The sequence below is a fragment of the Cetorhinus maximus genome, chromosome 25 (genome assembly GCF_964194155.1).
Source record: "Cetorhinus maximus chromosome 25, sCetMax3.hap1.1, whole genome shotgun sequence".
NCBI lineage: Eukaryota > Metazoa > Chordata > Chondrichthyes > Lamniformes > Cetorhinidae > Cetorhinus > Cetorhinus maximus.
The window spans coordinates 31,606,639-31,678,387 of record NC_135903.1 but is presented as its reverse complement, the minus strand read 5'-3'; the positions used below and the strand labels follow the sequence as shown (position 1 = coordinate 31,678,387).

Sequence of the window (71,749 nt, the reverse complement as noted above, 5' to 3'; positions counted from 1 at the left end):
GTTCCGTTGAGACCTCTAAGCTTTTGAACTCCTTCCCTTCCTTCTACAATCTGCGGGGTTTTTTTTGTCTGAAACAATCTGCCAGATTGATATTGGGGTACAGGAGCAGCGTACATCGACTGTTCTATCTCAAAATGTGAGGGAGGATACAGCAGGATCCATTAGTGTTATGTTACAGACTGCAGTGGGGGGTGGGGTGGTGATGACTGGACTTGGGGCCAAGGCAGCATCAGTTGGGGCGCTGTCTCGGGGCTGGTGCTGTTGAGGTTTGCAGCTAGCACAGCTGGGAAGTGCAGTGCTGCAGTCAGAGTGCCGTATATTGGATATGTGGGGATTAGGGTTATACTCCTACTTTGGTTTCCCATGTATGTATAGATGATGGACCTCAACCTGCTGGGTACAGGGATGAGTGGATGTGGTGCCATGTGCTAGAGGAAAATGTACCATGGTTGAAGCCATCATTGGGGTCAGGTGGTGTTCAGTGGCCAATGTCTGTAGAAACAGGAGTGAAAGAGGGTTAGTGACAGCAAATAGAAGATGGATTGGTTAATTCACAGAGAGGAACAAAGTGCCACACTGTGGGTGGGAGAGTGAAGGAGGAAGTACAGTTGTATGCCAGTGTGAAGTTGAATGAAGGAGAGTAACAACTATGCGAGCATAAAATTGGAGTAGAGCAGATTTATCCCAGCATGGAATTAGAGAGGAGTAGGGGGAGGGCTAATTTGAACAGGGGTTGGAGTAGCAGTCTTGTCCATTATTTCTAGTTTACTGTATTCCATATTTTAAAATTGCAAAATTAGGGAGTATGTTCGTAAATGCTAAGGTAAAAAATAAAATTGATATTTTTAAAGCTACCAGAATATTCAGCATTGAAAGGGTTAAGTGCAACAGATCTGTTATCAGCTGGAGTGCATGAATTGTGATAACTTTACTATTGCTTTAGATTATTACTTTTTCCTGTCCCAAAAGCTTGCATTTATTAAGTTTTTTCCCTGTAGGATATAACTGCATGTATTGTTTTGTTAACTTACATTGTGTTTTCCAGCTTGGTTCATTTGATCTAATTCAAACTTTCTGGGGTTCTTTTTGATTAAATGAAAAGTTACATTTCCAAACAATTTATTTGGTTTCTATGCAATCTGAATATATATTTGCTTATGAACAGTAAGCCAGCAGTTTTCCCAATGCTTGATCAGTTTGGATAGAGCCCACAATTGTGTATTTATTTTTTCATGTATATTTGAAAACACACTGAGGAGGTCAGTTTGATTTTAGTTTCTTTGTTTGCTTCTCAGAGTGAAATGGAGAAACTTGAACGACTTGAGGCCCAGCGGCAGAAACAGAGGGAGCTGATCATACAGCTAAAGACGCAGCTGGATGACTTGGAGACATTTGCTTACCAGGAAGGCAGCTATGAATCCCTCCCCCAGTCAATAGTCCTAGAACGCCAGCGGGTAAGGCTTGTAACCAAGTACAATTAAATCATAATGTACTGCAGACATACTTTCTCATTTCATTCATGATCAACTTAATCTAGTGGCAAAATCAACCAATAATAACTGTACTAAGATTTCAACAGCCTCAAAGTGGACTTGGACCTTCCTAAGCGTAAGATAACCAACAAATATTGTAAAGGGTATTTAATATGCTTCAACTAGTTAAACTACCAGGGTAGTGGAAAACTGGAACTACCTCCTCCAAAGGGACGTGGTGATATAGTGGTATTGTCACTGGACTAGTATTCCAGAGACCCAGAATAATGTTCTGGGGACCCAGGTTTGAATCTCACTATGCAGATGGTGGAATTTGAATTCAATAAAAAATCTGGAATTAAAAGTCTGTAATGACCACAAAACCATTGCCGATTGTAGTAAAAAAAAAATTTAAAAATCTGGTTCCCTAATGTCCTTTAGGGAAGGAAATCTGTCATCCTTACCTGGTCTGGCCTACAGACCCACAGCGATGTGGTTGACTCTTAAATGCTCTCTGAACAAGGCAATAAACGCTGGCCTAGCCAGTGACACCCACATCCCAAGAAATAATTTTTTAAACAGCTGTTAAGACTAGCTCAATTGAACATTTCAAAACTGAGATTTTGTTATATAGGGTTATGGCACCAAAGTGGGTAAATAGAGAAATTATCTAATTAGCACACTAGGTTTGGAGAGCTGAATGACCTACCTGAGTCTATATTCCTAAGTAACATCAGCTTAAAAAAAAACACTTGTATTTATATAGTGCCTTTCGCTTAAGGATGTTTCACAGAGCTTTACAGCTAATGAAATACAAAAATGATTAAGCTTCAAAAGTAATGTAGAACGCATAGTAGCCAATTTGTGCACAACAAACAAACAGAAATGAAATAAATAACCAGATCATCTGTTTTACTGATATTAAGTGGGGGATAAATTCTGGTTAAGATAGGAGGAGAACTCCACTGTTCCTCTGGGATCTTTTACATTCACCTGACAGGCATACAGAACCTAGGTTTAAAATCTCATCTGAAAGATGATACTTCTGACTGTGCAGCATTCCCTCAGTACTGCACAAAAGTGCCAATCTAGATTATGTACTTGTCTCTGTAATGGGGCTTGGACCCATAACTTTCTGATATAATTTCTTTCTGAAGTAATGTCACTGAGCCCAGGCTGACACATGGTGTCTCTATACTGGCAAGGTTCCAGTTTGCAGCCACAGTTTTCCACATATCAGATATATATCGGGATGGAAGGAGAGGAGACCCAGGCCACTTGTCTCAGCCCGCAGGAGCTGGAATAATCAGGGTAAACTTTGTAATGGTCAGTTACGTGGAAGAATTCTGGAAGCCGAACACTTGCCTGCCCCCTTTAAGTGGATGTTATTCAGAGGACCCAAAAAGATGATAGAAAGATGGGGGTTACAGAAGATATGTGTGTTGATGGATGTCTCTTTTTTAGGTAATCATAGAAGAACTGATTAAGAAGCTAGATGTAAATCTAAATGAAGACTTTAGCAATCTGTCACCAGAAGAACTCCGACAACGCGTCGATGCGGCAATTGCCCAAATAGTGAATCCAGCAAGAGTGAAGGAACAGCTGGTAGAGCAACTTAAAACACAGATTTGTGACCTTGAAATGTTCATCAACTTTCTCCAAGGTATGTAGAACTATTGTGCTGTTCTCAATAGCCACTGGCATTTTTTGGACTCGTTGATCATAAGATCAATTATCCTATTTTCAAAAAAAATTAAAGTTTTGGAACTAAAATCTTTAGAAGAATTAGTGTCTGACAGCAGTCAATTTTAGGGAACGCCACTCCTTACCACCTTCACCCAATCACATCCCACCCCACCACCACTCCAAAAAAAATCTCCAGCAGTCCCTTGTGCAATTTGATAAATGAGTCAACAGCGTAATCAGTACAACTTATTTAAAGTGTTACTGTTGGCCTTTTGTTTTAAATAGAGAAAACAGCGCCATTCAACTATAATTGAATGATCTATCTTTTGTCAACACATTATTGCCAAAGGACCTGTTACCTAACTCTACATTAATGTACAGTTTTCTCTTTCCTCCCCACCCCTTCCCCCAATATTTGTATCAAAAATACAACCAACCAGAGAATTTGCAATTGTGAAATGTCTCTACTTGTTCTTTTCTTTTACCCCAGAAAGTATAGAGGGCGTCTCTGCATTATCAGAACCTATAATCTATTAACCAGAAAAGGACTCTGTTCAGTCAGCATTATGCATTTTATATTGCTGTGTGTTTAACTCAGTGGGTTTGGGAGGGGGAATCTGATGGTGCTTTTTCTAGGTTAATAAATCAACACAAGCTGCCAGAAGCCGTTTTATTACTGAGTCTCAAAGGTCATAAGTGATAGGTGATGTGTAACTTTGATTCTGATCGTAAATTAGTATGAATCCTGTTCATATACTCATTTTCTTTAAATCCCTGGAATTAAAATTTGAGCTTTCTCCCCTGTCAATTCACCAATATAGATGTTCCAACACAGTGGAATGTTTTAAAAGCCCCAAAAACTTTACTGAAGCAGCTCCATAAGAATTTTGCCAAATTAATGTGGTCTTTACACTTATACACAGATGAAGTTGGAAGCCCTCCACAGCCTCAGAATGGAAGGTGTACATGCACTGTGCATGGAGTGAATGAGCCTAAAGCACCAAGTGCAAAATTGTCAAGTGGAAGCCATCATGGTGAGGTCTAATTTTTATGATGCATTTTATTTCTGGGTGTGAGGGGCTCTTGTCATACTTTTCATGGTTATCTTTTCATGGTCTTTGTCCAGAGTCTTCAGGTTTTAAATAGAACATTACATGATATCCCCAAAGTCAACAGTGTAATCAGTACAACTTATCTAAAGTGTTATTGTTGGCCTTTTGTCTTAAATGGAGAAAAACAGCACCATTCAACTATAATTGAGTTTTGTCAACACATTATTGCCAAAGAACCTGATACCTAACTACATTAATGTACAGTTTTCTTCTTTCCTCCCCACCCCCCTTCCCCCAATATTTGTATGGATAAAAACAACTGCTCATTTAAATAACCTGATTTTGGAAGTAAAATCTAATGCTTATGACAATTATTTAGAAATCAGTAAATATTTTCACCTTTACAAAGCAATAACTCTGGAAATTCTAAGGGTATCTCTGGGACCCATAAGTTATATACGAGTACAGAATATCTGTTGGAACAAAGGACTATTGTGGTTGCCACTGCACTTCAGCGGTAATTAATTCTATGAAACACTAAGTTAATGTGACAAGAGGAGACACGTGCATATATTATCCAATTTCTGTTGTTAGAAATATACATTTCTAAACTGATGTTTCTGTTGTTTCACAGTGGATCAAGAAACAACCAGAAAGATGAGGGAGACTGGGTTAAACCTTGTGCGCAGAGCACTGGCAATATTACAGATATTTGCTGTTAGTCAGTTTGGATGTGCTACTGGTCAGATCCCACGTGGACTGTGGCAGCCTAATGAAACAGACAAGGACTACAGTCCACTGCTACTGAAACTAGAGGGTGCCGTAGATAAAGTAAAGCAGCTAGCATTGAGTCATCAACAGCCTGACGAGCATGTGGTCAGCAGCCGTGACCTTCTTCTTGGGAAGAATGAACTTATAACAGCTGTACGAAAAGAGTTGTCAATAGCTCTCAGAGACCTGATGAACCATGGTTTGTTTGCTTCCTCTCAAGGAATGAGTTTGGTCTTAGCACCAATTGCGTGCCTTCTTCCCTCGTTCACCACCTCTCCACAAACCATGCATCCCTGGCAACTTTTTGTGAAGTACTACAATACCAGAAACGGAAGAGCCTTTGTAGAGTCTCCTGCTCGCAAGCTCTCCCAATCGTTTGCCTTGCCAATGACTGGAAGTAGAGTTGTAACTCCTAAACAAAGTTTGCTTTCGGCAGTCCACACTGTGCTCACCGAACATGACCGTTACAAGCGCAGTGCAGATTCAGAATTTAAGGCCTTAATATGCATGGCACTGAATGAGCAGCGTTTGGTTTCCTGGGTAAACCTGATTTGTAAGTCAGGGACACTTATCCAGAGTCACTACCAGCCATGGAGCTACATGGCTTCTACTGGGTTTGAGAGTACGCTCAACATACTCAGTCGTCTTAGCAACCTGCACTTCAACCTTCCAATCGACACTGCGGTTCGACAGTTAAAAAATATCAAAGATGCTTTTTAGTGTTTCCTGATGAATATATTTTACTCAAGATGTTATATTTTGTCCTATGAAAGATTGATTTAAATGTTCAGATCCATTGCAAATTAAACCTATGTTGCTCTTAGTTTGAATATCACAGCCTTGACTGAAAGTTTGAGGTATGTCTAATTGATGACTGGATCATTTTTTCCCCAAAGGTCAGTTACAATTGTATTTTAAATCAAAATTATTAGTGACTGTGTTAAAAAAAAAAAAAAAAATTTTTAAGACTGGATTTTAATATTTATAAAATAAGACAAGTTGGCCATTGCACAGCTCATGTTGAAACATAGGATGTGCTGTTTTCTAACAATAGTGTTATCAGCAATACATGATATGATTAGTGTTATAGGAAGTAAATGTGACATTCACAAGAAGTGCACACTACTGTATATTGCAAAACTTTAAATCTATTACAGGTAGATGGTTGAAATCCACTTTCTATAAAAGAAACACTGTAGGGAGTTATTGGTTTTTTTTTTCTCCCCCCTCGTTTTCTATGAACACTCGCAGCTAGGTTAGAACTGACTACTGAATCTCACATGATCCTTGTCATAATTTCTAATCGTCAGCTAGCCAGAGTAGTTTCTGCTATAGTAAGCCAAGTCATTAGTGTTGGAGCCTGGCTGAAAAGCATAAGTGCTTTTTGTAGGCACTGAAGTAGGCCAATTAGCCCCTTGAGCCTGTCTTGCCATTCACTGAGCTCATGGCTGATCTGCAACTTAACTCCACATTTCTCAGTACAAACTCAAAACTTTGTTTTTAATGACGCCCCTATGTTAAAGAATCTTGAGGTTCCAGAGCATTTTATTAGTAAGTTTGATAGAAAGTATTTTTCTCCTTGACTTTTGAATTTTATTTTAACTTTTAATTTTTACCTTTTTTTTTCATTGTTTCCCTGTACACACCAGTTTTGACCAATGAAGGTAGACAGGTACCCTACCTTTGGGCCTGTGCAAGATTTTTTGGAGGAATGAGAGCAGTTCAGGGTGGGCAGAACGTAGCTTCAAGTTTCGAGCTTGATCTTTCGGCTTAGATAACGTAAAGTGGTGAATTGCTGCACACGTTCTAACACTCCATGGCATTGTGCATTGGAGTATCATCCAAGTTGTGTAGCCTGTGTCTCAGTTGTGCCTGGTGATATGTCTGTTTCTGTCATGCATAATAGCTTTGTATTTTCTGGGCAATGGGTATGACCTGTATAGACTACTGTATGTGCCCTATGTTTTGGTTAGGGGAATGTCATTTTCTTTCAGATGCTGATATTTCTGGAGGATAAGCAAGAACCAACTATAATGCAATGGATGTGGATGCTATTAGGCAATTATCTAAAATGTTTTGGTTACAAATATTAAATATAGATTTATTTACAATTTATACATATATATAATATATTCAGTTATGGTGTAATGTTCAGTGTGATTGGGATGTCCTGATATAAAATCAGGAATTCCATTTTCTTTTGTCTTGCTTTTCCTCACTCCTTTCTTAGTTGTGTACTCTGAGAAGTCATTCTTGTTTAATGTTGTACAGCATATGGCCAATACTGCTCTGTGGAATATAGAATATGAACCATATTGGAAGAAAAATGTTTATTTTTCTTTCCAAAATCCCATTTTTTCACAATATTAAATTAACATGCAACCATACATGTTTTGACCATTTAAGTGTAAGTAATTAATCCCTTTATTGTGAAGTCATTGAAAATAGTATGAATTGATTTTGGACACATGTAGTTCATGCTATATTCTAAGCTTTATGCCTCATGGAACCATACTAGAAGCTTGGAGGAAGGTCGAGTCATTAACGAACATTGTATAATTGTACTTGGTTACCATATTTGCTTAACAAGGCATGCAACAGAAATGTTTCGTTCCTCTGGAACGTTTAGGGTACACCCTACATTAGAACTTAGGAATGCAAAAAGCATTTTTGTAATATTGATCTGAAAATTATTCTAAGCACTATCTCTGTTTTAAAAGAAATTTTAGGAACAGAAAGATGTCCATTTCTGCACATGGTTCCAAGTTATTTTCTTGCCTCATTAAGTAAAAAGGAATTCTGTTTTTTATCTTGCATGTTTGGTTACTTGAATTGTATGTATTAATTTGATTTTCATTTTGTTAAAGAGCTAACAAAACAAAACTGAAAACCAATCAAACTAAATTTGAGATCTTTATTTTAAATTTGTAATCATGTTTAGCATTCAAACAACAACTGCTGTTAATTTATTTTGTCTTTTCCAAAGAAAAAGCTGACCAACCCAGTGTATAATCGAGTCAGAAATGGAATCTGGTCGCCACTGCTTGGAAGAAATATTGATAACAGCAAAGTCTGTTTCTTTTTCCCCAGCACAAACAACCTCTTGTGCTATCTTGTATAGCTTAATTGAATTTACTGGAAAATTTCATTTTTTTTCAAAGCATAAGAAACTGAGTCACTAAGAGGAAACAATTTATAACTCATCCTGTTTTTTTATTAAGAGACCAAAAATTCAATTCTCAAAACTCATTGATATATAAATGTACCTTAGTTTTGGACTACCCTACAAGTACTTCTAGAGAAGTAGAAATCTTCTCTACCTCTACCCTACTAAACCTTTCATAATTTTCACGAGCTCTATCAAGTCACTTGTCAGTCTTTTCTCTTTTTGAGAGTAAAAAGGGGGTACAATTATCAAACTTTCCTGCTAATTGTACCCCCTCAATTCTGGTATATCTTTGTAAACCGTTTCAACACTTTTTCTAGAGCTCCTATTTTGTAGTCTGGAGACCAGAACTGTTAAAGTAATCAAACCAAGGTTCTGTACAAGTTTAGCATATCTTCTCTGCTTTTGAATTCTATTTATCTAGAAATGAACCCAGATGCTTTGTTTGCACTTTTTATGGCTTTAACTTGCATTGATTGCTACTTTAACTGATTTGTGTATCTGTATACTGAGATCGCTTTGTGCCTTGGGCCCATTTAGATTCTTATTTTCCAATGAAAATGTGGCCCCTATTCCCTGCACCAAAATGTATCAACTCGCTCTTATCTATATTTAAATTCATTTGCCGTTTATGGACATTATGCAAGTTTGTTAACATCTTTGAGTTTGGTGCAGTCTTCCTCTTGTTAACCATGCTTACCAATTTCTTGCCATCTGGAAATGAAAGTAGTTTCCCTTTGCAACAACACGTAACTAAAGTGAATGCAGCCTCAATCTAGTGTCAGGCCATTCCTCCTCATCCCACCTGACACCTTGTTCTGCTGCACTTCAGCTCAATCTGGGTCTTGGGATTTAATTTGCACTTTCTCTAGCTAAAACCAATTGAGGTCTTCCAGTGACCTCATACTGTTTGAACATCTGTGTTATTTGTTTTAAGTTGATATTTTTCTCACACCAGGACTTGATAAGTAATCAAAACTTTTACTTCAGTGATTTATTGAATGAGGGAATGCTGTCTTTTGGTTGAGATGCAATAACGCATTCAACTACCTGTTTAGGTATATGTTTGGACAAACATTTCTCCCCAACCAATATCACCAAAAACATTAAATCGCTATTTACCTCATTTAATAGTTAAGAAAATATCAATTAGAGGCATGATTAGGCCATTCAGACCTGCTGTGCCCTTTGATAAGATCATAGCTGATCTGATTGTCGTCTCAACTCCTTGCCGGCTACCCCCCATAACCTTTTGATTCCCTTTGTTAGTCAAGAATCTGTCTACTTCTGCCTTCTTAAAAAAAAATGTTCAATGACCCTGCCTCCACTTCTCTCTCTGGGGAAGAGTGTTCCACAGACTCACGACCCTCTGAGAAGAAACTTCTCACCTCCGTCTTAAATGGAAGACCCCTTATTTTTGAACTGTGTCCCCTAGTTCTGGTCTCTCCCACAAGGGGAAGAACCTTTGCAGCTACTGTCAAAATCTCAAAAGGCTAGTCTGCAGGTGCAGCAAGTAATTAGGAAAGCTGATGGAATGTTATAATTTATTGTGAGGGGAATTGAATACAAAAGTAGGGAGGTTATGCTTCAGTTGTATAGGGCACTCGTGAGACCACATCTGGAGTACTGTGAACAGTATTGGTCACCTTATTTAAGGAAGGATGCAAATGTGTTGGAAGCAGTTCAGAGAAGGTTTACCAGACTAATACTTGGAATGGGTGGGTTGTCTTATGAGGAAAGGTTGGACAGACTAGGCTTGTATCTGCTGGAGTTTAGAAGAGTGAGAGGTGACTTGATTTGAAACATATAAGATCCTGAGGGGTTCTCACAGGGTGGATGTGGAGAGGATGTTTCCTCTTGTGGGAGAATCTGGAACTAGGGGTCACTTTAAAAATAGGGGGTCGCCCATTTAAAACCGAGATGAGGTGAAATTTTTTCACTTGAGGGTCATGAGTCTTTGGAACTCTTTTCCCGAAAAGATGATGGAAGCAGAGCCTTTGAATATTTTTAAGGCAGAGGTGGATAGATTCTTGGTAAGCAAGAGGGTGATAGGTTATCAGGGTTAGGTGAGATGCAGATTTCAGGTTACTATCAGATCAACCATGATCTTGGTAAATGGCGGAGCAGGCTCGAGGGGCTGAATGGCTGCCTCCTGCTCCTTGTTTATATGTCCCCTCAGGATCTTACATGTTTCAATAAGATCACCTCTCATTCTTCTAAACTCCAATAGATGCAGGCCTAGCCTGACCAGCCTTTCCTCGTAAAATAACCTCCTGATCCCAGAAATTATTTGAGTGAACCTTCTCTGAACTACTAATGTAATTATGTCCTTTCTTAAATGGACTGCAGTGGTTCAAGAAGGCAACTCACCATAAGACATAGGAGCAGAAGCAGGTCATTCAGCCCATCGAGTCTGCTCAGTCATTCAATGAGATCATGGCTGACCCGATAATCCTCAACTGCACTTTCCTGCCTTTTCCCCATAACCCTTGATTCCCTTACTGATTAAAAATCTGCCAACCTCAGCCTTAAATATATTAACGACCCAGCCTCTACCACCCTCTGCGGTAAAGAATTCCACAGATTGCCTATCCTCTGAGAGAAGAAATTCCTCCTCATCTCTGTCTTAAATGGGCAACCCCTTACTCTGAGATTATGCCCTCTGGTCCTAGACACTCTCACAAGGGGAAACAACCTCTTGGCACCTACCCTGTCAAGTCCCCTAAGAATCTTATGTTTCAATAAGATCACCTCTCATTCTTCTAAATTCCAATGAGTACAGGCCCAACCTACTCAACCTCTCATAAGAAAACCCCTCCATACCAAGGATCAACTAGTGAACCTTCTCTGAAGTCCCTCCAATGCCAGTATAGCTTTCCTTAGATAAGGGGACCAAAATTGTTCAAAGCATTCTAGGTGTGGTCTAACTAGTGCCATGTATAATTTTAGCAAGACTTCCCTATTTTTAGACTCCATTCCCTTTGAAATAAAGGCCAACGTTCCATTTACCTTCTCTATTACCTGTTGAACTTCTATGTTAGCTTCACCACCACCTTCTCATGGGCAATTAGGGATGGGCAATAAATGCTGGCCTAGCCAGTAATGCCCACATCCCATGAACGAATTTAAAAAGATACCGAAACTGTGTACACTACTCTAGATGTGGTCTCGCCAATGTCTTGGAGAATTATAGCAAAACATCACTACTTTTATTGCAAGGGAAATGGGATATAAATGACAACATTCCATTTGCCTTCCTAATCACTTCTACGTTTTTGTGATTCATGTACCAGGGCACACCGATCCCTCTACCTCAGAGTTCTGCAATCTGTCTTCATTTAGATAATATGCTGCTTTTCTACTCTTTCTGCCAAAGCGGACAAGTTCACATTTTTCCATATTATGCGCCAATCGCCAAATCTTTGCTCACTCACTTAACCTATCTATATCCCTTTGCAGACTGCTTGCATCCTCTTCACAACTTACTTTCCTGCCTATCTTGGTGTCATCAGTAAATTTAGCAACTATACATTTTGTCCCTTCATCCAAACCATTGATGTAGATTGTAAACAGTTGAGGCCCTTAGCATTGATCTCTTTGGCATTCCATTTGTTATATCCTGCCAACCTGAAATACAATTTGAGAGAGCTTGCTCTGTAAAAGTTTGCCCACTACAGTTGATATACTTCAGACATAATTCATGGTTGAAGCGTACTTTGGGGTATAAAATGGTGCTGTGCAAGAGGACTTGAATCTCATGGAGTCATCAGGGCTGGTAGAGAAGGATTGCTGGCCTCTGACTTACACTTGTGGGCTCTGACCTCACAATGGAAACTAATGCCTTCTGAAGTTCTCTTAACTGACAGTTAGCTACAGTGCTCCTTAGGTAAAGAATTATCCAATAGATCTGCATTAAAGCCTCAGCATTCAGCTGTTTAGTGAAACATGTCGCTCTGCAGCCCACAATGTTTGCAGAGTGTACGTTTGCTCCAAAAGCTGCTACTCTCCATAGCCCAGAAGGGAATAGAAAGATCCTGTTTACTCTTCAATAATTAGAAACACCTATTCTATTTTAATGGTGGGGGAGGGGAAGCTAACATTAGCTTCTGTAGTAAGCTGGCTATGCAATGTTATATCACGACATTTGGGAAATTGGAACAGATGGAGGGAATGTGCTTCATCTGATATATGTATGATTTTTAATTTTCCTCAAGTTCCTAGTTTTAACTGGCTTTTAACCCTGAAATTGATGTTTATCATTTGATGTGAGTTTCATGGTATCTGTTCTTAAAAGCTTTTAACTGGACCTCATGATAGTATTGAGTGATATCCAAAGGGTTTCTCATCACCAAAAGTTAAATACCAATTGTAGCAAAATATGTAATACAATCTTCAATATTTAAAATAAACTATACACTGAGCAGACCAATTTGGGAAAGGTATATGGTAGTGTTTTCGTGCAACAATTAGCCTTAACGATTTTTCTCAATAATGAAAACAATTCTGTGAATGCTTCTTAGTTTTTTTTTAAACAATGTAAGTGAGGATGGCTAAATTGTAGCAGGAGCTGCAGTACAAGATCACCATATTACACAAATTAGTATGTTAAGACATCAATGTCCTCATTTAAGTTGTGCTGCTCTAGATATAGAATTCATCCAATTCATTGATTTATTTTTAAATCAATTATCACCATATGGGGAATACACTACGATAGTACAAGATTGAAACAGAAAGTGGCCATTATGTTGTACATATATATGAATAAACTGGATTTATTTGTCCCACAATCTTTATATTTAAACTCATTGTCAAATTCTCATTTGTGAACTTTGGAATGATGGTGAAAGCTGCATAAATTTATAAAAAAACTTGTGTATATGATACTTAAGGTAAATGTATGATTTGGGATTTATTGTAATATCATGCAGTAATATAATTTTGTGGCATGAATTATTGCTGTATTTGAAATTTTGTCCAAGTACCAAAGTGTGTACACACAGAATCAATAAAGTATTAAAAATATCCAATGTGTGCAGTTATTGTAAGAACATGAGATGGAAGCAGGTGCAGACCATTTGAACATTTGAACTTGATCTGCTATTCAATAAGATCATGGCTAATCATCTACCGCAACTCCACCTTCTTGCACTGTTCCCATATGCCTTAGTGCTTAAAAATCTGTTGGGTTCTGTCAGCAACTGAGCAACAGACTCTTGTTTAGAGAATGCCAAAGTTTCACAACCCTTTGAGTGAAGAAATTTCTCCTCAACTCAGTCATATTCTGAGATTTTGATCCTGTCCTAGATTCCTCAAGGGGAAATATTTTCTCAGCATTTACTGTTTAAGCCCCTTAAGAATTCTGTACATTTCAATTAGATCATCTCTCATTCTTCTAAACACCACAGAATATAGGTGTAGAATATTCAATCCCTCCTCAAATTCTCATCCCAGAACTAATCTAGTAAACCTTCATGGCATGCCCTCTAGGTTACATCCTTGGGTAAGGAGACCAAAATTGCACACACTACTTCAGGTGTGACCTCACCAATCACCTGTATAATTGTAGTAAGGCATCTTTGCCTTTGCAATCCCTTTGTAACAAAATATAACACATCATTGCTTGCTGTACCTGCAAGTTAACTTATTGCAATTAATGTACAAGAATACCGAGATCCCTCAGAATGCAGACATTTCCAATTTTTCACCATTCAAAAAAATTGCCTTTTTTTTTCCCCCAAAATATACTTTATGTAACGCACCTTTACAAATGTTATGAATAAAATTTGGCATGAAATAGTGCCATATAAGTCTGTTTATTTCAATACAGTACATAGGTCGCCTCACTACATTTGCTGTTACAGGTTATATTTAGTGTAATTTGCATTCTGTATAAAACATATTCTGGTGCATACCGTCCAAGGGTTTTACACTAGTTCCTATTCCTTGGTCTATCTACTATGACGGGAGGGGCATAGTGGCCTTTCCCCATTGAGCTTTTGCAGCAGCTGCCTCAGGTTTTAGTGTTGTGTTTCAACAAGAAGTCCTGGCCCTTCAAATGTGCTAATCAGCAGCTCTTTGTACTGGAAGACCAGCAAATTCCAGGAAGACCAAAGAAGTCACTGAGTTGATCAGTTAATTTGAGTTGGTCCCCTAGCAGTTGATGATTACCTTGGCGTGCATCCTTGGGAACAGCCTGTAGAGCACAGAGTTCTGCATTTTACAGAGCTGCCCTGGATAAACCTCCACAAAAGCCATTTGCTTCTCTTTCCAGATCTGCTTTGCAAAGGCACATCCCAGAAGGAGGTGGGCAATGGTCTCTTCCCCAACTGCAGCTGCCTTAAGGGCAGCGTGTAGAGGCTGAGAGATTCTGAGCATACAGGAAGGATTTGATAGAGAGGCCCTTCTCACCACCAACTACGCTGCTACTTGTTGCTTGTTTGAAAGTACTGGCGATGAGGTTTTTTGCCAAATGGCTGACAGTCTGCTTAGGGAACCATCTGGCAGGATCTGCCATCTGTTTCCCACATGGCCTCCAGGACATTACTGCCTTAAATGGAACTGTTGTCAAAGGTGTTTTTCTGCACAATCTTTTTTTTACGAGGGGTAGTGGTACGTCAATTTCCAACTGAATGGAAAGCTCCACAGCAATGTGGCCAGACCCATCCTTCGTAACAACAGGGAGGGTAGGACCTCAGCATATAGTGTCACTTGATGTTTACTATCAAAGTAGATAACTTTGCACTGCCACATTACACCCCATACCATGTCCACTCACCCATCCTGCTTACATCCCTCTGCAGCTTCTTTGCATCCTCCTCAACATTACTTTCTCACTTGGCTTCATAAGATCAGCAAACCTGGATATGTTACATACAGTTTCCTCATCTAAGTCATTAATATACGTTAGATTGTAAATGGCTGATCCTTGCAGTATACCACTAGTTACCTGCCAACCCAAAAATGTTCAGTTTGTTCTTACTCTGTTTTCTGTCCATTAACCTCAATCTATGCTAAAATGTTGCCCCTATCCCATGAGCCCTAATTTTTTTTTATTCATTCATGGGATGTGGGCGTTGCTGGCTAGGCCAGCATTTATCACCCATCCCTAATTGCCCTTGAAAAGGTGGTGGTGAGCTGCCTTCTTGAATGGCTGCAGTCCCTGTGGTGTAGGTACACCCACAGTGCTGTTAGGGAAGGAGTTCCAGGATTCCACCGACAGTGAAGGAATGGCGATATGTTTCCAAGTCAGGATGGTAAGTAGCTTGGAGGGGAACTTCCAGGTGGTGGTGTTCCCACATATCTGCTGCCCTTGTCCTTCTAGACAGTAGCAGTCGTAGGTTTGGTTGGTGCTGTCTAAGGAGCCTTGGTGAGCTTCTGAAGTGCATCTTGCAGATGGTACACACTGCTGCCACTGTGCGTCGGTGGTGGAGGGAGTGAATGTTTGTGGATGGGGTACCAATCAAGCAGGCTGCTTTGTCTTGGATGGTGTCAAGCTTTTTGAGTGTTGTTGGAGCTGCACTCATCCAGACAAGTGGAGAGTATTCCATCACACTCCTGACTTGTGCCCTGTAGATGGTGGACAGACTTTAGGGAGTCAGGAGGTGAGTTACTCGCTGCAGAATTCCTAGCCTCTGACCTGCTCTTGTAGCCACAGTATTTATATGGCTAGTCCAGTTCAGTTTCTAGTCAATGGTAACCCCCAGGATGTTGATAATGGGGGATTCAGTGATGGTAATGCCACTGAATGTCAAGGGGCGATGGTTAAATTCTCTCTTTTTGGATATGATCATTGCCTGGCACTTGTGTGGTGCGAATGTTACTTGCTACTTGTCAGTCCAAGCCTGACCAGTAATTGACCAGGCTGAACTTGTCCTGCTTTATGTGTATAGGACATACCAGGTAGATGCCAGTGTTGTAGCTGTACTGGAACAGATTAGCTACGGGTGCAGCAAGTTCTTGAGCGCAAGTGTTCAGTACTATTGCTGGAATATTGTCAGGGCCCATAGCCTTTGCAGTGACCAGATATGCCTGATGCTGCTCCTAGCATGCCCTCCTGCTCTCTTCATTGAACCATGGTTGATCCCTGGGTTGGTGGTAATAGTAGAGTGGAGGATAGGCAGGCCATGAGGTTACAGATTTTGGTTGAGTACAATTCTACTGCTGCTGGTGGTCCACTGTGCCTCATGGATGTTCAATCTTGAGTTGCTAGATCTGTTCAAAATCTATCACATTTAGCACGGTGGTATTGCCAAATATCATGATGGAAAGTATCCTCAATGTGAAGACAGGACTTTATCTCCACAAGGACTGTGCAGTGCTCAATCCTACTGATAATGTCATGGACAGATGCATCTGCAGCAGGCAGGTTGATGAGGATGAGGTCAAGTATGTTCTTCCCTTTTGTTGGTTCCCTCACCGTCTGCCACAGACCCAGTCTAACAGCTGTGTCCTTTAGGACTTAGCCAGCTCGGTCTATAGCGGTGCTACCAAGCCATTCTTGGTGATGGATAATGAAGTCCCCCACCCAGAGCACATTCTGTGCCCTTGTCATGCTCAGTGCTTCCTCCAAGTGGTGTTCAGCCTGGAGGAGTACTGATTCATCAGTTGGGGGTGGGGGCTGTATGTGGTAATCAGCAGGAGGTTTCCTTGCCCACGTTTGACCTGATGCCATGGGACTTCTTGGGGTCTGGAGTCAATGTTGAGGACTCCCAGGGCAACTCCCTCCTGACTGTATATCACTGTGCCACCACCTATGCTGGGTCTGTCCTGCCATTGGGACAGGGCATATCCAGAGATGGCAGTGGTGGTGTCTGGGACATTGTCTGTAAGGTATTTTGTGTAATAACCTCTTGTGTGGTATCTCATCAAATGATTTTTGGAAAGTCAAATACATCTTATCTACTGGTTCCCTGATATCCACCTTTCTAGTTACATCCTCTGAAACTGGCAACAGATTTGCCTAACACTTTCTGTTTCATTAATCCATGTTGACTCGACCACAGCGATGAACTTAATTGTTGTTCAATGTGGATGCTTCGGTGAGGGAGACATTCAATACTAAAATTAAAGCAAAATACTAAAATAAAAACAGGAAGTGCTGGAAAACCTCAGCAGGTTTGGCAGCAGCCATGTAGAGAGAAACAGAGATTACGTTTCAAGTCAAATATGGCTCCAACAGATTCTTGCATTTTGCCTACTACTGATGTTAGGCTAAATGACCCATAGTTCCCTGTTGAAGTAGTTTCTCTCCAGTCAAAATTTATAATGGTTACAATTTTTTAACTATCTAATCCATTTCTATTCCCAGAATGTGAATGAAATTAAAATGAAAGTTGCCGTAGACCCAGAGGACCATAGGCTGCTCTCTCATTACAGAGAGATGACTGGTGGTGAGTTTAACCAGAGGGTCACCACACCTCAGGCGAGGGGTGAGGTTGAGGTGACTTCAGCCAGTACCCATCCAGACACACGTGTGAAGAGAAAGTGGGTTGGTGCCCTCTGCATCAGGGGCCCTATTGTGAGTCCACAGTCTGAGGAGTTGGGGGATATTACTGTGAGGAGGAAATGATAATTCTTTAATTCTGTAGCGGATCAGACTATTTAGCTTGGTTAATAGTACTGAACTGAGTCAGAAGATTGTGGGCTCAAAGTGTGATAAAACATTCCCATACATTATCACATGCCATTAGCTATTGACTAGCTGGTGGTGAGCTAGTCCGATCAAAGGGCAGAAAATGATATTACGATCAGGGCAACTGACTTGTTATCGCTCAAAGCTGTTCTGTTGAAGGGTCATGTGGACTCGAAACGTCGACTCTTTTCTTCTCCACCGATGCTGCCAGACCTGCTGAGTTTTTCCAGGTAATTCTGTTTTTGCTTTGGATTTCCAGCATCCGCAGTAGTTTTTTGTTTTTAACCCACTTTAAGAATGTCATTCATAAATCGGAGAACACTGACATCTGCTGTTTGTTGGTGGCATGACTATGTAGCAGCTAATGTCAAAAGGTAATAAGCCTCTTGTATCCCAACAAAGGAGTCACTGAATCTAATTTTCTTTCTTGGTGGATGTCAGTTAGGATTGCAACAAGGGCCCTTGATCATTTTTTACACAGAGGAGCATTGATATAGGAAAATTGCTTTAGAGTCCTATTGATGTCATAAAACCCTGATTTGTGTGGGCTAATGAAGCGCCTGTCAGTTTTTGATGGGTTTTTAGGCTGCTTTATTTCAAGGATCCAACAAAATGACCCAGACATCAATGGATACAGTGAATCCTGCAGTGTGATGTGCGTCATGCTACCTCTCCAGTCCTGCCTGAAAGCAGGGACGAAAATCAGATATGATGTCTTTCAAAGAAATAAATTGAGAAAATTGTGGAGGGAAAAAAGGCAAATGACTTATTTGGATGTCGACGATTCTGCAGAAAATCACAATGTGCAGATCTGTAATGGGTGAAGTCCTTGTGTTTCAGAGCTCCTAAATACTGGGAAGCTTGTGTGTGCACAGGAAAACCCCGCTTTAAAATTTACTCTGCAACCTGGGCTAAACCTGCATTACTACTTGACAGCAGAGATGGCCATTCTAATTGGGAAGACTCAGAAAGATGTTCTTTTCTCAGTATAAATGAACAGAATAACAACATCTTTTCAGATGGACAACATTTTATAAAAACACAAATGTTGCAATTTTGAATGCAAATTATTCCGCTTTCCACATGGCACATGGAGATTTTTAAAAGAAGGAGCATTGTGGTAAAAGAGTTTTCGAGAGTTGAAAGCTCTTTTGACCTCTGTCTGTTAACATATTTGTATTATATTAGATAGCAGAGAATTTCTACAGGTGTCAGTTAGTTGCCTTTACTGCTTGAAACTGGCCGAATGACATTTGTTGTAAAGGGGATTATTATGTAAGAGTTTGGCTTGATTGTAGCACTTTCACTTCTGTGTCAGTGACTGTACTTCCAATCCCCATTCCATGAGTTTGAACTCATGGTCTCGACTAATATTCCAGCACAGGAAGATCTCCAATTGTTGTGACAAATCTTTTTTGCTCAACCAATACTGCCATAAACAGATAAACTGTTCATTCATCTTACCGGGCCTTGTTATGTACAGAATAGATATTGCAATTGCTTTCATCACACGCATTCAAACTTATATACCCATACCCTCAGTCCACACAATGGCGACCCACAGGAATCACCAGCTCATAAAACCTTCCTCTGCTTCAGCGAGTTTCTAAATTTTACTATTTCTTGACTTATGGCACATTATTTCCGTTGCTCAGTAATAATTACTTTTACAATGGAGGAATTGTTTGCTTGGCTAGCTGACTGTGTCTTTTGGGAATTTGGACAGGGTATCTCCAGTAATATGATCTCATATCTGTTTCATCACCAGAACTGTCTACTCCAACAGCATAACAGAGTCCATCTCCGTCCCTGCATCAGCTCACCTGCTGATTCCCCCATCCATGCCTTTGTTACCTATGGATTCAACTATTCCTATGCCCTCCCGCCCAGCTTCCACTCTATGTAAACCGGTGCTCAACCAAAACCTCTGATGCCCATACCTTGGCTTGTACCAAATCCTGTTCACCCATCAAACCTTCGCTTGATGACCTACGCTGGCTTTTGCTCCAGAAACATCTCAATTTTAATTCTCATCCCTGTCTTCAAATTCCTCCACAGCATTACCTTCTTCCTATCTCTGTAACTTCCTACAACCCTCCAAGATCTCTGCACTCCAATTCTGGTCCCTTGCGCAGTCCAGATTTTAATCGCTAGAGCATAATTGGTGATCGTGCCTTAAGTTTTGGAACTCCCTCCCTAAATTTTTTTGCCTCCTTAACTCTCTTTCACCCTTTTAAGATAATCCTTAAAACCTACCCCTTTGCTGAAACGTTGGTCATTTGTTCTAATATCTCCTGTGGCTCAAATTTTGATTAAAACTCTTGTGAAGTGTCTTGAGATGTTTTGCTGCATTGAAGGTGCCTCATAAAAATTTGTTGTAATCTCTCCTTTTGGTGCTTGTTGCCAGATTTTATTTGATAATGCTCTGTGAAGTGTCTTTGTACATTTTACATTAAAGGCACTGTATAAATGCAGGTTTCTCTTGCTGTTTGCAGCGGCTTTTTAAAAATTATTCTTTCACGAGATGTGGGCTTCGCTGGCTGGGCCAGCATTTAATGCTCACCCCTAGTTGCCCTTGAGAAGGTGATGGTGAGCTGCCTTCTTGAGCTGCTGCAGTCCATATGGTGTAGGTACACCCACAGTGCTGTTAGGAAGGGAGTTCCAGGATTTTGACCCAGCGACAATGAAGGAACAGCGATACATTTCCAAGTCAGGATGGTGAGTGACTTGGAGGGGAACTTCCAGGTGGTGGTGTTCCCCATCTATCTGTTGCCTTTGTCCTTCTAGGTGATAGTGGTTGCGGGTTTGGAAGGTGCTGTCGAACGAGCTTTGCTGAATTCCTGCAGTGCATCTTGTAGATGGCACACACTGCTGCTACTGTGTGATGGTGGTGGAAAGTATGAAAATTACTGACCTGCATAACAGTCACTCTATTTCTAAGTAATTAACTTTACAAATTGTCCATACTTTAGCAAGACAATCCCAAGGATTCAGTTGTATCAGGTTTTTCGTTACAATGGCAACACGTATAAATAACAACACAATTAAACATTTAGTCATTGATTCCACCAACCAGGAGCACAGCTTGGAAAATTACAGGCTCACCGTTTCTTAAGATAAGCTCCTTGTAAATAGGCATAGAGGCATACGCACTGGACCCCTACCAAACGCCCCAAATAATGAGCACGGCCGTCATTGCCTTGAAGGACAAAGAAGGAAGGATTGTGGAATCAAAACAAAAAGCTAAAAGCTACTGCGGATGCTGGAAATCCAAAACAAAAACAGAATTACCTGGAAAAACTCAGCAGGTCTGGCAGCATCGGTGGAGAAGAAATCAGTTAACGTTTCGAGTCTTCACGACCCTCGAGGGTCGTGAAGACTCGAAACGTTAACTGATTTCTTCTCCACCGATGCTGCCAGACCTGCTGAGTTTTTCCAGGATTGTGGAATCACTGGTCCTCCTTTATTCATTTGTGAAGCTCAAGACAGGGTAAGGGTGCCAACGAGTTCCACAAGGACAGGAGCACAAGATAGAGGATAAGACTATGGGGCCCATCTTAACTCATTCTCATTCAGAAGAAGCCAATAGCCCCATGACATAACAGCATCCACTAACATTCCACATTTAACAGCAAGCCTTGTTAATGCTGCAGAAATATATTTATTTATATATATTTATTCCCGCATCCGCAGTATTATGCTTTGTATTAGTGTTTAATCCGCAGCGTTTTGCTGGTTTGATACATGGTTTGAGTTGATACACTGCCAGCCTATTGTCTTTCTGCACCTTTGGGGCTGCTACAAGACCAGAGCGGAAGTGACGTGACGTCAGCGGGGAGCGTGCAGTCAAGGGTCAGCGCGAGCCAGGCAACTTCCTTTCAGGCGGGTGGCGGCCATTGAGCAGCAGCAACGGAGCTGGTGAATTGTCTAGTTTGAATCCGTCTCCATCCGTGGCCCGGGCGCGTCGCCCCTTCCCCATCGCCGCCCCGAGTGAGACCAGCGGCCCTCCTCTGAGCGGCTGGCGCTCTTATTTGCGGGCTTGCTGCCTGGGTTAGGCTGCAAGACGGGAAGGGTTTGTTTGGGCGGATGGGCGGCTTTCCGGGGCCTTCATCAGTTGCGGCTGGAAGCCCCTCTCCTCCCGGGGCTGCAGAGCGGCCTCCTCGCGCTCTACCCGGGCGGCAAGATCTCACTTATCACCTGAGCCGCCGGGATGGGAGTTTTTCTATTCCTATGTATCCCCATGCGGAGAAACGGACTTGCAGCCGTGGGTCAGACACAGTAAATGTTGAAAGACTGACCCCCCCCCCCCCCCCCCCAGTGAGGCTCCACTGACCCCCCCAGTGAGGCTCCACTGACCCCCCCAGTGAGGCTCCACTGACCCCCCCAGTGAGGCTCCACTGACCCCCCCAGTGAGGCTCCACTGACCCCCCCAGTGAGGCTCCACTGACCCCCCCAGTGAGGCCCCACTGACCCCCCCAGTGAGGCCCCACTGACCCCCCCAGTGAGGCCCCACTGACCCCCCCAGTGAGGCCCCACTGACCCCCCCAGTGAGGCCCCACTGACCCCCCCAGTGAGGCTCCACTGACCCCCCCAGTGAGGCTCCACTGACCCCCCCAGTGAGGCTCCACTGACTGGGGAACCCACGTTACAGAATCCAGCATTGCACTCAGATCAGTGACAGCTTCTGTGGGAGGGCAGAAATGTAATTCATATCAGCTCCCTTCTCAAAGTGTTTCACAGCCAATGAATTACATTTACTTAAAGTTGTATCAGCAAATTGAGAAACAGCAAAGAGAAGCACTCTCACACACTAGATGAGATGAATTGCTGGTTAGATCAGTGGCACCGGTTGCAGGATGAGCACTGATCGCCTCACGGGGAAGAACTCCCCATCTCCTCTTGAAGTGTGCCTGTTTTCCATTTGCTGCCTCTCGTGACACGGTCTGCCTTCTCTTCACAGAAATGGGCAAGTTTATGAAACCTGGGAAGGTTGTTCTGGTGCTGGCCGGACGCTACGCTGGGCGCAAAGGCGTCATCGTGAAGGTACGGTTCTTATGGTTGTGGTTGCTATATATATATTTTTTTAAAATACCTTAAACGTGGCTTTTAATGATACAGCAGTTGATACTCCAGGTATTGCATATCTGGCTGTAAAGCATTTGAGAATTGGTTTTAAGAATTTGACTTTACCTAGCAACTTTTTACAGCAGATTATCTCCTGCTGCTTCATGTAGTATTGGTGTTTTTGGTGGGAGCTAAATAAGGTGGTTTTATTGGCGCTGTTAAAACTGGAGAAACACCTGTCTTGCTACCCAGAGCGCAGCAACAATTGTGGAGTCAAGGGTCTCAGCACATTGAAGTTGGGTATTTGGTCCAGCTTCCCTATGTTTGCTGTGCCGTGGATAATGTTGCAAGAGGTGGCATGAGGTAGGCAAAATAGGATGAGGGTGGGCTTCTGGGCACCCAGCATGCAATCCACTGGATGCAGGAGAAAAAGTGGCTTTAGTTGCTCCATTGGTGGGCATGGCACTAGCTGCAAGCAGCACCAAGGAGGTGGACCACAGTCAATGGGTAGCAGTTGAACTAGTTAGGCTGTGGAAAGATAGACAAAGAGAGGTACTGTGATGGGGGGCATTATTACAAGAATGTATATGATTTTGACCAGGCCAGTCTAACCATCAATCTGGCATTCTATCTGCAATAATTGGGGGCAGTGGAGAATTCGTATAGTGCCTTGTCACGTCAACTCAACTTCTCACCAGGTGGATTATTTTGATATGCAGTGACTTCCTGCAGAGACACAGTGGGGTGAAGTCAAAGATCCCAGAAATGGCAATGATTGAAGGCAAAATATTGGCCCCCTGTAGTGGGGGAAATTCCTGTTTCCATATAAATGCACTGGGGTCTTTAACATCTGTTGGGAACCCTATCGAATTCAATATATCCTCATTTCTGAATTGGAGATCAGTCTATATTATGTGCTCGAGCAACAGAACTCATAACCCTCAAACTCGAGATGAAAAATGCCACCTAATCCTGGAGTGGGTTTTGCACAAATCGCCTGGCGTGCCAGCAACTGAGCAGAAAACTAGCACAACTGCCCTGAGCGTAGTAATTGTGGATACTGGCTGTTTCCATATTGTAATACCATAAACTAAATATTGTGCTTTTATCTCGCAGAACATCGATGATGGAACCTCTGACAGACCCTACAGTCACGCTCTTGTTGCTGGTATAGATCGTTACCCTCGTAAAGTGACTGCCAAAATGGGCAAGAAGAAGGTGGCCAAGAGATCCAAGATCAAGTCCTTTGTGAAAGTATATAACTACAACCATCTGATGCCAACCAGGTAAGCGCCGGAACATGTGTTATTGTATGTGCAAGTAGTACCATTTTATTTGTTGAGCACTGATATGTTTGGAAGTGTTTTTAGGGCTAGAAGATCACTCCTAGATAGAAGATCTTGAATTTAGATGGTTTAAGGCCAGATTCCAAGGTTGGAAGCTGCATTTTCACTATAAAAGCCCCCTACATGTGATGTACTGGGAGTTTTCCCGAACTTAATTTGTGCCTTTAACAGGTAGTTTTAACCAGAATATCAGTGGTGTTGAATTGCTGGATAGAAACCTTTCAAATCCAATGCATAAGTCATAGAACTCAGTGTACAAGGCTGACTTATGTGCTGGATTTAACGTTTTACGTGAAATCTTATTTGCCATTCCACAATGTTATCCTGGGAGCTTAGGTGCTTATTGTTACTGTATCCTGTGGAAAATAATTAGCTTGTCATGAGGAGATGTGATTTAAGAAAGTGGGCGGTGGTGTCCTACGTTGCCCACTGTGTGCTGCATGTCTGGGCCAGGTGAAGAGAGGGATGTGATGCTGAGTTGGTTAGCGTCAGTTTCTCTTTAACTCCCTTGTCCCACACTGACCCCCGCCCAATAGCTTGGTACACCTTGTCTGAAATTTGTAGCTGGTGACCTTGATTGAGGAAGTGATTGCACTGGGCGCTCTTAAATGTTGTACCTGTTCATTTGGAGTTTATGGTACAGAGAAAAGACAACCTGCCAAAATGTCACACGTATCCCTAGCATTTATCTAGAATGAAATGTGTTGGGAGCTTGAATACAAATCAATTGACTCCCCTTTTGCGAAAGTGTGAGAGCGGATGAGTAGACAGATTGCTGTTAGACATTAATTGGAGAGTACAGAATTCATGTATAAAAAATCCATCTACTTTAATGGAGAATTAAAATGCCAACTTATAAGTTGCATCTTGACTATCTAATTAGCTGTGGCCTGATGGTGTGCAATGTTGTGAAGGTTGTTCACTGTATGACTAGGAGTTGGAAAATGGATTGTGTCAAATATTTGGAGCATTAAATTACCTAAATGTCACTGACCAATTTTACTTTGCTGCAGTTGTAAAATGCCTCCTGCTTCAAGCAGTTATAAATATGCAGTGAAAATAATGAACATTTGCCTCAATGCAAACATAATATTCAAAATTAAGGATGTTCTCGTTAAGGATCTAACTGTGCAAGTGTCCTATGGACTTTAGCAGTTGCATATTTTTCTTTGCTGCGTAAAGTGCGACCTTCATTTGAAAATTGAGACCTAACTTGACTGAAATAAAGCTTTCTTTTTACTTCCCTTCTCCTTGAATTTGGACAAGATGTTGGGAAAATTAACACTTTACACATTAATATTTTGGCCATAATTGAACCTAAGATTATAATTTTAGGGGGGAAATTAAAACCATTAGAGACAAACTACCAACTCATGAACATCACATTATATGCAGAACATGGTTCTAGGGAGGAGAGGTGTGTGTGATGGTAGATTTAAGACGAAGATCAGATTTGACTTTAGCCTGTCAACAACCACTGACCTTATCTGTTTTTCTTTTATATTAATCATGTTTAACGGGCAGTGCTGGTAAGGTAACATTTATTGCTCAACCCAGTTGACTGAAAAAGTAGCGTTGACCTGGTGTCTTGGTTTGCTGCTGACATAGTGCTGGTTATACAAAACCCAATTGTTTTTCTGCTGAATCTTTCCTCTCCAGATAATGTTGACTCCCTTCTTGAAGTACAGTTCCACAGATGCTCGTTCTCTTTCAGTTCCTCATCAGAATGGCCAATCTTTATTTGTACTTCTAGGCAGTGAATGTTAGTGAGCTATTTCACCTTGCGGGAGAAAGGAAAATGAGAGTCCTGTTCACATGTGACATACTTCCACTGGATGCTTCCACAATACAAGTGCATTGGGGCTGTTTTTAACAACCCTGACACTGCCCCAGCTTCTTGCTTTTTTGGATCAGATCAAGTAGAGTCATAACTTTATTTGTGGGAATACTGCAAACCTGGACTGGTGGTAATAAAGGTCAGCTGTCACTAAGCCAATAGCAACTCTTAGTAATCAGTGTTGGTAAATGAATAATGTTTCCTTTTGCTGGACCTCAATAGTTTTCTTTATTTCCAGATACTCAGTTGACATTCCTCTGGATAAGACCATTGTGAACAAGGATGTCTTTAGGGATCCTGCTTTGAAACGCAAAGCCAGACGGGAAGCCAAAGTAAAGTTTGAGGAAAGGTATGCATCAAATGTGGATTCAAGACCAAATTTAAGAATTGAGAGTGTCAAATAAGACGGGGAACATTTTAAAAAATAATATTTACCTTTTTATAAAACTAATAGAACTTTGTACTTGGGCCTTGTTCATTTTACTTGCTTCCCACTGTATTTTGAAGGTGGCAGCAGGTTAGTGATCAAAACTGCTTTTAAGACTAACTCTGCTAATGAAAGGGTTGTACATGCCCAGCAAGATGGCTGTGAAGTGAATACACTCATTGATCTCTTTTTAAACAAAGTGACATCTTTAAGAGATTGTTGTTACATTAAAAATATGCAGGCCAGTAAGAAAGTGGTACTCTAACCTCAGCTGTGTAAATTACTTTCCCAAAAATGTAGACTGCAATGTCTTGTGTGCTTTGCAGGTCCCTTATGTTTAAATTACCATGCTCCATAACATTGTGTAATAGATCATTCCTCAAATGTTGATTGTTGACATTTTAGTTTTAACCAAATTCTGGCTGCTCAAATAAATGATTTCCAAAACCAGCTGATAAATAGTGCAAACAGAATAGTAGATGCTATATTTACCTCTGATCCATGGTCTGTGAAATAAATTTTTAAATGTAATCTTCCCAAATTTCAATTTTTTCTGCCTTGCCATGATATCTCATCAATGGATGAGTGTTAAGAACAAACTGCGATAACTTTCACCAAGGGTTCAGACCTCCAAAGCACCATTATGTCTTCTGATTAACGTTGAACATTCATCTGAAGGCAAGCCCACTTGACCTTTATTTGACAGGTCCCTAACTGATATTCTTAAGAGTGCACCTTGAACTCTGTTACCTTACCTCTCCTTCCACAACAGCTACTGATCATTTATAGATTGTGCTTGATATTGTAAAAATAAAATTGGAATTTCTAATGTTAAATTTTATATATATACACTATTTTGTTTTTCTGCAGGTACAAGACAGGAAAGAATAAATGGTTTTTCCAGAAGCTCCGATTCTAAATTGTATTCCAGTATAAATAAATATTCAATTAAAATGTTTTGAGCATTGGTGTAGTATATGAATAAATTTACTTTGCTTGAATAATAGAATTTTGTTGCTTTGAAGTGTTCAGTATTGTCCTTTTGTATAGTATAAACTTGCACGTTGAAAAGACATATCCTGTTTTTCCACACTTGATCCATTTAAATTTGAAATTGTGTTTAATCTGACAAAATATAGCCGAAACAGCCTTGTTAGCAGGATTTTGCTTTTTATATTTAGGCTGAGGAATAAAGATAAACTAGAAGGCCCTGTACCTGTAAATTAGCACAATGGTGCCAAGTCTGGGAATTTTAAAAAATATCCAATATCCTGCTTGGAAATATTTGGAGGAGGAAATGATAGAAAGAAGGGTTTTTTTTTAAAGAGTTAACCACTAATTTTGTATCGACAATCTATGATTCTGTTTAGGAAGCAGCATGTTTGATTGAAGTTCCAGTGAGCCAAACAATAAATGTGTTCAGACTGGCTAGTGATCAGGCCAGTCTCAGCTTTGTCTCCTGCAGTTGAATAATCTGAAACCCTCCAGGTTTGCACAAGGAGGATAACCACTTAACTGTTAGACAAGGGGTCATGTGATAGTTTGTAGAACGGTATCCCATAAAGGAATCAATACACTTCGGAAGAAAATTAGTGTGATGGCGAGTGGGAAAAAACTTTCCAGTGATCAATACCTCCAAACAAAAACTGGTTAACTCACTTTTTGAAAGGATGTTGGTAATCAAGAATTTGGGAGGTCAAGCAAGGCAGAGACAATAAATGGGAGGATAATGAGAGATGTGGAGAAAGTGAGGGACCTTGGAGTGAATGTCCACAGATCCCTGACTTGGGACCTATGGCTATGGGTGTTATAATTTCTAACCCGTAGCGGGTCAAACATCCACATGGTGCCCCTGGTAATGTTGTGTCGCGATCAATGACAATCAATCGTTGTGGCTAATCTAGGAATTTTTTTCCCTTGATTCCCGCTCCCTCTCGGTTTGCTGGATCCTGGCACCATGGCGAATGCAGCTGGCAGGTGACGGGCGGTTTGGATAAACCGTTTCTCTTCGCAGGTGGAGGATCATTAGGGTTCACGAAAATTAAATGAACAATGGTCCTGATCAACTTGTCCCTCCCGGTTGGGATGTTAACCAGTTGAAAAACATCCCCGCTTTGATTAGACATTCCCTGACTAACAATTTTGTTAAATGCTGTTGTTGCCTTGACCGGGGTGCAGTGGGTACGTCTGCTAACACCATGACATTAATCAAATCCTCACATACACAAACTGATGAGGCTGATCTCATAAAACCATTTACTGGTTCTATTTTGCTATTAAATGAGACTTCAGGCTTGGAAGATATCAATCAATTATTACTTAATATGGATGCGAAGATTGAGGCAGCTCAAGAGAACAGAAGTGTGATACATCAGAGAACATCCCCAGAGGCTGGGCTGTTACCTACAACTGAGATTTTATCAACGTTTAACTTTTTATAATACAAATTTGAAACCTCCTACTAATATCAATATCAGTGACACCCCTGTGAATCAATAAGGCACTAGAACTATTGCTTTAAATAGGTTCAACATATACCTTATATAATGATATTAAGGTAATTTATCCCTGTAATCAATTTAATTCTAAATTTGTGATGTAATTTTAAACTCTATAACTAATTTTAGGAGACATTATAGGAATAATCATAACAGTTCTAAGATTTTGGTTATTCGTAGTCGATGTCAGAGGACTGGCGAATACCATCCCATCACATACTAATATTCAAAATGCAATGGAGGCACACGAGAGGTCAATGTCAATATAATCTATAATTATCCTTCGTGTGCGAAGAACTTTAAGACAAAGAGCTCTTAGCACAGCATCCGTGTGCACCCAGAACTACGAAATCAAAAAAGAATCGCTAGCTGCCTCAGACCGATCTCGGCCAGTTGCAAACAAAAGTTCTATTTGGTCCAAAGGGGTGTTTCTCCTTTATTTAGAGAAAGAACATGTTGGCCATAAAAATATTAATGTTGTGCTAGCTAAGATATTAGTAACCAAAACTAACAAACAAATTTCAAATGACTAAATTTAGAAATAATCCAAATGCCTCTGAGAATATAAATGTTAACGTTAATTCACTTGAAGGTTTTACACTTTCATCCGATGACGAGGTTAATGTAACGATTCCCCAAAGATCTGAGGAGGAACCGAATGTAAATAGGGATAATGTAGCAGTTTGGGGACAGGACCAAATAAATAGGGTAAATTTGACGCCTTAACGTTAATTAAGTTGATTGACAAAAAGGGCACCAATAATAATTAAATGAGTTGTTTGGTGGGTCAGATACTCGGCAAGGTAACTAATATAGGCTCAAAAGCTAGTAAAGTTAATTGGATACAATAAATCATGTGAATTGTGTAAATAAAAATCCACCCTTTAAAAATACCGGATTCAGAAAGGGATTTGCTAAAAAGAAACAAATTTAAAGAAGCTCAACTCTGTAAAAAGCTAACAAGAAAGGCTTGGCTAGACGGGTTGATGGGTGGCTCTAATCAAGTTTCGAGCCCTTTGAATATAGGTGATTTGGAAGAGCATTTCATACAGAGATTGTCTTAGACTAATAACAAGGTGCATTTAGGTAAATTTTCCAAGTACTCTAGAATGGCCGCTACTTCTCAATTATTTAATTTGATTGGGGAAGATGGGATTAAAACAATTATTGATCAATTTAAGAAAAGATCCCGCACCAGGACCTGATAAAATCACCGTGAAGGCTTCCTTTTTACACGGTGGCGTGGATTTCGTTCAAAAATGAGTCAAATTTACAACCTTAATATAATTTAAGACGTTTCAGCTAAAGCGCCCCAGGTTGAATTGTGCCTCATGCCCAATGACACCCAGCAGTCAAAATAGTGAAATGTATCCTAATTGGTGTGAATATGTATTTAAGAGGTGGACTGCACTTAACTATTAAGGCATTGGCATTTCTTGTTTTTATAATAATATCTCGAATCACTGGCTACTTTTAAACTATTTTAAACAGTCCGTTTTTATTAAAGTCCTACTCGGGGGAAATGCCTATCCAACTAGGTTTCTTTTTTATCATTCGGTAGACCTGGAAATATTACGAAATGGAGAGGATGCAATGTATTAAATGAGACAATCTCCCAAATCTCCGGTAGCTGTTTACATATTAAAAACGCAAGGATTCATCGGCATAATAAAATCCTCAATCTCCTCAAAGTCCAAGTGCTTAAACATGGGTATCCAGTGATGAACGGGGTAATCAACAGTGCTATCAAGCGGCACTTGCTTAACCATAACCTGCTCACTGTTCTGATGAAGAGTCATACGGACTCGAAACGTTAACTGTATTCCACATATATGTATAACAGATGCTGTCAGACCTGCTGAGTTTTTCCTGCTATTTTTGTTTTTGTACCTGCTCACTGTCGCCCAGTTTGGGTTCTGCCAGGGACGCTCAGCTCCTGACCTCATTACAGCCTTGGTTCAAACATGGGCAAAAGGGCTGAACTCCTGAGGTGAGAGTGACTGCCCTCGACATCAAGGCAGCAATTGACTCATTGTAGCATTAAGGAGCCCTAACAAAACTGGAGCCAATGGAAATCGGGGTGGGGAGTGGTGACTCTCCACTGGTTGGAGTCATACCTAGCACAAAGAAAGATAGTTGTGGCTGTTGGAGGTCAATCATCCCAGCTCCAGGACATCACTGCAGGAGTCCCTCAGGGTCGTGTCCTCGGTCCAACCACCTTCAGCTGCTTCATCAATGACCTTCCTTCCATCATAAGGTCAGAAGTGGAGATGTTCGCTGATGATTGCACAATGTTCAACACCATTCGTGACTCCTCAGATACTGAAGCAGTCCATGTGCAAATGCAGCAAGACCTGGACAATATCCAGGCTTGGGCTGACAAGTGGCAAGTAACATTCATGCCACACAAGTGCCAGGCAATGACCATCTCCAACAGGAGAGAATTTAACTATCACTGTTTGACTTTCCAATGGTACCGCCATCGCTGAATCCCCCACTATCAACATCCTGGGAGTTACCATTTACTAGAAACTGAACTGGACTAGCCAATTAAATACTGTGGCTACAAGAGCAGGTCAGAGGCTAGGAATCCTGCAGTGAGTAACTCAGACTCCCCAAAGCCTGTCCACCATCTACAAGACACAAGTCAGGAGTGTGATGGAATACTCCCCACTTGCCTGGATGAGTGCCGCTCCAACACTCAAGAAGCTTGACACTGTCCAGGACAAAGCAGTCCACTTGATTGGCACTCCTTCGACAAACATTCACTCCCTCCTAATGAACAGTTGCAGCAGTGTGTGCCATCTACAAGACGCACTGCAGAAACTCACCAAGGCTTCTTACACAGCACCTTCGAAACCCACGACTGCTACCATCTAGAAGGACAAGGACAGCAGATACATGGGAACATCACCATCTGGAAGTTCTCCTCCAAGCCACTCACCAACCCTACCTGGAAATATATCACCGTTCCTTCACTGTGGCTGGGTCAAAATCCTGGAACTCCCTCCTTAGCAGCACTGTGGTTGTAAATTCCCCACATGGACTGCAGCGGTTCAAGAAGGCAGCTCACCACTACCCTCTCAAGGGCAAATAAATACGGGCAGTAAATGCTAGCCTAGCCAGTGAAGCCCACATTCCGTAAATTAATTTTTAAAAATTTGGAGACTTATATCAGGACTGATGACGGATCACTCTTCAAACTCAATATAATCTTTTGTAAGTGTCAGTTGTTGATGTTACAATTAGATTTGAGGACCAATAACTCATTGGATAAGGCCTGGGAGGAGAAGATCAAGAAATATCAGCATTTGGCTGACAAAATCAAATCCTTAACCGGTAGCCGGAATGTGAATTTTTTTGGTTTTGTACTCGGTTCCTGAGGTAAATGGTATGAACGAAATCATTCCTTAATGAGATTTTTACAGGTAGATCACTTCAAGTCAAGTCCCTCGACTAGCGATGCTTTAGCGATACAAATTGTACCAATTTTTATGGACGATTGATTTCACATGCCTATCCTTTTTATATTTTATGTTTTTCCTTTTATTTGTAAATGCTTTATTTTTAGATTTTACATTTTAACTTTTATCTGTTATAGTAATAAAACTGTTTATTTCATTTTATCATTTCCATTTGATAACATCACACTTGAAATGATGAGGGATCCTTATCTGCTTGTCAATTTGAACAAATTTTTCCCTAGTTCACGTACCCAGTTCTCGCTTAGGTTAGTCCTGTGGCAACAAAGATTTTATAATTTTCACCGGTTTTACATTTTAATATCTCCCGTCCCTGTGTTTCACTGGGAATGAGGTATCTTTTACCAATCAAGGCTTTGCAGCTGAGACACATAAACTCTCAAAATATGCATTAGATATTTTATATCAATCTTTTACTTAGCAGGTCAGGTTGGCAAGGTGGTTAAGAAGGCGTATGGAATCCTTTAATTTATTAGCTGAGGTTTAGAATATGAGAGCAGGGAGGTTACTCTGGAACTATATAAAATATTAGTTAGGCCACAACTACTCTGTGCAGTTCTGGTCACCTCCTTACAGAAAGGATGTAACTGCATTAGAGAGGGTACAGGGGAGATTTACGAGGATGTTGCCAGGACTGGAAAATTGCAGCTATGAGGAAAGATTGGATAGGCTGGGGTTGTTCTCCTTGGAACCAAGGAGGCTGAGGGGAGATTTGATTGAGATGTACAAAACTGTGAGGGACCTGGACAGAGTGGATGGCAGGGGCCTATTTACTTTAGCAGAGAGGTCAGTGACTAGGGGGCATAGATTTAAAGTGATTGGTAGAAGGATTAGAGGGGAGATGAGGAAATCACCCAGTGGGTTGTAGGGGTCTGGAACTCACTGTCTGAGAGTAATAAAGGCAGAAACCCTCAACTCATTTAAAAGGTGTCTGGATATGCACCTGAAGTGCTGTAATCTGCAGGGCTACGGACCAAATGCTGGAAAGTGGGATTAGGCTGGGTGGCTCATTTTTCACCCAGCGTAGACACAATGGAACAAGTGGACTCTTTCTGTGCTGTGAACTTTCTATGATTCTATGTTGGAAGCATCAAAAGCCATCAGACTAAAGTAATGGGCAAAACAAGCAATGGCAACATGAGGAAACGCTTTTGTATGCAGCGAGTGGATAGGACCTGGAGTGCACTGCATGACTGTGGTGGAGGTAGATTCACTCGTGGCTTTCATAAGGAAATTGGACCATTACCTGAAAAGGAAAAGTTTGTAGGTCCACAGGGAAAAGGTGCAGGAGTAGCACTAGGTGAATTGCTCTTGCAGAGAGTGGGTATAGACATGATGGGCCGAAAAGCCTCCTTCTGTGCTGTAACTATTCAATGATTCCATTCTGTGATTCTATAAATGAGCAACATCTTAGATTTAACAACTTTTACAGCAACCAGGGAAAAGGGCTATTAAATGGCAGGAACAAATTAGGAGTAGTAAGATGAAGTTTTCTGAATTTCATTCCTTCAATACATTTCAGAATCAAAAAATATTTAATATCCCAGGTTCTGAAAAACTAAGCTGCAAGTTATTGTAACCTCTTACTGATGATTTTTTTCACCCTGGTCTCATTGCAAAAGCAGGTTCCAGAACCTAAAGAAGAAATTCCCTGAATCCAGCGAAGTGGAACAGGAAAGATCCCATGAGGGTAGCTAAGGATAGCTAAAGGACAAGGACAGGAATCTGGAAAAGGTTCTGTTCTGTGGAAAGGAAAGTCAGGAGCAGAAAGGAAGGCTCCAAGCTTCAAGCATAAAGAGAAGGAAGCTGCAAGAAGCAGACTTAAAACTAAACAGAAGCCAGAACATCCAAGGAGACAGCTGAAGGTCTGTAACTCTTTACCATGGGCATGTGAAGCAGTGGTGTTCTGTTTGCATGTCTGAGTCAGTGAGAGAGAGTGCATGGAAAATGCACTGAATAGCCTCCTTCTGTGCTGTAAATTACTCCATTAATCTATATAAATAGAAAGTAAAGAAGATGTGTTAAATATCACAATGAGAGGAGTTCAAATTCCAGCTTCGACTGGCCATCTTTAGCTGTCAGGACCAGGGTGGTAACAGGCCGGAAGAAATTATAGGAATTATTAAGTACCACAGTAGGTGTGCCACATTGAATTGTGTTCTGGCTCAGTACATTGCAGCCATACGGGATGGGAGGAGGATTGTGAAAGGAGAAGAGAACAAACGGGAGGAGGAGAGAGGTTGGGGGCGTGAGAGGAGAATTAGGTTGGAAAAGAGAGGAGATCCAGAAGGGGACATAAGGAAGAACTTTTTTATGCAGAGGGTAGTGGGTGTCTGGAATTCGCTGCCCAAGTTGGTGGTAGAGGCAGAAACTTTAAACTCTTTTAAAAAGTACCTGGATCTGCATCAAAAATGCTGTAAGCTGCAGGGCTATGGGTCGGGTGCAGGAAGGTGGGATTAGAAAGGGCACCTGGGCATCCTCGGGCTGGCATGGGCAAGAAGGGCCGAATGGCCTCCTTCTGTGCTGTAACTTTTCTATGGTTCTATGGAAAGAAACTTGAATGCACATGGTGATCCGGGGGAAAGAAACATCGGAAGGAGAGTTTGAAACCCTGGAGGTGGACCCTCATGGAAGGCGTCTGAGAGAAAGCATCGTTTGGGAGAAGATTCCAGAGCGAGTTCTTTGCGAGTGGAGATTGGAAACACTCAGGTGAAAGACGAGAAGTTCAGTGAGACCGGTTGGCTCACAGTGACAAGCGTCTGGATGGAGTTGATGAGGGATTCATAGCTTGGGGTGCCATCTGTCACTTAATTCCAGAGTGTGGTATGTCTGCCCACAGGTCACCTATTGGTTTATATGGACTTTGTACTTACTGTGAACCTAAAGAGTATAAGATAACTTTTGTAGCTTGTGTTATCCTTGCAAATCTGTATATATCTGTAAAGGTATGGTTGTGTGTGAATAAAGTTAATCTTATCTGGTTTAATAACTGTTTTATTCATTTGTTAAAAGTTTGCCAGCTGACACCTGGTTCAGCAGCCACTGTCCACGTATCTAAACAAAAAATAAAAGTTAGGATTGATCAAGCCAGCTTCCACCCCTCAATCAGGCCTGTCCAATAGTAACATCAGCTGGGATCATAACAATGCTAATGCTAGTTCAGAGAATCTTAGAATAGTACAGCATAGAAGGTCATTCAGCCCATCGAGTCTGTACTGGTTCTTTTGAAGAACAATGCAACTTAGTCCAATTGCTGTGATTTTTTCCCCCATATCCCTGCACTTTTTTTTCTACATGAAGTATTTATTCAATGTCCTTATCGAAGCCTATTATTTAAATTATATCCTGTCAGGAAGTGCATTCAAAATCCTAGCCACTTGTTGCATAGAAAAGTTTTTCCCCTGTAAACAGCAATTGATACTAGGTCAATTTTTAATTTTAAATCAGATTATTTATGCTAACCAAAGGCTGTTAAAGGAAATGGGGGAAAGGCAAATATATAGAGTTATGTCAGAGATCAGCCTTGATCTCATTGAATGGCAGAATAGGCTGAAGAGCTAAATGTTCCTCTGTGTTTCTCATGTCACCTCTGGTTCTTCTGCCAATCACCTTGAATCAATACCTCTGGTTCTGACTCTACCACTCCTCATTTACCCTATCTACACCCTTTGTGATTTTAAACACAAGAGGTGACCTTGAAGGGGATTTGGGGAATGATTTATTACTGATTACAGAGATGGTCTAACATCATTGGGGGGGAGGGGGGGGGCACCTGGGTTTGAAGCAGGATTTGAATCTACTGCCAGGCTCCGCCTTTGGTGAAGGAGGATTTTTACCATAGTACCGCCGTCACCCAGTGAGTTTCAGTTTCCCGTAAAGAGCTGGGGAGCGGAACTGTCAAGAGTTGCTCTTCTTCGTGCTGAGGGTTGGTTTTATGGTAAGAAGAGGGGAGGGAGGGGGTTCCTCATTCTCCCTCGACTCATTAATAGTGAACAGGTTGGCAGAAATGTTGTGTATTTAGTATCTTTTATTTAGTAAGAGCGCAATATCTACACGAGAAAAAATACGGAAGCTTAACAGCTTTCCAGTTCCACAACTAGTCCTTGGGAAAGTCAGTGAACTCCGGGTTTTATATGTTTTTTGCGGGGTGGGGAGTGGTCTTGTGTTCTTCAGTAAACTGGAGAATTTTAGTTTTGGTGAAGAAACAGTAGAAACGATGTTAGATTCGATGCTTTTACCAAAGAAACGAAAGTGAAAGTGGTGGTGATCGTTATTTTAATATTACATTTCATAACCTGTATGAAAAATAGCTAGAAACAAACCTGTTTGTATAAAGTGCAGCCGACGTTCTTTCCTTTGTACAGTATCTCATTGTAAAAATGATACATTCTCTTTAAGGTGTATATTTTTTCCTCTCTGTGACAACACGGTAGAGTTTCTGGTATCTTGGTTTCCTCCCCGGACTGTGCTCGCTCACCACCCCCCCACCCATTCCCATCCTTCCATATCCCTCCCTCCCCCATCTCTGTCCTCCCCCCTTTATCATTTCCCCTTTAATTCCCCTCCACCCCGCTCTTATTCCTGTTCCCTATCTCTCTATCCCTCCTCTATTTGCCCCTCCTCTATTCAGCGCTCCTCTATTCCCTTCACCCCCCCCCCCAAAAAAAAACAAACATCTGAAACTGAAACCGAAAATGCTGCAAAAACTCAGCAGGTTTAGCAGAATCTGTGGAGAGAGAAACAGAGTTAACGTTTCCAGTCCGTATGACCCTTCCTCGAGCAACAAACATCTCTGCAAGTGTTAATCTTGGTTACGTTTCCATTAGGGACGGGTATTCGACTTGCCCTCAAAATTTTCGGCATTAGAGCAGAGCATCAAACCACAAAGGACATCACATCTGAGCTCAGTTCTGCACTCATGTTTAAATATCTCCATCTGGGATCTCTGAACAATATTACCATCCCTGATAACTTTTAAAAAGAAATTCGAACTTCTAGTTAATAGCTGGAAGGTTGACACAAGATTTCAAGTTTTAAGATGTTTACTGTAACAAACAGATTGAAAGTACTAATCTCTAAACATTATTTTTGGAGGTAACATATGCTTTAAATTACAGAACAGAACTTAAACATAACCAAAACATAAACCAATATCAGGTACAAAAACAGAATTACCTGGAAAAACTCAGCAGGTCTGGCAGCATCGGTGGAGAAGAAATCAGTTAACGTTTCGAGCCTTCACGGCCCTTCGGCAGAACTGAAGCATAATTAGGAGAGGGGAGAAATATAAGCTGGTTTAAGGTGGGGGGGCGGGGGGAGAGAGAAGTTGAGGGTGTGGTGATTGTGGAGATAAGCAAGCAGTGATAGGAGCAGATAATCAAAAGATGTCACAGACAAAAGGATCAAAGAGGTGTTGAAGGTGGTGATATTTGTCTAAGAAAAGTGCTAATTAAGAATGGAAGACAGGACACTCAAGGTACAGCTCTAGTGGGGGTGGGGTGGAAAGACTAACAAGGTTTTAGTTATAGATTTAAAAATAATGGAAATAGGTGGGGAAAGAAGAATCTATATAAATTATTGAAAAAAAAAGGGGGAGGGGGGAGAACCGGGGTAGGGATGGGGGGAGGGGGAGTTTAAGATCTAAAGTTGTTGAATTCAATATTCAGCCCGGAAGGCTGTAAAGTGCCTAGTCGGAAGATGAGGTGCTGTTCCTCCAGTTTGCGTTGGGCTTCACTGGAACAATGCAGCAAGCCAAGGACAGACATGTGGGCAAGAGAACAGGGTGGAGTGTTAAAATGGCAAGTGACAGGGAGGTTTGGGTCTTTCTTGCGGACAGACCGCAGGTGTTCCGCAAAACGGTCGCCCAGTTTGCGTTTGGTCTCTCCAATGTAGAGGAGACCGCATTGGGAGCAATGAATGCAGTAGACTAAGTTAGGGGAAATGCAAGTGAAATGCTGCTTCACTTGAAAGGAGTGTTTGGGCCCTTGGACGGTGAGGAGAGAGGAAGTGAAGGGGCAGGTGTTGCATCTTCTGAGATCTTCTTTTCCCCACCTATTTCCATTATTTTTAAATCTAAAACTAAAACCTTGTTAGTCTTTCCACCCCACCCCCACTAGAGCTGTACTTTGAGTATCCTGTCTTCCATTCTTAATTAGCACTTTTCTTAGACAAATATCACCACCTTCAACACCTCTATGATCCTTTTGTCTGTGACATCTTTTGATTATCTGCTCCTATCACTGCTTGCTTATCTCCACAATCACCACACCCTCAACTTCTCTCTCCCCCCGCCCCCCCACCTTAAACCAGCTTATATTTCTCCCCTCTCCTAACTATGCTTCAGTTCTGCCGAAGGGCCGTGAAGCCTCGAAACGTTAACTGATTTCTTCTCCACCGATGCTGCCAGACCTGCTGAGTTTTTCCAGGTAATTCTGTTTTTGTTTTGGATTTCCAGCATCTGCAGTAGCTTTTAGCTTTTTGTTTTTAACCAATATCAGGTATTCGTTATAGTGTCTTTTATGTAGACATTCGATTCTCGCAGAACCAGCCCAATATGATTCGTAACTCCCAAGTTCCAATCTCTTTCTTTCCAGCCTGGAAACTTTTAAACTCCAGAACTGTCTTTCAAGCTGCGAGTTTTGCTGGAGCCTTTTTTATTCATTTATGGGGTGTGGGTTTTGTTGGCTAGGCCAGCATTTATTGCCCATCCTTAATTGCCCTTGAAAAGGTGGTGGTGAGCTGCCTTCTTGAACCACTGCAGTCCATTTGGTGTAGGTACATCCACAGTGCTGATAGTGAGGGAGTCCCAGAATTTTGACCCAAACGACAGTGAAGGAACAGGGATATATTTCCATGTCAGGATGGTGAGTGGCTTGGAGGGGAACTTCCAGGTGGTGGCGTTCCCATGTGTCTGCTGCCCTTCTAGTCCTTCTAGATGGTAGCAGTCATGGGTTTGGAAGGTGCTATCTAAGGAGGCTTGGTGAGTTCCTGCCAAGTGCATCTTGTAGATGGTACACACTGCTGCCCTTGTGTGTCGGTGGTGGAGGGAGTGAATGTTTGTGGATGGAGTGCCAATCAAGAGGGTTGTTTTGTCCTGGATGGTGTCAAGCTTCTTGAGTTTTGTTGGAGCTAACACTCATCCTGGTAACTGGATAGTATTCCATCACACTCCTGTCTTGTGCCTTGCAGATGGTGGACAGGCTTTGGGGAGTCAGGAGGTGGGTTACTCACGACAGGATTCCTAGCCTCTGACCTGCTGTTGTAGCCACAGTATTTATATGGATAGTCCAGTTCAGTTTCTGGTCAATGGTAACCCCCAGGATGTTGATAGTGGGGGATTCAGCGATGGTAATGCCATTGAATGTCAAGGGGCGATGGTTGGATTCTCTCTTGCTGGAGATGGTCATTGCCTGGCACAAATATTACTTGTCACTTGTCAGCCCAAGCCTGGATATTGTTCAGGTCTTGCTGCATTTGGACATGGACTGCTTCAAGATCTGAGGAGTCGTGAATGGTGTTGAGCATTGTGCAATCACCAGCGAAAATCCCCACTTCTGATATTATGATGGAAGGAAGCTGATTGATGAAGCAGCTGAAGATTGTTGGGCCGAGGACACTACCCTGAGGAACTCCTGCAGTGATGTCCCGTTACTGGGATGATTGACCTCCAACAACCACAGCCATATTCCTTTGTGCTAGGTATGACACCAACTAGCAGAGATTTTCACCTGATTCCCATTGACTCCAGTTTTGCTAGAGCACTTGGTCAAATGCTGCCTTGATGTCAAGGGCAGTCATTCTCATCTCAACTCTGGAGTTCAGCTCTTTTGTCCATGTTTGAACCAAGGCTATAATGAGGTCAGGAGCTAAATTTCCCTGGCGGAGCCCAAACTGAGCGTCAGTGAGCAGGTTATTGCTGAGCAAATGTCGCTTGATAGCACTGTTGATGCCCCCTTTCATCACTTTACTGACGATGGAGAGTAGACTGATGGGGTGTAAATTGACCAGGTTGGATTTGTCCTGCTTTTCATGTAGAAGATATAAATGGGCAATTTTCCACATTGCTGTGTAGATGCTCGTGTTGTAGCTGTACTGGAACAGCTTGGCTAGGGGCACGGCAAGTTCTGGATGCAAGTCTTCAATACTATTGCCGGAAAGTTGCCAGGACCCATAGCCTTTGCAGTATCCAGTGTCTTCAGCCATTTCTTGATATCACGTGGAGTGAATCAAATTGGCTGAAGACTGGCATCTGTGATGCATTGCCTCCAGAGGAGGCCGAGATGGATCATCCACTCGGCACTTCTGGTTGAAGATTAAAGCAAATGCTTCAGCCTTATCTTTTGCACTGATGTGCTGGGTTCCCCCATCATTGAGGGTGGGGTTATTTGTGGACCCTCCTCCTCCAATTGTTTAATTATCCACCACCATTCACGACTGGATGTGGTAGGACTGCAGAGCTGAGCTCTGATCCGTTGGTTGTTGAATTGTTTAGCTGTCTGTCACTTGCTGCTTATGCTGTTTGTCACGCATGTAGTCCTGTGTTGTAGCTTCACCAGGCTGACATCTCATTTTGAGGTATGCCTGGTGCTGCACCTAGCATGCCCTCCTGCACTCTGAACCAGGGTTGATCCCCTGCGTTGATGGTAATGGTAGAGTTAGGGATAAGCTGGGCCATAGGATTACATATTGTGGTTGAGTACAATTCTGCTGTTGCTGATGGCCCACATGGTGCCAGTATTGAGTTGCTGGATCTGTTTGAAATCTATTCCATTTAGCACAGTGGTAGTGCCACACAACACAATGGAGGGTATCCTCAATGTGAAGACGGGACTGTGCAATGGTTACTCCTACTAATACTGTCATGGACAGATGCACCTGTGGCAAGCAGGTTGGTGAGGTCAAGTATGTTTTTCACTCTTGTTGGTTCCCTCACTGCCTGCCTCAGGCCCAGTCTAGCAGCTATGTCCTTTAGGACTTGGCCAGCTTGGTCAGCAGTGGTGCTACTGAGCCACTCTTGGTGATGGACATTGAAGTCTCCCACCCAGAGTACATTTTGTGCCCTTGCCACCCTCAATGCTTCCTCCAAGTGATGTTCAACATGGAGGAATATTGATTCATTAGCTGAGGGGGTGTGGTGCGGGGGGTGGCGGTACGTGGTAATCAACAGGAGGTTTCCTTGCTCATGTTTGATCTGATGCCACAAGTCAATGTTGAGGATACCCAGGGCAACTCCCTGCCAACTGTATACCACTGTGCTGCCACCTTTGTTGGGTCAGTCCTGCCAGTAGGACAGGGCATACCCAGGGATGGTGATGGTGGTTTCTGGGGCATTGTCTGTTAGATATGATTCCGTGAACATGACTATGCCAGGCTGTTGCTTGACTAGTCTGTGAGACAGCTCTCCCAATTTTGGCACTAGCCACCAGATGTTAATGAGGAGGACTTTGCATGGTCAACAGGGCTAAATTTGCCGCTATCATTTCCAGTGCCCAGGTCGATGTTGGGTGGTCCGTCCAGTTCCATTCCTGTTTTTTAGGAATTTTTAGCAGATTGATACAACTGAGTGGCTTGCTTGGCCATTTCAGAGGGCAGTTAAGAGTCAACCATATTGCTGTGGGTCTGGAGTCACATGTAGGCCAGACCAGATAAGGACGGCATTAGTGAACCAGATGGGTTTTTATGACAATTGACTGGTTTCATGGTCATCATTAGACTTTTAATTCCAGATTTTTATTTAATTCAAATTCCACCAACTGTTGTGGTGGGATTCAGACCTGGGTCCCTAAAGCATTACCCTGAGGTCTCTGAATTACTAGTCCAGCGACAATAACACTACACCACTGCCACCCCATGGTTAAAGCTAGGCAAATCCTCCAGCCTTATTTTAACTCTCCAAAGATTTGTTCTTTCCAATCTGATTGCGAGCTCCCACCCACATTCCTGCACAATGAACTGCAAGGTCTTGCTTGTAGCTGTAGCTGCTTTGCCTCTCTTGGATCCGGGCAAACTAACTGTGTCTGTGAATTTTCAGAGGTAGCTTAGAAACTCATCTCCTCTCACAGCCCATTTCCATGACAACATGATTCACCTGGGCCTCATATCCAGGTAGAAATGCTGATTAGCTATACTTGAGAGTGCAAGTCTCTTTTAGCTTGGAACTAAATGGTCAGTTTAAAGCACAACTGTTTACACCCAATATTCTCAACACTTTTCAGGGACTTTGGAGACTCTCAATTTATTCATTGTTAGCACACAGGCTGCTGCCATTGTCTTCAAGTGTAAACATCGTGCACCTTCTTCCCAGTAAAACAATCTTGGCCCCATTTAATGTCTAACAATCAAACCACCCAGGCTTGCTGTCAGGCAGACTTCAAAACAGGTCACATAACCCCCTTCATTTTAATTTAAATTAAAAGCACAGTCCAAATACAAAACAAACTTATAAACATGATCATTGGAACAATAAGAATTGGGAATGGGCACCTAGGGTAATCCTGTCCTCCAAACCAGGAATACTGGGATTGGATGGGACATCCTGGTATGTATGTCTCGATAACTTAATTTTGGGCTGACTTGATTTGGTGTATGTTTTGTTAGAAACTAAGAATAATCTTTTTACGTTGAAATATTGTAACACCATCCAATTTGTGCTAGGGCAAGCTCATTTTATATAAAATGTAGGGAAGTGGGGAGGGGAAATGTCCATCAAAAGAAACTGGACAAACTAGTTGGGCGCTGTTGATAGTTGCCAGTGTTATCACTAGTGTACATTAGATATTTCTGTTCTTAATCCATTTAATTACATACAGCATAGTGTAAAAATATTGTCCCCCCCCCCAGTCACATTGTAATACCATATGGAATGATACCATTACCAGGAGGCAACCTCTACTTAATCAAGAAAATGGCCCATCAATATTGTGAGGGCAAAAGAGTCCACGTTATTGCAAATTATTTGGTATGAGTTGTATTGCTGTTGTTTTTATGTGTGCTACAGTGTTCATTGCTTTTCCTAAATTTGAATGAAAGGAATGATTGGGCCTATGCAGTAATTTTTGTGTCCTGCATTTTTTGAGAGTAAAATTTAGCTTCTTAGTTAAATAAGGTCTTAAATATCGTAATCTCTGCTGAACCTTTCCTATCATAGATGAGTAATCTAGAAGCCTGATTTATAAAATGTGTAAATTCAAGATTAATATTAAGTTGTGCAAGATACACTGCAAATTTTAAAATCAAAATTAATATTTAAAGTGTACTGCCCAGCTATCTGGATTAGACTTTGCAAATCGTTGGTATGGGGATAGATAAATTCAGTGTTGCTCCAGGCTGAGTTTTGAGCTTAGATCCTTCAAACACTGGCAAACATCAGCCTCAAATAAAAACTTTAAATCACTATTCATATGACAAAAACTGGCAGCTGCAATTTGTGCAGAATCTGTCAGTCTCTCAAAATTGTAAGTAACTCTGATTTAGAAGCACAGTCCAAATTCTGCTGTAGGAGGTCTGGATGAATCACAGACCTGGAACAGCATCACACAGACCAGTGTAAATAGGTTGGACTTTGAAATTTGCTTTAGGTGATAGGTAGGGGCTTGACTTTTTAGCTGTTAAATTTCAAAGGGTAGTTTAGAAGTGACGAGGGACTTTTACAACTTACAAAGATTTTGTAAGTACACAAGGGAAGGTTATTAAATTTTATTTGACCTGCAAGTGGAGGCAATAGGAAGACATGAAAGATTTTTACATTTTGGAAAAAGATGAGTTCAAAGGCGCTTACAACAATGAAGTCTAAGATGAAAGGAAAAAAAAGATATTTGTAGAAAGATGTTTAGTTGAGTTGAGGTGGCTGTGGGGGAGATGTCCTGAGACCAGCTCTGTGCTGAGAAAAGTTGTGAATTTGAAGCAGCCATCCAGTTTCCAGACAGAGAATTCTTTGTCTTTAAAAGGCAGTCTGTTTCTGAACTTTCTCAGATTTCCACAGCAGAGTGGAAGAGATTGAAAAGTTATGCGGTATACTTTACTAAAGTAGCAGCAGTTTTTGCTTTGGGTAATATTACTGGATTTTATGGTTAAAAATCTGTAAGGGAGCTGCTGCCAAGTAGTTTACTTGTGTGTTCTGACCAAGTGGGTTTTTTTTTTAGGAATATTTGGTAAGACTGTTTTAACTGTGTAATTTTAATCTTGTGTGCTTAAGTTTTTTTTTCTTTTTATTAATTAATCTTTTCATTTTAAAATTCTAAAAGTGTTACTGGGATTCTATGCTTCTAGAATCAGTAGTTTTCCCCTCGTTTTCAAAATACAAAAAAAAAGCTATGATCAGTAAGACAAGTTTCCCCTCTGGGATTTGGCTTGCTCAGTGAATAACGTTGGCTGTGGTTGTAACAACATGGATCAGAGTTTTCAGCCCTGATCTATGCTAAATGAGCTGCTCACAGTTTGAGCACTGTATTGGCTTCAATGCTGATGGGCTAGGAAGCAAAAGAAAATCACAGATGAAGAAAGCCATATGATGGGAGGGTAGCTAGCTCACATTGGGCTATACTCCATCAAGGGGACCATCTGGAAAGGGGAGGAGTAAATTGGGGGACGATAACATCGGGTGTGTTTAGCCCATGGTAAAGAACATAAGAAGGAACATAGTAACAGGAGGAGGCCATTTAGCCCCTCAAGCTTGTTCTATCATTCAGTGAGATCATAGCTGATCTCTAACCTAACTGTATGTACCCACCTTTACCCGAGATCCCTTAATATCTTTGGTTAACAAAGATCTACCATTCAAACAATATCAACAATAATGTTGGTGGAAACATCAATGTGATTGCACGACACTAACCTCCTTTATTCCTACACCTGCATTTACATCAACATTAGTAAACAGAGCAAAATAAAATCCATGGTTTATACTCCCATCCATGATGGCATCAGCACATTGGAAACATTTTCTGCAAGAGTTTAACGTAAAACCTTATGCTTCTGTAACAGATTTGAAATCTTGAGTCTCCAGGCATTTCAACATGGAAGATCTGCAGGTAAGACAAGTTTGCTTAACAAAGCTTTGTACTGTAGTGAAAGGGACACACTAATTCCCTCTGTACAAATGTTTGATAAGTCATTTTTTCTCTAGAACGTGAGTCTGCATAGATGCAACAGGTAACCTCCTTTATTCCTACACCTGCATTTACACCAGCATTAGTAAACAGAGCAAAAAGAGTCAACAAAATTGCTGTGGGTCTGGAGTCACATGTAGGCCAGCCTAGGTAAGGATGGCAGATCTCCTTCCCTAAAAGAACATTAGTGAACCAGATGGGTTTTTATGACAATTGATTATGGTTTCATGGTCACCATTACTGAGACTAGCTTTAAATTCCTCCAGCTGCCCTGGTGGGGTTTGAACCCGGGTCCCCAGAGAATTAGCCTGGGCCTCTGCATTAACTAGTCCAGTGACATTACCACCACGCCACTGCTGGGGGAAAATAGCTCCCCACAGATGAAGAAAGCAGAATATTTTTTGAGTTCTCAAAAGGTACATTGGAAAACGTGGCAAGAATCAATTAAATGCGCTCACAGAACTTTGTCAGCTGACTTGGTCTGTCCTGGTATCACCGCAGCTTGAACCATTGTATCGCTTTCTTTGTATCCCAATCCAGCTGCTTTGCCAAACGAGTCAGAAGACTTTTACCATCTCTAATTGCCCTTGAACTGAGTGGCTTGCTGGGCTAGTTCAGAGGATAGTTAAGAGTCAACCACATTGCTTTGGGTCTAGAGCCACATGTCGGCCAGATTCCTTTCCTTAAAGGACGTTAGTGGGTTTTTGTAACAACTGATGAGAGTTTCATGGTCAACGTTACTGAGACTAAATTTTTTTTTAAAATAATTCCAGATTTGTTAACTGAATTTTGAGAGCTAGTGGTGTTGCCCCTTTGAGGTGTGAGATCCCTGTGGACATGTGATGGATTTGTGGGTGTGTGAGTCGAGAGGGATGAGAACCGATGGCAGAACCTATGAGACCATTCATCCTGTAGTGGCACAAGGTGGCTGCCCTCTTTTGCAGGGCATTGGCGCTGACCACTGCTGCCACCACCTCCCATGCTGGATTGGTGATGCAGCTGCCCACCCTACGGCCAGAGCGGTGATAGAGGACATCACGGTGGGCCTCCAGGGCATTCAAAAGATGCTCAAGGGACGCATCACTGAAGCGGGTTGGGGGGGTGCTGCAGTGTTTTTTTCCTTTCGGCGCCACCCTGCCTTCCATGTGGCAGTCCTGGGCTGGAAGCACTGAAAGGTGTGTGCATGGCTGCACTTTAAGTGTGGTGCCCGGTGTGATGAAGCGGAAAGCTAATGGCGTGGCGGGCAAATGAGAGTCCGCCCACCATGGAAACGGCGTGTTTCCCGGGAATGCGTAATTAACGCGGTGGGTTTGGGACGATACGGTGTGAAAACCGCACTCAGTGCAAATCTGGGACCATTCCGCCCCCAGCAAGCTCCCACAAACAACAATAAGATGAATGACCAGAAAATCTGTTATCAGTGGTTTGGGTTGAAGAAGGAATATTGATCAAGTCGCCAGGAGAACTCATGATACCCGACTATTCAGTGAAAATACATTCAATGGTTTCTTGTTTATCTTGGCCAGAATTTTACATTCAGCGTGCAGGCACGCCCCTCCCCACCCCGACACGCCCAAGCGTAATATGATGCACGATGGTGTCGGGCGTGCGTCCCAATGTCATCGCGCACTCGCGCGATATTTCGTTCAGTGGACGCCAGAGTTGGCTGCGCGCCGGCCGATAATTGAAACGTCTATTAAGGTCGTTAACAAGCTAATTAAAATCAAATTTACGCTGCCCGTCCAAGCTTACTGTTGGCGGGCAGGCAAGAAGGCCAAGCGGCCTTTACATTTTTTTAGGAAACCTCATCTACGAGCGGGATGAGGTTTCCTAAAGCAAATAAGCATTAACTGAAAGCTTTATTTTTGAATTCGAAACATGTCCCACCTCATGTGACGGAGTCACATGAGGGGAGATGTTTTTTTAAAATTTTTACTGTCCTTAATCATTTTTTTAAAAAGCGCTTCAATCTCTCTGAGGCACGGAGCTGCGTCAGGGAGATTGAAGCGCTCTTTCGCACGCATGCGTGAACTGTGCGCCAGGCCAGCTCTCCCTCCTCCTCCCCCCCACCCGCACAGCTGAGCGCTGCTGTTCGCGATCCACGCAGGGCGGGCTTTAATTGGCTCACCTGCGTGTAATCGCGGAGCAGAGCGAATCACGGGCGGTGGTCAGCTTCCCGACCACCCCCGCCAAGCCCGCCCGATGAGGGAAAATTCCGATCCGTGTGTAGATTGAGACACTAGGTGCAACACTTTAAATGAATTTTGTATTTAAATTAATTGTAATACAGCTTTAGATCACAGGAAATGCATGCTTCTTTCTGCATTGGTCAAGCGATTTTCTCCAATTACAAAGCATTAGGAACCATTTATTGAAAGCGGTATAAAATAATTAGCAAGGAGAAAGTTTTCAGGAAGTTTTTTTGTTTTCTTAGTGCAAAGAAAAAGCAGATTTTCAATCTGCAGATTGTTTGGTTTCACTTATTTGCCTTGGGTTGGGATCTTTTACATTCTATCCACCTGAGCAGGTAAGGGCATCAGTTTGTACCATGAAAAAGACAACTTCACTGACAGTATAACACTCAGTGCTTCAGAACTGCACATGCTGGATTTAAAGACCAAGTCTATAGTTGGTTTTGAACTCGTAAACCTCCGAAGCAGAGATGAGAGCGCTATCAGCTTAGCCAAAGTGGCCATTTTGTAAGACTGTGTATCTTTTCTTCTGCAGGAATTCGGCAATAGAAGCCTGGATGGTGTCTCAAAGCTGAAAAGAATCCAACAGGAAATAGAAACTCACAAGGTCAGATTAAAGTGAAGTTTTAAAGAATAAGTTAACGTCTTTTCTGTGTTGGAATTCCACTAAGTCCTGTGTGTATCAACTGGATGGCTTTGAGAAGAATCTCTTTTGGTGTTTCTAGTAAAAGTGCAAAAGCACTTTCATGAATGCATTTATTATAATGTTATTAAGATTCACAGGAATTCAACATGCAGATACAGGAGGCAATTAGGAAGGCAAATGATATGTCAACCTTTATTGTAAGAGGGTTAGAGTGTAAGAGTAAGGAAGTCTTGCTTAGGCGAGACTTGCTTTGGTGAGACCACAGTTGGGACACTGTGTACAGTTTTGTTCTCTTTACCAAAGGAAGGATATACTTGCTTTAGAGGTGGTGCAAGGAAGATTCACTAGATTGATTCCTGGGATGAGAGGGATATCCTATCATGAGTGACTGAGCAGAATGGGCCTATATCCTCTGGAGTTTAGGAGAATGAGTGATGATCTCATTGAGGTGAAAAAAAGTCTTTGAAGACTTGATTGGTTAGTTATTGAGAGGTTCTTTCACCTGGCTGGAGAATCTAGAACTAGGGGTCATGGTTTCAGGATATGGGGTTGATCATTTAGGACTGAGATGAGGAGAAATTTCTTTACTCAGAGGATTATGAATCTTTGGAATTCTCTATGTTAGAGGACCATGGATGTTCAGTCATTGAACATATTCAAGACTGAGATTGATAAATCTTTGGACACTAAGGGAATCAATGGATTTGGAATAGGGTGAGCAAGTGAAATTGAGATAAGTGATCAGCCATGATCTTGTTGAATGGCAGAGCAGACTCGGGGGTCCAAATGCGTACTCCTGCTCCTATTTCTAATGTTCTTATGTTACGTCCTTATCTTAATAAAGCAATCTGCAAATTCTTTTCCCACATGGGTTCTGACAGGATTTGTGGGGGGTGGGGAGGAACTGAAGAGATTGGAGCTTTAATATTTTTCTTATGATGAGTTAACAACTTAAATTCTGAAGCTCAATGGAAACTGGGTTGAGACTAAACCATGAAGGACATTTAATCAGAAAATGTAGCTCAGGTGCAGCAAAATTTGTTAAATCACGGTCCAATGGCAGATGAAAAAATGAGTGACATAGTTCTCTGGCCCCTCTCTCCGTCTCTCTCTCTCTCTTTCTTGCTTTCTTTACTTTCTTAAGATATGGAGTGATGTTTGCTATTTTCCAATCCCAGTGTGGGAACAAGTTGATAGTGGAATTAGTTAATAATGGATCCGTTTTTGTCTTACCAGGCTGATCTTGGTTCTCTGCAAAAGGACATAGCTGAGATGAAAACAATTAAACATGAACTACAACATATAACAATGGAATATGCTACCCGGATTGAAAGACTCCAACAAAGGATAGAGAGTGACAAATTAGAAAAAGACAAGCAGGATTTAAACCTACAGGTTGGTAAATTAGTAGTTTGTATTTATTTTTGGTTGTGACTGCTTGCATATTCTGCACTGGAAAGCAATGTCAATTTTGTTTTTAAACTGTTAAAGCAATAATGTTTTCAACTTGTGCAATTCACCTGTGATGAGTCCTGTAATTTTCTCAAGCTGTTTTAATGATCTAAACATAATAACAGGTAGAAACTTGCCACATGTATCACAAGCGTTCAAACATCTCCACCGGTGGTGGATTTATGGAGAATTGGTAAAGTGTCAAAATAAGTGAAACTGGGCATTTTTGTATAGATACTTACAAAAGCAAGCACAGCTTGCGTTTATAAAGCACCTTTACATAGTAAAAAACCTTTCCAGACTGTTCTCAGGAGTGTTATCAAGCAAAATTTGATGCTGAGCCATAGAAGGGGATGTGAGGACAAATGACGAAAAGATTGCTCAAGGGTATAGGTTTTAAGAAGCGTCTTAAAGGGGGAGAGAAAGGCAGATGATTAGGGAGGGAATTGGCAGCTGAAGACATGGCCACCAGTAAAGGAGTGATTGAAATCGAGGATGGGAAAAAGGCTAGTAAAAGGAGAAGCGCAGATATCTCAGAGGGCTGTGGGGTCGGAGGAGATTACAGAGATAGGGAGGGGCAAGGTCATGGAGGGATGTGAAAACAAGAATGAGAATTTTAAAATTGAAGCATTGCTTAACGAGAAGCCTAAATAGGTCAGTTGAATCTGGGATCTTTTTGACTAAGAAATAAGATAACATCTTTACACAAGGTATATTATGACTTTAAGTGCATGTAGCAATACAGGTTAATGGAATAGTGAAGCATGAGGCCATACAGGGTACTCCTCCTTCAATATTCATCCAAAAAATGGCTAGAAAATTGGATGACTTTACTTACAAATACTTGTATTTCAATTATTTTCTTCGATCCCTTATTTTCTTGGAGACATTACATTGTTTTTGTAATACCTCATTAAAATAGTGGGCAGAGAAATGTTACAGCTGTTGCAATATGTGCTGACCATCTTGATGCATTCAAGAGAGAGCGGACTGGTCTTGACTGAGCCAAAGATCGTGCTATGGATCAACAGATAAGAAACACATAGTCCATGTGATCTCCCAGGGCAGTTTCGATCATCTGAGGGCATTGTAGATAAATTTTCTCCTTATTTGCCCTGGATTTTTCTTGGCTTTACTTTACATTTCCCTGGAGATTACATGGCTAGGGGTGGGGTGTGTAGATCTAATAGAAGCGTTCCAAACTGTGCAAAGGTTTGGAAGGATAAATAAGAAGCATTTAGTCAGAATGCTCCAGCCTTATAATGAGTGTGAGGCAGGTTTGATGGATCAATTGGCATTTCCTGTCTGTCATTTTCATTTGTCCTTATGTAAGTGTGTTAAATACATGTCTGCTAATAACGTCAACAGCAATTTCTAAGCGAATATGCTTTTTAAAAGGAAATTAAACTTTTTTTAAAAGAAAAAATACCTTCCAGTTGCTGATCTTACAATTGGAAATTGTTTCTAAAGGTTCAGTGGCCATCTTGATGGCCATGCCTTCAGCTATCAAGGCACAAAGCTCTGGAATTCCCTCGCTACAGCTCTCCACTGCTCCTTTCTCTCTTTCCTCCTTTAAGACACTCCTTAAAACCTACCTCTTTGACCAAACTTTTAGTGATTTTCCCTGTATCTCCTTATGTGGCTTGGCATCATATTTTGTTTTCTGACACTCCAGTGAAGCATCTTGGGGATATTTTATTGCACTAAAAGTGTTATATAAATACGAGTTTTTGTTGTTGTTACTCTCAGCACTCTTATACTTGGTACTTTTGGTAAAATAGAAGAAGCTTAGTTCTCAGAACATGCAGGAACTTAATACGCTGAGGAGATTTCCACCACATGTAACTCTTGGTTAGAATATGTACAACACTATGAGAAACATGAACTTTGAGCGTACTAATTTTGCACAGTGGTTAGTGTCCCTATCTCTGAGCCAGAAGTTCCAGGTTTGAGTCCTACTCTAAGACTCAATGGCTATGGAAGGCATATTCATAATGTAGCCAAAAAGGTTGATTATCAACCTGCAAATCTTTCCAATACACCTATGACAGTGGTAAGAGCCGGAGAGCCTCCTGGTTGTTGTGATATGATGCCCACATACCTTTAAGGGGATGTATCTTAAACTACTGTCAATCACTACTCAACAGGATATGACATATTAGTCCCACGACTTGCAGGCAGTTTGCAAGCAGCAGGATAGAGATCAGATGTACTATACTTAGCCTCCTAGTAAATCTATATGTATATAGTCTTCAAATAAAGAACCCACGTTATTGTTTCACCAATCCTTGTGTATGATTGGTAGTTTTACACTGGAGAGAAAAAGAATGTAACACTGGTCAGCCAAAACCTGTGGAAGACGATGGTAAACTACTGCAGTACATTGCCAAGCATCACCATGGCCCAACACATGGAAGTCCATGGTCACCAATGCCCTCTTAGGGCACAGTGCCTGGAGAGAAAGAGAGAGAGAGAGAATCTTGACCTGGCCTTCAAGGGTTAAATTACAAAGAGACAATACCCAAACTAGGGTTGCATTCCATGGAATTTAGAAGGTTAGGGGATGATTTAATTGAGGTTTTCAAGATATTAAGGGGAATAGATAGGATAGTTTGGGAGAATCTGTTTCCACTAATTGGGGAGTGTAGGATGAGGGGGCATAGTCAAAAAATTAAGGCCAGATATTTCAGGAGTAAGAACTTTAAACAAAGGGTGGTAGAAGTTTGGAACTATTTTCTGCAAATGGCAGTTAATGTTAGACCAAATGTTAATTTTAAAATTGAGATTGATTGATAGTTTTTTTTAGCTAAAGGTATCACAGGATATGGAGCAAAGGCTAGTATACAGAGTTAGGTTACAGATCAGCTATGATCGTATTGAATGACGGAACAGGCTTGTGGGCCTGAATGATCTCCTCCTGTTCCCATGTTCCTATTACTAGAACCTGCTTTGTGCTGCAAACAATCTAAATGATTATAGTATTTTTATTAATCGTGCGTTCTTCCTCAGCAACAAATGGATGATAGAGTGGTTGAGAATGACAACCTGTTAAAGGAGCAAAGTAAAGTAAATGAGGAGTTAGCAAGGCTTGAAGAAGAAAATTCAGAACTGGAGAAGCAGCTCAAGGTAAGATAGCAGTACGGTCTTTTTGGATGTTCAAAGACATGTGAGAAAAAAAAGGCCTAGCGATTGTAAACTAGGATTGCCATCATTTAATGTTCAGAATCAGTTGGACCATGCAGGCCAGCTCTGTCTGAACAATCTTCACGCACCATCCTTTTGGAAATACATGTTTGCACAAATGCTACTTATTGATTTCCCATGTCACTCACATTAATTTTCCGGCTTTCTTGAAATTCCTGCAGGTCTCTTCCTCCATGCCTCAGAGACGATGGACTTTTAAAGGCAATATAGAGCAAGATGGCAAACCAGGAGTCAAATTTGACGTAAAGCCATTCATTCGGTATCCAATTAGAGGGGGCTCTGCAGTAATCACATTCGACGATGAAACAGGTAGAAAGTAATCCAGTAACAAAAGTGGAAAGGGAATCAGTTGTAGTGTATGTTCCCTCCGGGACACCCTGGTCCACTCCTCCATCACCCCCTACACCTCAACCCTCTCCTACGGCACCTTCCCATGCAACTGCAGAAGGTGCAACACCTACCCCTTTACTTCCCCCCTCCTCACCGTCCAAGGGCCCAAACACTCCTTTCAAGTGAAGCAGCATTTCACTTGTATTTCCCTCAATTTACTCTACTGCATTCGCTGCTTCCAAAGCGGTTTCCTCTACATTGGAGAGACCAAACGCAGACTGGGTGACCGCTTTGCGGAACACCTTCGGTCTGTCCACAAGCATGACCCAGACCTCCCTGTCGCTTGCCATTTCAACACACCACCCTGCTCTCATGCCCACATGTCCGTCCTTGGCCTGCTGCAATGTTCCAGTGAAGCTCAACGCAAACTGGAGGAACAGCACCTCATCTTCCGACTAGGCACTTTATAGCCTTCCGGACTGAATATTGAGTTCAACAACTTTAGATCATGAACTCGCTCCTCCATCCCTATCCCCTTTCCGATCCCCTTTTTCCAATGATTTATATACATTTTTCTTTTCCCACCTATTTCCATTAGTTTTAAATGTATTTCCATCCATTGTTTTATCTCTACCTTGTCTTACCCTTCCCCCCACCCCACCCCCACTAGGGCTATCTGTACCTTGCTCGTCCTGCTTTCTACCCTTAATGTCACCATTAGCACATTTCTTAGCTAATATCACCGTCGTCAACACCTCTTTGTCCTTTTGTCTATGACATCTTTTGGCAATCTCCACCTATCACTGGCCCTCTATCCAGCTCTACCTGTCCCACGCCCCCCTTAAACCAGCTTATATTTCACCTCTTTTCTATGTTTCCTTAGTTCTGTTGAAGAGTCATATGGTCTCGAAACATTAACTGTGTTCCTCTCCGCAGATGCTGCCAGACCTGCTGAGTTTTTCCGGGGCTGAATGAGACCGCTTGTAACCTTGGTGTTAAATTTGAGCTGGTGCTCACATATCCGTGCCAACACTAAACCTGATTATTTTCACCTCCACAACTTTAGTAGACTCGGACCCTCTCTCAGATCATTTCTGCCTCATTTTTGGCCCTGTTTCCTTTAGACTTGACTCCTTTTGCTATCCTAACTCGCACTAAGACCCATTCCCCCTTCACCGCTTTGCTTGCTGACCTTCCTTTGGCCCTTGGTTAAGCAATGCCTCGATTTTAAAGTTCTCATTATAGTTTTCAGATCCCTCCATATATTCTCACTGTTATCGATGAAACCTCCTCCAGTCCTACAATCCTTCAAGATATCTGAATTCATCTAATCCTGGCCTCTTGAGCATCCCTGATTTAAATCGCTCCATCACTGGTGGCCATGCCTACGGCTACCAAGGCCCTTAGCTCTGGAATTCCCTCTTTTTGCTTCTATTTCTATTTCCTCCATTATGACGTTCCTTAAAACCTTCCTCTTTGACCAGGCTTTTGCCTATTTGGCCCTATCACGTGACTTGGTGTCAAATTTTGTTTGCTAACGCTTCTGTGAACTAACTTGGGCTGTTGTACTATGTTAAAGCCGTTATCCGAATGCAAGTTGTTGTTGTTGTTGTAACCATTAAAATGAAAGGATTGATAGGTACAGTGCTGAGTAGTCATACATTCATCGTTTCAGGTATATTTTGCGTTCCAATAGACACCATAGAAAAGATTAAGAGTAAAAATTACTTTTGGCCCATTTTCAGGCTCATAGCCGATGGTGCGCAGAGAGAGCACCTCTCAAGCAGGATGGCTGAGGCTTGGCAGGAATTGGGCCTCAGGTCTCGTTGTAATAACTTGGATGAGCTGCTGGCACGTCCATCCTCCAACGCCATCTTTCTCCTTGTAAGGGCTTTAACCTGAGGCTGGATTGCCTTGCCAGGAGCAGCCCCACAGTACATCCTGGACTGGGAATGAAAGGGCAAAGGGAGACCACCAATGGTGGGCTGACAACAGTTCTTGGGTGTGCTGTGGGGACAGGAGGAGGACAGAAGTGTCCCCGGTAGCAGCTACTGCTTAGGGCACAGTGAAGCATCCTGAATGGAGGGCCTTTTGGTTTTGAGGCCCCTCATTTGCTTCCATAGGGGACCTGCTACTCACTCTAGGCAGGTGCCCTGGATGCATGAGCAGAACTGGCACCCAGGCCCCATTCTGCACTGATCGAGTACAGAGCAGTTCTCCCCAAAACTGGCCCACATTTTACGCCACAAAAGGGGCTCAATGAGGTCCAATTTCTACTCCTAAAAGTCTCCAAACTCAGCAGCCTGCCAGTACAGTGAATACTGCCTTACTTTTACATTCCAATACTAGATGCCACTAAGAAATACGGTGATCATTTGCAAAATATCTGGAAGATGTGTCTCGGCTGGGGGGTGGGGGGGTGGGGGGTGGGGGGTGGGGGGGGTGGGGGGGGCGATGGCTGTAGTGTGAATCCTTCCAAAGTTAACACAATCTTTCCTTTGTTGGTCCTAAGGTTCACAAACCAATAAGTCTGTACAAAGTATTAGCTTTGTTCATTATCTGGAATGATCTGTAAATATTATGGAAACTTAAAACTGGTTAACATTTACATACCTGAAGAACTTTTTCATTTGATTTTTTTTTTTACTTTCGCAGTTGCTAGTAAGATACTGGAAATGGAAGACCACGAGGTTGAAATAGGAGAGTGTCGAATTAAGATAAAGGCTCATCCTTTGAAGCTGCCGATGTTAGAAGATGTTGAAGTAAGTCTCAGTCTTGACTGGGATTGTCGTGATGATCGCAGATTGTGTGTGAGGATTTGGGGTATTAAATACTAGATGGTACTCAGACAAGATACTGTAAGACACACTCTGTGCTACATTTGGGGGTCCTGGCGGGGGTTGAAGGTCAGATAGCACACATTCAGGCATTAGGCAGCATGCAGATTAAATAATCTTGTTCTTGCAGTTAAATCAGTGGCTTCGAGTGTTGGCCTTTATGGCTGAAATGTGACATTGGCGACGTGGATAACTACAGAGATATTTAGGGTTGTGTCTTGGCATTTGCTGGAGCTGATATGTCTGAAGCCCAAGGAAATGAGTCATTTGATCAGACAGGTGACACCGGCACTGTCAGAGTGAAATGGAGAGTGTGGCTGGATGAGTTTGAAGCTAGTCACGGTCTGTTTATGGACGGGGTGACGGTGGTGCAGAAAGCACAGTGATGGGCCTTATTGTTGTTCAATGCTGGGTGCTTCAGTGAGAGAGACTTTAAAGACTAAAATTAAAGCAAAATATTATGGATGCCAGAGATTTGAAATCAAAACAGAAAGTGCTGGAAAGGCTCAGCAGATCTGGCAGTATCTACGGAGAGAGGAAAAGAGTCCACATTTCGAATCCAATGTGACTCTTCTTCGGAAGACTTTCTAGGTGTTGCCTGACACGATAGAAAATGTGGATTATGAATGTGCAGTGAAAGCTTTGAAGGACCATTATATGATGATGCCAAATGCCACATTCCAAAGGCATATTTTCTATCAGGTGAGATGGAAAGAGGGGGAAACAGTAGCCCAAGTTGTGACCTGTTTGAGTCTGGCGTTGGACGGGTGCAGTTATGTTGCAATGGATCTGAATAACCAGATAATGGATCAGTTGGTCCAACACTGCAAGTTGGATAAGTTGAGGCGTAAGTTGCTGGAATGAAGAGGTGCCTTAAAATTGGATGACACTTTGAAAATAGCAACTACATTGGAAGCAGCGGATGGACAATATCACAGCGTGAAACTTGGTCCCGCCTCTGCCATTGGCATGACAAAAGTTGAGGTTAACCGAGTGACACAACAGGGTCTAGGTATGGGTAAGTATAAACAGCAAAGGTCTGAGAGAGAGTGTTTCAGATGTGGTAATTTGGGGCACTCTGGAAAAGATGCCTGCTGCCCTGCCAAGGGAAGGATATGCAGAAAATGTGGGGGAAAGGACCATTTGCCAAGAAGTGCAGAAACAAAGCTGAACAGAAAGGGAAGCCTGGTGAACTACGTAAAGAAAAGAGAGATGAAAGATACACAACTGTGAGATGAGTTGAAGAAGATGCAGAGAGTGAAGACACAACTAGCAATCATGGATAGATGTTTTCTATCAATGGGAGAAACTGCAAAAAAAAGTTCCAGTGATTTTTGGTGTTGAAGTGAGCATTATTGTAGATTCAAGCCGTGACGGTAATCTCATCAGCAAAACACTCTGGGAGGAACTGAAGACAAAGAGACTCAAGTGGGCATCTCGAAAATGTGTCAAAGAGCTCTATCCTTACACATCTAAAACCCCACTCCTAACTGTTGGATGCTTCTTTGCAGATGTGAGAGCAGGTGTTTGGAATGTAGAGGCAGAATTTGTAGTGATTGAGGAGGATGATGAGCCTCTTCCGAGCAGAGAGACTGCCCAAGCCTTGGGAGTGCTACACATCGGATTGAAAGTGAATTCTCCGAAACTATATGCGATGTTCAAAGAGGAGTTTGGGCCAGTGTTTCAAGGAATTGGGAAGTTACACAACTGCCAAGTGAGATTAACCATTGAGGGTCACTAGGCAGTGGTTGGTACTAAGCAAAACTTACAAACCAATGTATGGTGTCCAGGGATGGAAAAAGACCTGGAGCAGTTTGTCAAGACATGTCGTGGATGTCAACTTGTCAGCTGACCCAATCCACCATAACCAGTACGCAGCACACTGTTACCAGCCTGACCATGGGAGGACGTGGCAGTTGATGTCTTGGGCCCGCTTCCATCAGCAGAGTCCATACTAGTGGTGACTGACTACTACAGCCATTACTGTGAGTATGTTGCATGAAGTCTACAACAGCAGGACAAACAGTGTCTGCATTGACTGAAATATTTGGAAGGCACGGTCTACACTTTGTTCAGATAATGGGCCACAATTAATTTCACAAACCTTTGCAGATTACATACAAGTCACAGAGTGATTCCTAAATGGCCACAGGCAAATGGGGAAGTGGAACGGCAAAACCAATCCTGAGAGAAACGGATGAGGATTGCTCAGGCTTACTGGGCAAAGATTGGGAGGAAGCCTTTCTGAAATATGTGGCCATGTATTGAGCAATTCCACAGGAAAGAGCCCAGCTGAGCTGCTATTCAGACACAAAACACGCACCAGGATGCCAGAGCTGAGGGATATCAGTGTTGATCAGGAGGTTTGAGATCACGATGCTGAGAAAAAGGATGCTGCAAAGTTTTATACAGACCACAGAAGGGAAGCTGGACAGTCTGATGTGTTGCCAGGTGATGGAGTACTGAGACGGGAGAGTCTGAGTAAGATGGATACACCATTTTACCCCAAGCCGTACACTGTCATTGCCAAGAAGGGAAACATTGTTACTGTACAGTCACCAGAAGGAGTACTGTATGACTGAAATTCTTCACATGTCTAAAGGTATCATGGTGACAAAGACCCAGTGGCAGATAAACCAGTTGTAGGGGCTGAGGCAAAGCTGACATCCAGAAGTCCAAGCCAGCGAGGCTGATGGCAGGCAGGCAACTTGCTATCCAGAGGGAAGAACATCGGTTCCAAAGGAACGATGACACTTCCTAACCCTGACACGATGACCAGAGTGCCTGAGACAGCAGGCAGACCACGATGTGAAAGGAGACCACAAAGCGATATGACAATTTTGTGTGATTTAGTGACAGAACATGAAATTGGAAATCAGTTTGGAACACCGATTTGTGATTGAAAACAATCTAATTTCAAGTGAAAAGAACCCAGCAAATCTTGACACAAAGCATGTGCCTAGATGTGAAGTTTTACGTGTTGTGATTATGTTCAAAACAAAAAAGGTGTACGGCAAACACTACCCTTGTGAGTTTGAACTTCCTGTTTGTGATGTTTGCAGACACACGAGAAAGCAATTGGAGTTGATCAATGAGGAGCATCCAGTTACATACAGATGGTTATCACAAGAGATGCCGCAGTTAACTAATGAAAGAGAAATAATAGTTCTAGGAAGTGAAATACTGAACAAAAGACTGAAATTGGACTGTGATGCACTGAACTTACCTGACATTCATAACTGAAGAAATTCATTTACTCAGTGAGTTAGGGAAATAATGATTTGTTAAGTTTGTTTGCAAAATTTATTGCAGTACGTTTAGCAAGGGATGAAGTCTAAGGTACATACGCCAAGCAGAAAAATCATGCACATGTTTTTGGCCTAATGAGGGAAGGATGTCACTGATGATAGCTGATTGTGTGTGTGGACTTGAGTTTTAGATACTATATGGTACTTGGATAAGATACTGTAATAAACACTCTGTACTACATAGGGAGTCACCTGACCTGGGGAGGTTGAAGGTCAAATAGTAGATGTTCAGGATGTGCAGCATTTCAGGAATGCCTACCTTGAAGTATTGCTCTTCTCACCGACAGGATTTCCGCCTGTCTCTTTTGCCCTGTTTCATTTCTGATGAAGAGTCATACGGACTCGAAACATTAACTGTATTCCTCCCCACAGATGCTGTCAGACCTGCTGAGTTATTCCAGGTATTTTTGTTTTTGTTTCAGATTAAATGATGTTGTTCTTGTAATTAAATCTGTGACGTTGAGTGTTGTTCTTTCAGCCTGAGATGTGACAGAGATCTGTACAGTTAACCAATTACCTGCAGTTTTCATTGAATGGTCATTAGGCGGCACAGTGGTGGACTCACTGCAATCGGGCTTCTTAGTTAAGAAAACCAGATGCAGAATAACCTTTAAGATAAAAGCAAAAAACTGCGGATGCTGGAAATCCAAAACAAAAATAAAAATACCTGGAAAAACTCAGCAGGTCTGGCGGCATCTGCGGAGAAGTTCTGTTGAAGAGTCTTCCGGACTCGAAACGTTAACTGTGTTCCTCTCCGCAGATGTTGCCAGACCTGCTGAGTTTTTCCAGGTATTTTTATTTTTGTTGTGCAGAATAACCTCAGTTGCTGTAAATGTGCCCTCTGCTTTCTGGTTAAGAAATTGGCATCAGTGTCCTGTGACAAGGCATGTGGTAATCCCTTATTATATCTGTGTCACTGCATGGCTGTAAACGAAGCCGCAAATGTCATCTTCAACTTTTGACACAGTCAAGCACAGAATCCTCGTCCGGTGCCTTTGTTCTGCTCAGATTGATGAGACTGCCCTCACTGAATTCCACGTGTGACCTACCCAACTGTAGCCAGAACAATCGCTGCTCTTCCCAACCCCTATCCTGCCCCTTCCATAGTCCCTTCTAGGGTCTGCCCTTGATTAGCCTTCTCTTCCTCATCTACATGTTACTTCTTGGTGACATCAACCACAGCTAAGAGGTCAGCTTTCACAAGTTGAGGTATTCAAAATCATGTGGGGTCTGGACAGAGTAGATAGGGAAAACTGCTCCCATTGGTGGAAGGATCGAGAATGAGAGGGCATGGATTTAAGGTAATTGGCAAAAGAAGCAATGGAGACATGAGGAGAAACTTTTTCATGCAGCGAGTGGTTAAATTCTGGAATGCGTTGCCTGAGAGTGTGGTTGGGGCAGGTTCGATTGAGGCATTCAAGAGGGAATTGGAGAGAATATCAGAAAAGGAAGAGTGTGCAGGGTTATGGTGAGATGGGAGGGAAAGGCACAAGATATGTTACTCTATTTGAGAGCTAGCGCAGACTTCACAGACCGAATGGCCTCCTTCTGTGATGTAACAATTCTGTAATCCTCAGCTGTACTTCATCATCACTTCTCTTGATCCCCTTCACAGCCCCTGCGTTGTCTGACTGCATGTCTGACAGTTTCACTTTTTGCTTCAACAGTTAAAATGATGATGCTATTATTTCACATGTTATAGTGGTTCAGAACACAGCGCTGTTGGATGCTTGTTATAGGTTTGCTGTGTGAGTCTTACGCTGGTCAGTTATGCATTCTGGCCTGTGTTAAGGCCCACAGTCAATCTCCATGAAGTAAGAGGACTGACGCGTACAAATGTACTTTTCCCGCAGATTCAGACTCGAGTGTGTAAATACAGAATCCTGGTTTCGGAAATCCCAAAGTTTATCCCAGCCGAACAGCTGCTTGACAAGTTGGAACTGCACTTCAGCAAACAAAGGAATTCTGGAGGAGAAGTGGCAAATGTTGAGATGTTGGAAGATTCTGGCAATGTTGTAATTACATTCGTTGCTGACGGAAGTAAGATAGCAAGACTGAAAATAATCTCTGAGAACATGCAAATTGTACCCCCCTCTTTGTTGCAGAGAAATACATAGGAATTACAACATGGAAATAGGCCATTTGGCTTAACAAATCTGTGCTGGTATTCACCCTCCAGAGCGAATAATCACATTTATTCTCCCTATTCCCATATCCCTTTATTCTTTACAATCTGTTCTTCAACGTTGATATAATTTCTGCCTGAGCAGAACCACAGCCTCAAAGCTCTCTTACATTTAATCTTGTCCTTATGCCCACTTCTTCTAGAACTGCTGTTTCAATTACTCGAGCCAGTCTGTTCCTTTTGTACCCTGGTCCCATCCTTTCATCACTTTGTAACCTATGTCGCTATAATGGGAAAAAGCCCCAGTTTTTCTTCATATGAGTATTTTACCCTGGCAAACGGCATCTTAACGAATCTTTTTCACCCACCGAGAGCCTCAAAATCCTTTTTATAGTTTGGAGCCAATGTTGCTCACAATAGTCTAACTGATGTCTTACCAAGGTTTATAAAAGTTCAGTTTATATATTATAGACCTTTGCATCAATTTATTTGATTATGCTTACATACAGCCTCATGGGGTGTTTTTCACGCTAAGGCTCTATATCAATGCAGGTAGTTGCTGTTGAGTATCTGGAGCTTTCTCAACAGCTTAGTTGGTTAAAACAGTGAATAGTTGAACATATGGACCAGAAAAGTCACACATTTGATCTTGGGTCTGTGCCCAAGTTCACTGATCTGAGCTTGGGCGGTGGCCTACAATTGGCTTCAGCCTCTCTGGGCTAGATAGCAGAAAGTCAACCAGGGTTCCCACTCCTGAGCCCTACCTGCTTCTTGTGTATGTAGGCTAGGAACGCCAAAACCCTTGAGAGTCACTGATGTGGAATACCACTAAAGTTAACTTGATTAGGATGTATAGTGGGGCAGGGTGTGAAAGAGGCAACCCATTCAAACCTCTCACATTCTTACTGGTCATCACCAGTTAAAAGTAACCCCTAAGAACTGAGTTGCTTTGACCTTATGGGCTATATTCCTGGGATTTGCAGGTCACCCCTGCTATAAATTGGTTTGAGCAGAGAATTGAGTTTGGCTTTGGTGATCCTGTGATTGAATGTCAAGGGGTGGGTTGGCAGGGAGGGGGAAATCATGGTCAGGACTCATACATGAAGAAGAGTTTCTTAAGTGAGAATTTTCCACAGTATTTTAACAGCATGCAGCATATATGATTTTAAAACGTGATAGTGGGTCTAAATAATAATTTTAAATATCAATTATGAGGAATTGTGCTCAATTCTGCAATTTCCCAGGTCTATGAAGCTCAGCTATTCACTGCCATAATCAGCTGAGGGGTTGGGGTTTAATATGAGCCCAAACTTGCCTCCTTGCCCAACAAACCTTGTGAATTCAAAGGCCATTTGGGCCCACAACTCAAACAGAACAACTCAATGAGAAATAAAAAAGGAAAATGTTTATACTTTTATGTTTATGCATTGAATTCCTGCTCTCGATCTGACCACTGACCTAACTGAAGGGTGGAACAGCTTGGAGAGACCGAATGGCCTACTCATGTTCCTTTATTTGACTGGGAAATCAAACAGCAGATGTCCTGAAGGAAGGGAACACTGTGCAATTGAGTTCTGCGCAAACTCCCATGCCACATTTTCATTGTCACAAACCTTGTAGTGCCTGGGCAATGTGTGCAAGCCTGAGAACAAGTCACCTTCTCCTGATGACTGTTGATTATTGCAGAGCACGACCAAAGGTAGGAAGGAGCATTCGAAATATTTCCAGATCTTCTATACAGTGTCTGCAACTATAATGAACAGGGAGGCTTGGGACAAAAACACTTGAAAGGCAAAACAAAACTAAGTTTCATTTCTTTTCTATTTCTTTCAGTTTCTGAGAATTTGACAAAGAAAGAGTTTCACCAAGTGGAGCTTCGAGGAATGAACAAAAACATCCTCCTGAAGATTTCACCATTTATTATGGGTGAAATTGTAAAAATTACGGTATTGATAAAATCATGACCTGTCATTTATATTTTGCTTATTTTATAGGGTTGATTAGTTTTATTAATTGAAGTTACAATAGGTACAGGTAAAAATTAGAATATGTATATATTGCATATCACTTTCGGGTAAGTGGTGTAGTGAGTTTCGTGGCAGCCTGCTCCACTTTTAGAATTGACTGTGAGACTGCAGGAGATTCTAAGTGATAATTTTCACTGGGAAAAATTGATGCAGAATCTGATACATTAAGTAAGGGCCTAGAAAACAGGGGAGTAACAGTTCCAGCACACTGATCCACAAACAGGGGAGTAACAGTTCCAGCACACTGATCCACAAACAGGGGAGTAACAGTTCCAGCACACTGATCCACAAACAGGGGAGTAACAGTTCCAGCACACTGATCCACAAACAGGGGAGTAACAGTTCCAGCACACTGATCCAGGAACAGGGGAGTAACAGTTCCAGCACAGTGATCCAGGAACAGGGGAGTAACAGGTCCAGCACACTGATCCAGGAACAGGGGAGTAACAGTTCCTGCACACTGATCCAGGAACAGGGGAGTAACAGTTCCAGCACACTGATCCAGGAACAGGGGAGTAACAGTTCCAGCACACTGATCCAGGAACAGGGGAGTAACAGTTCCAGCACACTGATCCAGGAACAGGGCAGTAACAGTTCCAGCACACTGATCCAGGAATAGGGGAGTAACAGTCCCAGCACACTGATCCAGGAACAGGGGAATAACAGTTCCAGCACACTGATCCAGGAACAGGGGAGTAACAGTTCCTGCACACTGATCCAGGAACAGGGGAGTAACAGTTCCAGCACACTGATCCATGAACAGAGGAGTAACAGTTCCAGCACACTGATCCAGGAACAGGGGAGTAACAGTTCCAGCACACTGATCCAGAAACAGGGGAGTAACAGTTCCTGCACACTGATCCAAGAACAGGGGAGTAACAGTTCCAGCACACTGATCCAGGAACAGGGGAGTAACAGTCCCAGCACACTGATCCAAGAACAGGGGAGTAACAGTTCCTGCACACTGATCCACGAACTGGGGAGTAACAGTTCCAGCACACTGATCCAGGAACAGGGGAGTAACAGTTCCTGCACACTGATCTACGAACAGGGGAGTAACAGTTCCAGCACACTGATCCAGGAACAGGAGAGTAACAGTTCCAGCACACTGATCCAGGAACAGGGGAATAACAGTTCCAGCACACTGATCCAGGAACAGGGGAGTAACAATTCCAGCACACTGATCCAGGAACAGGGGAGTAACAGGTCCAGCACACTGATCCAGAAACAGGGGAGTAACAGTTCCAGCACACTGATCCACGAACAGGGGAGTAACAGTTCCAGCATACTGATCCAGGAACAGGGGAGTAACAGTCCCAGCATACTGATTCAAGAACAGGGGAGTAACAGTCCCAGCACACTGATCCAGGAACAGGGGAGTAACAGTCCCAGCACACTGATCCAGCAACAGGGGAGTAACAGTCCCAGCACACTGATCCAGGAACAGGGGAGTAACAGTCCCAGCACACTTATCCAGGAACAGGGGAGTAACAGTCCCAATACACTGATCCAGGAACAGGGGAGTAACAGTCCCAGCACGCTGAGCCAGGAACAGGGGAGTAACAGTCCCAGCACACTGAGCCAGGAACAGGGGAGTAACAGTCCCAGCACACTGATCCAGGAACAGGGGAGTAACAGTTCCAGCACACTGATCCAGGAACAGGGGAGTAACAGTTCCAGCACACTGATCCAGGAGCCGGGGAGTAACAGGTCCAGCACACTGATCCAGAAACAGGGGAGTAACAGTTCCAGCACACTGATACAGGAACAGGGGAGTAACAGTTCCTGCACACTGTTTCAGGAACAGGGGAGTAACAGTCCCAGCACACTGATCCAGGAACAGGGGAGTAACAGTTCCAGCACACTGATCCAGGAACAGGGCAGTAACAGTTCCTGCACACTGATCCAGGAACAGGGGAGTAACAGTTCCTGCACACTGATCCAGGAACAGGGGAGTAACAGTTCCAGCACACTGATCCAGAAACAGGGGAGTAACAGTTCCAGCACACTGATCCAGGAACAGGGGAGTAACAGTTCCAGCACACTGATCCAGGAACAGGGGAGTAACAGTTCCAGCACACTGATCCACGAACAGGGGAATAACAGTTCCAGCACACTGATCCAGGAACAGGGGAGTAACAATTCCAGCACACTGATCCAGAAACAGGGGAGTAACAGTTCCAGCACACTGATCCAGGAACAGGGGAGTAACAGTTCCAGCACACTGATCCAGGAACAGGGGAGTAACAGTCCCAGCATACTGATTCAAGAACAGGGGAGTAACAGTCCCAGCACACTGATCCAGGAACAGGGGAGTAACAGTCCCAGCACACTGATCCAGGAACAGGGGAGTAACAGTCCCAGCACACTGATCCAGCAACAGGGGAGTAACAGTCCCAGCACACTGATCCAGGAACAGGGGAGTAACAGTCCCAGCACACTGATCCAGGAACAGCGGAGTAACAGTCCCAGCACACTGATCCAGGAACAGGAGAGTAACAGTCCCAGCACACTGATCCAGGAACAGGGGAGTAACAGTCCCAGCGCACTGAGCCAGGAACAGGGGAGTAACAGTCCCAGCACACTGATCCAGGAACAGGGGAGTAACAGTTCCAGCACACTGATCCAGGAACAGGGGAGTAACAGTTCCAGCACACTGATCCAGGAACAGGGGAGTAACAGGTCCAGCACACTGATCCAGAAACAGGGAAGTAACAGTTCCAGCACACTGATCCACGAACAGGGGAGTAACAGTTCCAGCACACTGATCCAGGAACAGGGGAGTAACAGTCCCAGCACACTGATCCACGAACAGGGGAGTAACAGTTCCTGCACACTGATCCAGGAACAGGAGAGTAACAGTTCCTGCACACTGATCCAGGAACAGGGGAGTAACAGTTCCTGCACACTGAGCCAGGAACAGCGGAGTAACAGTCCCAGCACACTGATCCAGGAACAGGGGAGTAACAGTTCCAGCACACTGATCCAGGAACAGGGGAGTAACAGGTCCAGCACACTGATCCAGAAACAGGGAAGTAACAGTTCCAGCACACTGATCCACGAACAGGGGAGTAACAGTTCCAGCACACTGATCCAGGAACAGGGGAGTAACAGTCCCAGCACACTGATCCACGAACAGGGGAGTAACAGTTCCTGCACACTGATCCAGGAACAGGAGAGTAACAGTTCCTGCACACTGATCCAGGAACAGGGGAGTAACAGTTCCTGCACACTGAGCCAGGAACAGCGGAGTAACAGTTCCAGCACACTGATCCAGGAACAGGGGAGTAACAGTTCCAGCACACTGATCCAGGAACAGGGGAGTAACAGGTCCAGCACACTGATCCAGAAACAGGGAAGTAACAGTTCCAGCACACTGATCCACGAACAGGGGAGTAACAGTTCCAGCACACTGATCCAGGAACAGGGGAGTAACAGTCCCAGCACACTGATCCACGAACAGGGGAGTAACAGTTCCTGCACACTGATCCAGGAACAGGAGAGTAACAGTTCCTGCACACTGATCCAGGAACAGGGGAGTAACAGTTCCTGCACACTGAGCCAGGAACAGCGGAGTAACAGTCCCAGCACACTGATCCAGCAACAGGGGAGTAACAGTCCCAGCACACTGATCCAAGAACAGGGGAGTAACAGTTCCAGCACACTGATCCATGAACAGAGGAGTAACAGTTCCAGCACACTGATCCAGGAACAGGGGAGTAACAGTTCCAGCACACTGATCCAGAAACAGGGGAGTAACAGTTCCAGCACACTGATCCAGGAACAGGGGAGTAACAGTTCCTGCACACTGATCCACGAACTGGGGAGTAACAGTTCCAGCACACTGATCCAGGAACAGGGGAGTAACAGTTCCAGCACACTGATCCAGGAACAGGGGAGTAACAGTTCCAGCACACTGATCCAGGAACAGGGGTGTAACGGTTCCAGCACACTGATCCAGGAACAGGGGAGTAACGGTTCCAGCACACTGATCCAGGAACAGGGGAGTAACGGTTCCAGCACACTGATCCAGGAACAGGGGAGTAACGGTTCCAGCACACTGATCCAGGAACAGGGGAGTAACAGGTCCAGCAAACTGATCCAGAAACAGGGGAGTAACAGTTCCAGCACACTGATCCAGGAACAGGGGAGTAACAGTTCCAGCACACTGATCCAGGAACAGAGGAGTAACAGTCCCAGCACACTGATTCAAGAACAGGGGAGTAACAGTCCCAGCACACTGATCCAGGAACAGGGGAGTAACAGTTCCAGCACACTGATTCAGCAACAGGGGAGTAACAGTCCCAGCACACTGATCCAGGAACAGGGGAGTAACAGTCCCAGCACACTGATCCAGGAACAGGGGAGTAACAGTCCCAGTACACTGATCCAGGAACAGGGGAGTAACAGTCCCAGCACACTGAGCCAGGAACAGGGGAGTAACAGTTCCTGCACACTGAGCCAGGAACAGGGGAGTAACAGTCCCAGCACACTGATCCAGGAACAGGGGAGCAACAGTCCCAGCACACTGATCCAGGAACAGGGGAGTAACAGTTCCTGCACACTGAGCCAGGAACAGGGGAGTAATATTCCTAACACATTGTTTAGGTGCATTATTAATATTTTTCTTTCATCCGTCCCCTGGGCCACTGGAACCTTCTCCACGTTGCTGGTTTTTCAGACATCCCCTCCCATTTTTTTACCTTTAGCTATTGATGGCGCTGTGTATATATTTCTATTTCAGTTATTTCTCCTATTGTGTCTTTTGTCTCCTACTCATATTATACTATTTCATTATCGCCCATTGTCCACCCAAGCATTGCACAAGTCATCCTGTTTCTTTTCCTATGTCTGTTTTGTTTTCTCTTCTCCCCTCCATTGCTCTATTCCTTTTTTTTAAAAGAGTATTGTTCACCTGTGATATCTACTATTCTTCTTTTCTCACAGATGCTGTCTGACTTGCTGAAATTTTCCAGCTCTCTCCCTGTTTGGATTTTCAGCATTCACAGTGTTCTATTTTGATTGAAACTTTCTGTTTTACCTTCAGATTGGTGAGGTTGTTTCCAAAAGGAGCGTCCTGCTTACTGGAATTCCAGATGTAATGGATGAAGAAACTTTTCAGGACATTTTGGAAATACACTTCCAGAAACCCAGTAATGGAGGCGGTGAGGTGGATGCATTTGTATACGTTCCTGAGGGGAAAAGCGGAATAGCGTGTTTTGAGGCAGATAATGGGAATGAAGAGTGAAATGTGAAGATTCGCTACAGTTCTAAACATGAGTAACTGCTCTTCCTATTTGACATGCAGACAATGTTGACTTGTACCCAACCTTATCATGTTTTCCAATTAGCCTGAAGTAAAATGTCGATGGTTGTAGGCCATTTAATTAAAGGGGATGGCACAGTTTTCCCACCACCAGTGGTACAGATCTAACGCTGACTGTACCTCCCACCCACCACTGCCCTATCCAGTTGTGAGGGTGAGTCATTTGCCCTTAGACTGTCACCAGCGCTGTTATGAAAGCATGTGGAAAGGTGCATGAAGAGCTACCGTGATAATTAAGGTTCTGCGTGACGCTGTTATCCTATGTTTGGTGTATGGCTGAGCTCTGGAACTGGGTGGGATGTGACCAGGAATGCCAACTCTTGCTCCACCGCTTTGTGGCACGAGGCACCTCCTGCTCTCAAATAACTGAATAGGAAAGCAGAGATTGGAAATTGGAATACATTACCCCATTAGACTGTCAAAACATAATTACGCTCCCATTGATAATTGAAATACCACTCAAGTTAGATACCTTTACACATGTGGGGTATATTAAAATGAAAGGCAAGTATCATGGTAATGGTTTAACTGAAGAACTGGATTTTTGGATACACTTAATTCTGATGAACACGAACTAACGTTGATAGTTTAAGGGCAGCTTTTTCCGGTTGGCGAGCTGGGGCGGGGCCTGCTTGCCGACACGTGAAATGATGCGGGGTGATGTTGGGCGTGCGTCCCGTCGCGTCCCTGCATCATTTCGATTTTCAGGTCAGCGGGCACGCAGCCGACTCGGCTGCAAGCCCTTCGACCTGTCAACGGCCTATTAAGGCCATTAAAAAAGTAATTGAAATCATTAATGGACCTGCCCGTCCAACCTTAAGGTTGGCGGGCAGGCGAAGAGCCCAGGCGACCTTCCAAAAAAGCATGAGACCTCATCAACGGGCGGGATGAGATTTCATGAGGGATTTAAAAATTGCAGGATAATTTTAAATAAAAGTAATGGACATGTCCCAGCTCATGTGACAGTGTCAGGAAAAATTTTTGCACGCTTTAAAAATTTTTTACAATTTCTACCGATCTCCCTGAGGTGGCACTTTGCCTCGGGGAGATCTGTGCACTCTTCCGTGCGCATGCGTGAAAGAGCGCACTCCCGGCTGAGGGAATCCCCCCGCCCGCACAGGGAGCGCTCAGCGCCTCCGAGCGGACATCATGCTGGGCAGGCCTTAATTGGCTCACCCACATAAAATGGTGGCACGCCCCCAACCAGGGGTACTGATCGGGAACCTGCCCGCCTGTGCCTGCTCCCACACAACCCACCTTACGGGGGTGGGGGGGAGAATGCTGGCCTAAGTGACTATTATAATCTTCTAACACTGGCCTGAGGCCTGTGTTTTCCTTTGGTAACAGCCTTGTGTTTTGGAGTCATCTCTTCAGCTCTCTCAGATCCAATGCTGAAGGAACAGCTTCTGCCCCAAACTCCCAGTCTCCAGCACCTGAATTAATAACCTGCCTAGAGAAGCCTAGACATTGAATAGTAACATTTTCTCCACGTCAAGTTTGTGCTCCTTCCCCTTTCCAAAATCTGGGCATCTTTGACCTTCTGTAAAGGTGGCATCTGTAGAGAAAAAAAAGTCCTGAAAACGATACACCTCTCATGTCATTTAAATAACAATGGAAAATGTTGGAAGTACTCAGCAGGTCAGGCAGCATCAGTGGAGAGGGAAACAGAGTTAGCGTTTCAGGCCTGTGACCTTACATCAGAACCGGGAAAAGTTAGAAATGTAACAAGTTTTAAGTAGGTAAAAACGAGGAATGGTGGAAAGGGAGGATCTGTGATGGAAGATGTTACTACTCCCTTTGACTCTGCCCCAAGGACTCTTTCATCATTTAACGTATCCTGCAGCATAAAATAGCTGGACTTGTAACTTGGTGTGAAGATATTGTAGTTCCAAAGTGTACACAAATGCACAAACACGCAGATTGAATCCAGACATAATCTAGATTCCAGGGCTGATTCAAATCCTGGGCTAGATTAAACTGGACTAAAAAAGGATCTAATCAACCATTGAAGCTGATATAGAACCATAGAAAAGTTACAGCACAGAAAGAGGCCATTCAGCCCATCATGTCTGCACCAGCTGAAAAATACTAGCCACCCATTCTAACCCCACATTCCAGCACCCGGTCCGTAGCCTTGCACTTTAGGTGCAGATCCAGGTGCCTTTTAAATGAGTTGAGGGTTTCTGCCTCAACCACCAATCCGGGCAGTGAATTCCAGACACCTACCACCCTCTGGATAAAAAAAAGATTTTTCTAATATCCCCCTCTAACCCTTCCAGGACTCACCTTAGATCTGTGCCCCCTGGTAATTGACCTTTCCGCTAGGGGGAAACAAGTCTTCCCTGCCTACTCTATCTAGGCCCCTCATAATTTTGTATACCTCAATCAAGTCAACCCTCAGGCTCTTCTGTTATTAGGAAAACAATATGTTTGTGTATGCGTAAAGGATCATAGTAAAATAAATGTTATTTGACTCTGATCATTCTTGTTGTAAACAATTAGCCAACATGCTTATTAAAATATATGCCATTTGCCTTCTAATGAGTTGTCCAAAATATGATGCTGGTACAGATGGATTTTTTCCTATTCATTTTGTCACCTTTTTTGATTGTCTATGAATGGTAACACTGTAACACATTTAATATGTATCTTGTTTATATCCTCCGGAGACAGATACACCAAAACAAACATAAATAAGATGCTACATGTATTGTCAGTCTGGAACTTGAGGGAACTTGCAAATAAAACCCTTCCAGGACTT

General features: G+C 42.7%; 3 protein-coding genes across 5 annotated transcripts in view; all 3 read left to right on the top strand.

Annotated features, from left to right (window-relative positions):
* rundc1 (RUN domain containing 1) overlaps positions 1–8,057 on the top strand; it is a 12,966-nt gene extending 4,909 nt beyond the window's left edge. Inside the window, exons 2-6 of one of the 2 annotated variants that reach the window (XR_013573409.1) lie at positions 1,296–1,454; positions 2,937–3,135; positions 4,082–4,192; positions 4,845–5,877; positions 7,968–8,057. Coding sequence is in view for 1 of the 2 variants with exons in the window: in XM_078529732.1 (XP_078385858.1) it covers positions 1,296–1,454; positions 2,937–3,135; positions 4,082–4,192; positions 4,845–5,701 (1,326 nt within the window). In the remaining variant the exon portion in view is untranslated. Of the gene's footprint in view, positions 1–1,295; positions 1,455–2,936; positions 3,136–4,081; positions 4,193–4,844 lie in introns of both variants that reach the window. The other variant, XM_078529732.1, reaches the window with a different exon arrangement.
* A 13,547-nt stretch (positions 8,058–21,604) lies between these two features.
* rpl27 (ribosomal protein L27) lies at positions 21,605–27,464 on the top strand. Its single transcript, XM_078529731.1, has 5 exons — positions 21,605–21,699; positions 22,742–22,824; positions 23,962–24,131; positions 26,267–26,377; positions 27,326–27,464. The coding sequence occupies exons 2-5, from the start codon at positions 22,744–22,746 to the stop codon at positions 27,372–27,374; spliced, it is 411 nt and encodes a 136-aa protein (XP_078385857.1). The 5' UTR covers positions 21,605–21,699; positions 22,742–22,743; the 3' UTR covers positions 27,375–27,464.
* A 1,089-nt stretch (positions 27,465–28,553) lies between these two features.
* Positions 28,554–71,451, top strand: ifi35 (interferon-induced protein 35). Of its 2 annotated transcripts, none has more exons than XM_078529729.1 (10): positions 28,554–28,575; positions 45,420–45,463; positions 48,269–48,340; positions 49,616–49,774; positions 52,841–52,957; positions 53,197–53,344; positions 56,021–56,127; positions 61,364–61,550; positions 63,469–63,581; positions 68,710–71,451. In XM_078529729.1, the coding sequence occupies exons 2-10, from the start codon at positions 45,449–45,451 to the stop codon at positions 68,908–68,910; spliced, it is 1,119 nt and encodes a 372-aa protein (XP_078385855.1). In that variant the 5' UTR covers positions 28,554–28,575; positions 45,420–45,448; the 3' UTR covers positions 68,911–71,451. The 2 variants fall into 2 exon arrangements, with proteins under 2 accessions (XP_078385855.1, XP_078385856.1); XM_078529730.1 differs by lacking the exon at positions 28,554–28,575 and adding an exon at positions 36,294–36,372 and having other exon boundaries at positions 45,417–45,463.
* Positions 71,452–71,749: the final 298 nt, after the last annotated feature.

Coding starts and splice junctions, on each gene's coding strand:
- ifi35 (XM_078529729.1), top strand. Junction 48,341..49,615: donor AGGAAATAGAAACTCACAAG/GTCAGATTAAAG, acceptor TTGTCTTACCAG/GCTGATCTTGGTTCTCTGCA. Junction 56,128..61,363: donor CGATGTTAGAAGATGTTGAA/GTAAGTCTCAGT, acceptor CTTTTCCCGCAG/ATTCAGACTCGAGTGTGTAA.
- rpl27 (XM_078529731.1), top strand. CDS start 22,744: ATGGGCAAGTTTATGAAACCTGGGAAGGTTGTTCTGGTGCTGGCCGGA. Junction 24,132..26,266: donor AACCATCTGATGCCAACCAG/GTAAGCGCCGGA, acceptor CTTTATTTCCAG/ATACTCAGTTGACATTCCTC. Junction 26,378..27,325: donor AAAGTAAAGTTTGAGGAAAG/GTATGCATCAAA, acceptor GTTTTTCTGCAG/GTACAAGACAGGAAAGAATA.